The sequence below is a fragment of the Cherax quadricarinatus genome, chromosome 49 (assembly GCF_038502225.1).
Source record: "Cherax quadricarinatus isolate ZL_2023a chromosome 49, ASM3850222v1, whole genome shotgun sequence".
Lineage (NCBI taxonomy): Eukaryota > Metazoa > Arthropoda > Malacostraca > Decapoda > Parastacidae > Cherax > Cherax quadricarinatus.
In genome coordinates, this window is record NC_091340.1 from 14,709,940 (window position 1) to 14,782,028 (window position 72,089).

The 72,089-nt window shown below is 40.6% G+C and overlaps 1 protein-coding gene across 3 annotated transcripts; it reads left to right on the forward strand.

The window, feature by feature from the left end:
• The first annotated feature begins 10,038 nt into the window (after positions 1–10,038).
• LOC128696942 (thymidylate kinase) lies at positions 10,039–52,073 on the forward strand. Of its 3 annotated transcripts, none has more exons than XM_053788365.2 (6): positions 10,039–10,175; positions 11,688–11,878; positions 22,653–22,749; positions 26,277–26,379; positions 47,922–48,110; positions 50,171–52,071. In XM_053788365.2, exons 1-6 carry the CDS (start codon positions 10,135–10,137, stop codon positions 50,282–50,284), a joined length of 735 nt encoding a protein of 244 aa, XP_053644340.2. In that variant the 5' UTR covers positions 10,039–10,134; the 3' UTR covers positions 50,285–52,071. The 3 variants fall into 3 exon arrangements, with proteins under 3 accessions (XP_053644340.2, XP_053644341.2, XP_053644342.2); XM_053788366.2 differs by having other exon boundaries at positions 10,081–10,137; positions 50,171–52,073; XM_053788367.2 differs by lacking the exon at positions 10,039–10,175 and adding an exon at positions 10,314–10,332 and having other exon boundaries at positions 50,171–52,073.
• The last annotated feature ends 20,016 nt before the right edge of the window (positions 52,074–72,089 follow it).

Consider the following 72,089-nt stretch of genomic DNA (forward strand, 5'->3'; position numbering starts at 1 on the left):
ATCAATGATCTACTTAGTACACCTTGTGGGTGTATTAAGCTGCTCCGACCTCCATCAGACACTCACCACTTTAAAAAATGGGTCAGTATCATAATCTTTGGATTCCCTCTCTACATGGACCCATCCCATCTGACTCTCAGTGAGCATATCATCAAGCCTAAAAGACTTAAAGGAAAATCCCAAATTATTGCCAGTTGGGTGGGTCCTGTGCCCCTCCCCCGAAATATCTGGGTGCATGGTTTACGTTTCCTAAACATCGAAGTGTACCTACCCCCTAAACGTAGGTGTTACAAATGCCAGCACTATGGCCATGTTGTAGTAGACTGTGAAATACTACATTCTTGGTGTGGTAAGTGTGCTGGGAAACATTCCACTAGAGAATGCACAGTAGGCCTTGACAGCCAAAAAATTAAGTGTATTAACTGTAAATAAGTTGGGGTTACAGTTTCTCACAAGGACTGCAGTCAGAACCCAAACAACGTTCGATGTAAACCTGATAACAGTCCTTTAATGGTAATTGAGGATGAGGCCATCCAGTCTACCACAGCCAGATCTGAGACTGAACCTCTGCAAAGTGTGCAAGAACCCCACCTCGCTGCAAAGGATTCTGGTGATACCAGAATGCCATCACACACACCAGCTGTGGAGGAGCTAGCCATCCCTGCTAGCACATGGGGAACTACTGGTCTGCCACTACTGATACTTATGGCTACACCTGAATATGAGGATGAGTTTGTCATTTTTTCCAATACACACAACTACAATAGTCAGACGGACACCACACAGGTAACCCCCCTGGAAATTGGAGATGATTCAGATGCACAGGACCTACCTGCAATGAATGATGAAACAGACTTGCCACAGGCACCATCAGAGAACACTAATGTAACCATGGTACCCGTTAAGGTGATAGGTGTTAAAGAAAGCACTAACTCAGAAGTGCCATCCTCCGGAGAGGCATTGGATTCGCCTGACCTTGCTCACATTATAACAAATTTCCAGAAAAAAATTGAGCATCTTGAACAGATCCTGACAAGTTTAATAAATATATGTAATCAGGATGATGCTCTTGAGCATGGTGATGTCAAAAGTGCAGCAATCCCCGTTCAGTTTCCAGCAATTTGTAAGAAAGAAGCCCATGACTCTTGCCTTCAAAACTTGCCTTTTAACTGGCTGTCAAGATGCCGAAAAATGCTTAAAAATAAAGGTCCTGAAGATAAAGACGTACAAACTATGCTATTTGCTCTTAAATGCTTGCACACTGTAGTCAAAGCATAATAGTTTTACCATCTTATGAGCAAGAGATTGTAATAACTCACTACAATGGATACATTACAAATCTTTTCATGGAACATTGCTTCCATCAGGAAGCGGTTGCCTGACTTACATCATATTAGTGCAACCAAGAATATTGATGTCATCTGTTTGCAGGAATGTAGATTGAAAGATGGAGCACCTCCACCAAACTTGCCTGGATATGCAGCTTATAACCTAAGGTCAGCCAACTGTTGTGTGATGTATGTCAGAAAGAACTTGCCACATTCACTCCTTTCCTTGCAGAGTCGAGTTAACATGCAGTATCATGGTGTCAAAGTATATGCAGGCGATTTTTCCATAAACATTTTTAATCTCTATGCCCCAGCGAACCAGCTTCGACCTGATGCTTTACCAGATCGCATCAATAGTGAACCTACCATTATTCTTGGTGATTTTAATGCCAGACATAAGAATATTGGTGGGTCTATAACAAACACCAATGGAACTAAACTAGTGAAATTGCTAAATGAGCATGATAATGTTCGAATTGTGGGCACTACTGAGCCTACTCACATATATGGTGGCATACTAGATCTGTGCCTTGGATTTAATACATCATATACGATGCATGACTCTGTCATAGTTGATGATCTTCTATCTGATCACCTCCCAAGACTAACAACTGTCAATCTTGATCACATCTCCAGCAATCAAGGAGCTAAATACAGAAGGAGGAAACTTATTCTCAAACCAGAACACAGAGACAACTTTGTTAACCACTTGGATCAATGGTATAAGAGTTACGAGCCCATTGGCACACAAAAATTTAATGATGATTTAGTTACCACTATTGAGAGTGTTCTCACAGATCAAGTGGGCAGGAATAGGAAACAAAGACCCTCCACTATAAATAACAATAAAAACCAATGTAAATACTATAATGATCCAGAGCTACGCAATCTAACACATGCAGCTAGGAGGATTGGTAAAGCATACCGTGAATGTAGAACCCCAGACCTGCTCAGAACGTTCCAAGCTACACTAACAAATGCAAGGAATAGAAAGCAAGAACTTAGGCAACAGGAATGGGAATCGAAAGAAACCCAAAGTATTTCTTCTCCTATGCCAAATCAAAATCGAGAACAACGCCCAGTATTGGGCCCCTACTTAAACAAGATGGGTCCTACACAGATGACAGCAAGGAAATGAGTGAGCTACTCAAGTCCCAATATGACTCAGTTTTTAGCAAGCCGCTAACCAGACTGAGAGTCGAAGATCAAAATGAATTTTTTATGAGAGAGCCACAAAATTTGATTAACACAAGCCTATCCGATGTTATCCTGACGCCAAATGACTTCGAACAGGCGATAAATGACATGCCCATGCACTCTGCCCCAGGGCCAGACTCATGGAACTCTGTGTTCATCAAGAACTGCAAGAAGCCCCTATCACGAGCCTTTTCCATCCTATGGAGAGGGAGCATGGACACGGGGGTCGTCCCTCAGTTACTAAAAACAACAGACATAGCCCCACTCCACAAAGGGGGCAGTAAAGCAACAGCAAAGAACTACAGACCAATAGCACTAACATCCCATATCATAAAAATCTTTGAAAGGGTCCTAAGAAGCAAGATCACCACCCATCTAGAAACCCATCAGTTACACAACCCAGGGCAACATGGGTTTAGAACAGGTCGCTCCTGTCTGTCTCAGCTACTGGATCACTACGACAAGGTCCTAAATGCACTAGAAGACAAAAAGAATGCAGATGTAATATATACAGACTTTGCAAAAGCCTTCGACAAGTGTGACCATGGCGTAATAGCGCACAAAATGCGCGCTAAAGGAATAACAGGAAAAGTCGGTCGATGGATCTATAATTTCCTCACTAACAGAACACAGAGAGTAGTCGTCAACAGAGTAAAGTCCGAGGCAGCTACGGTGAAAAGCTCTGTTCCACAAGGCACAGTACTAGCTCCCATCTTGTTCCTCATCCTCATATCCGACATAGACAAGGATGTCAGCCACAGCACCGTGTCTTCCTTTGCAGATGACACCCGAATCTGCATGACAGTGTCTTCCATTGCAGACACTGCAAGGCTCCAGGCGGACATCAACCAAATCTTTCAGTGGGCTGCAGAAAATAATATGAAGTTCAACGATGAGAAATTTCAATTACTCAGATATGGTAAACATGAGGAAATTAAATCTTCATCAGAGTACAAAACAAATTCTGGCCACGAAATAGAGCGAAACACCAACGTCAAAGACCTGGGAGTGATTATGTCGGAGGATCTCACCTTCAAGGACCATAACATTGTATCAATCGCATCTGCTAGAAAAATGACAGGATGGATAATGAGAACCTTCAAAACTAGGGAGGCCAAGCCCATGATGACACTCTTCAGGTCACTTGTTCTATCTAGGCTGGAATATTGCTGCACTCTAACAGCACCTTTCAAGGCAGGTGAAATTGCCGACCTAGAAAATGTACAGAGAACTTTCACGGCGCGCATAACGGAGATAAAACACCTCAATTACTGGGAGCGCTTGAGGTTTCTAAACCTGTATTCCCTGGAACGCAGGAGGGAGAGATACATGATTATATACACCTGGAAAATCCTAGAGGGACTAGTACCGAACTTGCACACGAAAATCACTCACTACGAAAGCAAAAGACTTGGCAGACGATGCACCATCCCCCCAATGAAAAGCAGGGGTGTCACTAGCACGTTAAGAGACCATACAATAAGTGTCAGGGGCCCGAGACTGTTCAACTGCCTCCCAGCACACATAAGGGGGATTACCAACAGACCCCTGGCAGTCTTCAAGCTGGCACTGGACAAGCACCTAAAGTCAGTTCCTGATCAGCCGGGCTGTGGCTCGTACGTTGGTTTGCGTGCAGCCAGCAGCAACAGCCTGGTTGATCAGGCGCTGATCCACCAGGAGGCCTGGTCACAGACCGGGCCGCGGGGGCGTTGACCCCCGAAACTCTCTCCAGGTAAACTCCAGGTAAACAGTTTGTTAGTGGATTAAATAGGTCCACCCCTTTAAGTTTGGCTTGGAAAGGTATAAATAAAATAACCAGGAAAAAGACTGGCAATGTTGCTTATCCCTTTCCTCTTGAAAAAGCAAATGACCTCATAAATGACTGGTCCAAAACATCCAGGCATGAAAACCTTCCATCTCATATTAGAAAAAAATTAGAGAGTACTTTTGAAGAAATGTTGAAACTGATTAATTTTATGAGCCAAAATATTGATGAGAGTGATTGCCTCATTACCGAGTAGGAATTAGATAATGCATTAACTAAAGGTCGATCAACTTCTCCTGGAGAGGATGGTATAACCTATGATATTCTCAGAACTCTAAGGCACGTGCCTGATAACCCTTTGTTGGCACTGTATAATCTCAGTTACATTGAGGGCGTTCTTCCTACTTCCTGGACCAATAGTCTCATTGTGCCTATTCCTAAGCCCCAACAGCCTGATACATTTAGGCCGATCTCCTTAACTAGTTGTCTTTGTAAAACTTTTGAAAGAATGATACTTAACAGACTGTACTACAGAATCAGACACCAACTTTCCCCCTACCTCTATGGGTTCATGAAAAGTAAAAGTGTGCAGAACTGTATTTCCACCTTTCTCACTGCACACACCTCTACTAGTTTTACCACTTTTCTTGATCTAAAATCTGCATTTGATATTGCGAACAGAACCGTTATACTACATGAACTAGCCAAAATGAATATTGGTGGTAGCTTACTCTGCTGGATAATAGGATACCTGTTGAATAGAGTATCCTCTGTCCTTTATCAAGGCTACAGAAGTGATTCTAAAGAAATGTCTTTAGGTACACCGCAGGGAGGAGTTCTTAGTCCCATGCTACTTAATATTCTGATTAATGCTCTCCTAAATGCTCTACCTGCCTCACCTAAACATATAGCTATAAGCTATGCTGATGATATCATGATCCATACAACAGGGCATAAGAAGATGAATACCATTCTTAATGAAGTTCAAGCAGGGTGAAATCATTAGCTACGTTAAAACTTACAGATATCTTGGTGTAGATGTACCCTTTAACAAATCCACTATACCACAACTAAACAAGAAATGCAAAGCTAGGCTAAATGCTCTCAAAGCTGTTGCTGGCTACAACCCCAACTATGGTGCTAATGTGAGAATTGTGAGAATGATGTACATAGCCTATGTTAGGTCCTTAATTGATTATGCTGCTCCCATGTTGATATTAGCTAGAGAAAGTTCTCTACGACCCTTGGAGTTAATGCAAAATGAAGCTCTCAGGATTATTCTTGGCTGTCCAAGATCTACAAAAGTTCTTAACATGAGGAAGGAGCTTGGTATTTCTAGTATCAGTGATAGGATTATTGAGATTAACACTGTACTCGGTATTAGAATGTTGAGAAACGAGCCAGACACTGTCACAATGAATCTTACCAAGTGTCTAGAGGTAAATACACACAGATCTAAATGGATTGTGAAAACGTGCAATTACATTAAGTTTTATAACCTGCATGAACTGTATCACTGTAGGCAACAAGAGCATTTCACCCCTCCGTGGAAGATGTGTTCATTTAATATCACATACCTGCAAGTCCCTCCCAAGAAGCTCATTGCTAGTAATCCCTTCCTTAAATCTCTTGTTAGAGCAACTGCTCAAGAAGAAATTTCTCACCTAGCTGGTAGTAATAAGTTACCACAAGTTATATACACTGATGGATCTAAACAGGACTCTTCTGGCAGGGCTGCATCTGCTCTTGTTGCCACCTCCCTTGTTAAAAACGATAATAAATTTGTTGAGTTAGGCATAAGAATTAACAACTGGGCGTCTACACTGGAAACTGAATTGTTTGCAATCCTAATGGTGCTAAAGCTAACCTATGACACTGAACTTGACTCTATCATCATTACTGATTCTATGTCATCATTGAAGGCTCTTGACTAATATAATGACTCCAACAACATGCTCATTGGAGAAGCCAGGTACAGATATTCAAAAATCAGGGACAAAGGAATTAATGTACAATTGCTATGGATCCCATCACACATTGGATTACTCCTTCATGATAAAGTTGATATGTTAGCCAAAAGAGAGTACCCAGAAGGAGAATGTAGAATATAACTTTGGTATAACTGTGTCTAGCATTAGGAATAATATTAGGAGAGAAGTAAATAATGAAAATGATTGTTATAGGAATGCAGTTAGAAGCCTGAGTAGATCTATAACCCACTATGATAACATGAACGTAGATAAGTATGTTTATGGAGCAACTCGCAATGTGAATAGACTGACTGATGTTGTAGTGGCCAGGCTTAGGCTTGGTTACAAGTACTGACTGATGTTGTAGTGGCCAGGCTTAGGCTTGGTTACAAGTACTGACTGATGTTGTAGTGGTCAGGCTTAGGCTTGGTTACAAGTACTGACTGATGTTGTAGTGGCCAGGCTTAGGCTTGGTTGCAAGTACTGACTGATGTTGTAGTGGCCAGGCTTAGGCTTGGTTACAAGTACTTCTGGCAGTTTGGGAGACACATAGATGATGATCAAACTAAATGTAAATTATGTGATCATGCATATGGTCACTGTCTTGAACACTATGTGCTTAATTGTCCACTTATTGAGGAATACAGAGACAGACAGTATAATAACCTATGTGACATGTCAAGATATCTTATTAATGAAAATAAGATACCTGTGGAAAATTTTTGATTTTCCGAAGCTATAGCGCCTAATAGGTGTTTAATGTATCGATATGAGTCAAAAATGTATTTGACAATAGGGTAGAACCAAGAGTTCCCTTTGCGCATGCGCGGATGTGCGGGGGTTTAGGTGGACTCGGGCCATGGGGGTGGCGGGAGTGTTTTTGAATGTGGTGAGGAGGCTGGGAAAGCATGGAACCACGAAATTGGCATTCACGGCGGCCTAAGGATTAATATAGGCCTCATTTCATAATAGGAAGTGTAGTAACTGTTCCTGGTGGAGAGTGAGGGAACGTGATTTACGGGACCACGGTAATAGAGTGGTAAAATGAGTGAATAAGGGTAGGACCGATGGTGACTGGCGCGTCACCATGGACTGTGTCCCGGGGAAAATTACCCTTGGTTTAATCATCACTCATCGGTCTCAGATCTTAATGGAGTGATCTCTAATGTGTATAATAATTATGAGACATTAAATCGTCTTGTGAATTGTAATGTAATTAATGATAATAACGTTAAGTTAAGATAATGCGTGAAGTGAAATAAGTCGCCTTGCTCCGAGTGAACGTGTGACTCGTACCGGGGATAATGAAGATTTATGGAAGCACGACTTCTAAACCGGGACAAACCGACGGGTACCCCGTCCTGCTGGAATAAGAACCGTGTCGGTGTAGCAGGACTTCGAAATGAGATGGTGAATGGAGGAAATAAGGAGTATCAATCACCCACAGTTAAGTAACCCTTCTAGTTATAACAGACTGATGCTGGCCAGTTAGGTTATGTTGTAATTGGATAGGTTATGAGTGATCCAGCTACATCAAGTGATCACCAGAGAACATCTGGTAAGTTTACCTGGAGAGAGATTTACCTGGAGAGAGTTTCGGGGGTCAACGCCCCCGTGGCCCGGTCTGTGACCAGGCCTCCTGGTGGATCAGCGCCTGATCAACCAGGCTGTTGCTGCTGGCTGCACGCAAACCAACGTACGAGCCACAGCCCGGCTGATCAGTAACTGACTTTAGGTGCTTGTCCAGTGCCAGCTTGAAGACTGCCAGGGGTCTGTTGGTAATCCCCCTTATGTGTGCTGGGAGGCAGTTGAACAGTCTCGGGCCCCTGACACTTATTGTATGGTCTCTTAACGTGCTAGTGACACCCCTGCTTTTCATTGGGGGGATGGTGCATCGTCTGCCAAGTCTTTTGCTTTCGTAGTGAGTGATTTTCGTGTGCAAGTTCGGTACTAGTCCCTCTAGGATTTTCCAGGTGTATATAATCATGTATCTCTCCCTCCTGCGTTCCAGGGAATACAGGTTTAGAAACCTCAAGCGCTCCCAGTAATTGAGGTGTTTTATCTCCGTTATGCGCGCCGTGAAAGTTCTCTGTGGTGGGATTATGTACAAATGTTTTTCCTTGATGGATGTATCCAGGTGTATCCTACCCCCCCCCCTTCATTCAGCTAAACTAATATAATCTATACAGTCCACAATTAATTAGTAGCACCGTACTTGTGGGTGCTATCCAATCCATACTGGTCTCGGATAGATATGGATAAGATTGTGAGGTCGAAGGAACCACTTGCCGCGACCAGGGTTAGTTAGTTAGTTTAATATGTTTATTATGCACCCCATACCCATCCTGTGGGCGGTAGTCAAAAGATTACAGAGGTACATAATGGGTCCAGGGACTGGGCCTCAAAGTTTTGATAGCTGAGCAAGTTACAGAGGTAATGAATTCACAATTTACAAAGGTAATGGACTCCAGGTAGGTCTAGTCACAATCATGACAAGTTACAAAGGTATTTACAGATTACAGAGGTACACAACGGGTCCAGGGACCGGGCTCCAAAGTTTTGATGGCTGAACTAGGTACAAGGTAATGAACTCACAAGTTACAAAGGTAATGAACTCACAAGTTACAAAGGTAATGAATACTGTAAGAATGACCAGGGGTGGTTAAGTTTTCTCTCAAGTTTGCTCACAAGCAATGTCCAGAATATCTTGCTGTCAATTTTGTCAAGGCTGGGAACCAAAGCAATCATAGAACTAGGGGGAGAGAGCACAACTTTGTAGTACCCACAGTCAGTGGCCAGGCTTCAAACACCTTTTATTGTACAGCAATAAAGGAATGGAACAGACTACCCGCACATGTCAAAGCCAGTCATAGCGTGAACCAGTTCAAGAAGAGTGCCAAAAGGTGTCTGATGAATGTAGCTACAGAAAGGGAGGGGAATGATTTTCTATTTTTTAGCTAACATACGTGTAAATTTTACCTTATTCCTTGTAATGACCCTCGTATTGTAGATAGTCTTAATGACCCTCGTGTAGTAGATAGTCTTTTTGGTATGATAATAAGATGTTATCTTCATTGTAGAACAATAAGAAAATATTATAACCTTTATACTATAATAATAAGGCAAAAGGACCCCAATGGAAATAAGTCACTCTGTCTGACTTTTTTGGGTTATCCTAGGTTCTCTACACATATGCTGCTATATATGATAATTCTATGTAACTGTATTTGTGTATACCTGAATAAACTTACTTACTTACTTACTTACTTAGTCTACACGGGGTGACTACGGTAAACAATATGGTTGTCTCCCAATGAGATTACTGGTATGTATATAATGTTGAGGTACATACAGGTAAGCACCCTAGAAAAATTTTCCATAATACCAGATATATTAAGCAAATTTCCTTAATTTGCTTGTAACAGATAAGTGAACTATAGATATGTAGATATAAATCCATATGTATTCCTGTTAACCCTTTGGGGCCTAGTTCCTAGGCCTTTTGTGTATCCATATGCACTCGCGCTACCGTCCACAGGATGGATATGGGGTGCACAATAAACTAGCCACTTCGGTGGCAAAATCTAAAATCTAATCTTCTGTGTATTGGACTGATGAAGCCAATGTTTGGCGAAACGTTTTCACAATAAAGATACCCAAGTTTTACATGCATGTAGCTGATTTATTTACTTATATGTAATAGTATATATGTATATATTTTATAGGTAGCATACATGAAGAGAATTACTTTCAGGCTCGTTTCCCTCGACTTGAAAAATATTTTCAGGTTCGTTTCCCTAAACTTCAAAAAAGTAAACATACAACAGAGGAAGTGTTGCAAGGGTCGACGGAAATTTCCCGTTAACGGCCGTTTATGGCAAGACAGTTCCCTGTTAGGTCGTCAACAGTCGTTAAGTGAGCAATTAGTGGTAGTAGTAGGTCGTTTGAGGCTGATTTTGGGGTTAAATAGGCCGTGATACGACTAATTGGCGGGTCAGCTGACACCTTGAGTTGGCGGGAACCAGTTCGTTGTTAGTTGGAACTTCGTCATTTTCTAGCTTCGTTATTTATAGTAACGACTTTGTTATTAGCTTTAGTTTCACTATTTTGTTGCTTCGTTATTTAGATTAACGACTTTGTTATTAGCTTTAGTTTCGCTATTTTGTTGCTTCGTTATTTAGATTAACGACTTTGTTATTAGCTGTAGCTTCGTTATTAGCCTTAACTTCGTTATTTAAGTTACGAACATTATTTACATTAACTGTATTTATATTAACGACTTCAGTATTTACTTTAACAAATTTGTTATTTTACATTAACGATATTTTACATTAATAACTTCATTATTTACATTAATAACTTCATTATTTACATTAATAACTAAATTATTTACATTTACAGCCTCATTATTTTCAATAATGACTATTATTTACATTAACGACTATATAAACGACTTTTATTTACACTAACATTTTTATTTACAATAACAACTTTGTTATTTACATTAACAATTTTGTTATTAGCCTTAACCTTGTAATTTGTTAGCAACTTACTGACACTAATGACTTTGACTCGGATCATTATTGTGACACTTTTGTTATTGTGTCATGATTGATTTCCCCATTTCTCAGTTATATACATATACAGCTTCTCCTCACTTAGTGATGTACTTGTTTACCGACGTGGTCTTACGAACGGAACTCCGTCGTTAAGTGAGGAGAGGCTGTATAGATTGTGAAGGAGAGGTCCCAAGCTGACCCCTGTGGGACACCACTTGAAATGGTTCCCCCTTATGCTAATGTGCATGTATGCTAGTGGCCTTTTTTGTGCTTATCAATATTTTATTACATGTAAACTACATTTGTATACTACACAAAGAAACAATTTGTTTGCAATGATCAGTCACGCCTCGACAATTTCAAGTATGGAACTGTATTTACAGGCTTTACTGAAGTCCAGAAATAGGGCAGTTACTTGCTTTTGTATTTAGATCATTACAGCATTCTCCCTTAAAAAAATTATTAGTGAACCCTTAGCTCAATCACTAGAGCACACGGCTCGCACAGTTGAGGTCCAGGGTTTGATCCCCGGTGCAGGTGGAAAAATTAGGACATATTTCCATGAGACACCTGCTGTCCCTGTTCACTAGCAGTAAAATAGGTACCTGGGTGTTAGTGGACTGGTGTAGGTCGCATCCTGTGGACAATATTGGCCTAATTTCCAAGAAATGTTCTACATAACAAGGGACTTTCTATATAATAGTATGTCACTGATGTCAGCTGTGGTCTGTTTACTTTGTGCTTGTAGAACTATAGATATTATTATAATAATTATGATACTTTTCTTTTGTCTGTATTTTTCTTAATTCTTCATTGCATTTTTCTTTATATTTGACATTCGGGTTTGGGTTCCTATATTTTCTTCCAGAGTTATACTTCAGAGAACATTCAGAATGGGTTTTACACAAGAGCCTCAAAACGTTGTCACCAGCAAGGTTTGCCGCGGAGCGTTAATTGTGATGGAAGGTTGCGATCGCTCAGGCAAAACAACACAAGCTAAGTTGCTTAAGAAAACCTTGGACGATGCTGGCAAACCAACAGATTTTATGTGCTTTCCAGGTAAGAACTTTAGCAAAAGTCAAATAATAATCACTTAGGGCCAGTTAATGAACGAAAATAGTGGTGGAGAATAAAAATGAAAATAATAATAAAGAATAAAGATTTTATTTCTTTGCAAAGGTTACAATGTGTAATTACAATTTTGATTTGTTAAGTACAAAGAAAGCCACTATCATGGACTTTATTCTAGCTTTTAACTTTAGAGGGTTAACCCAAGGTAACCCAAGAAAACCACGATGTGTGGCTTATTTTCATTGAGTTGTCAAGTCCATTTACCAGGATGCCACCCACATCAATCGACTAATGATGTGGGTGGCATTAGATGATTTTGCAATGTGTATAGTAACAAGTTGCTTACAGTTTTAGAAAAACTTTGTATTACATATTCTAACAGAAGCCATTTATTGTGCAAAACATAAATGTACCATATGTATACAGTGGAACCTCTACTTATGAGTTTAATCCTTTCCATGACCTTGCTCGCATCTGGATTTGCTCGTTTGCAGAATCAGTTTTCCTCGTTTAAATTAATTGAAATGGAATGAATGCGTTCCAGTCGAATTCCAGGCACGACAAAATACTTCAATATTTCCCTAATATCAACTCTTCTGCTTACTTATCAATCACAATTCATATAATATGACATAATAAACAATATTAATAACATACAAACATGATATATACACTAGAATGAATAAAATACATGTCATTACATATGTGGCTAGTGGTGGTGACAGCAGCCATTGTTGTTGTTCGGGTTTATAGGGCCACCACAGCGGTGTAAAGAACCTAGGATAACCCAAAAAAGTCAGTGACTTATAATTGCTACACTCTTAATGCTACACTTTGTCACTGACTCCTCCTGCTTGAGTATTGTACATGTCGTAGAAGTGGTACGCTGGTATTGCCTGGCCAAGTCCTTAACCCTCCACCTAGTTTCTTTATCTACAATTTCCTGCTTTAATTCCCTGGAAATCATCTTTTTTTTCTTCTCGGCACTTTCCTTTGCACTTGCTTTCTTAGGACCAATGATTAGAAACAAAAAATAACTGCACGAAACGTAAGGAAAACACAAGAATTCTCTCCACCGCTAGTGGAGTGGACTGAGCGTTGTTTTGATACATACTGCTATCTTGTGATGGCGTTCGGAAACTCATGGTATAGGGTACAACAAGGTTGTTTTCAAGGTACAAAGTCTGCCACTGCTGCTTCATGTTGCCTGCCACTGCTACCTCATGTCTGCCACTGTTGCTTCATGTCTACCACTGCTGCTTCATGTTGTCTGCCACTGCTACCTCATGATGTCTGCTTCCACTTTTGCTAACATGTTGAAGAGCTTTCCAGTATGTGAAGGTTGAGGGGCAGTGCCAGTTGGACAGGTATTGGACAGTGACATCATTTGTTTACTCTTGAACATCGCCAAAGAATCGAACATTTCTGCTACTTTGAGTTCATTGTGAAACCAATCAAAATCATATCCATTTCTGTAGTCAATCCTCCATTCTATCAAATGAGACCCAAAAAACGAGAATACAACTAGAAAAACCACACGAAAAGTACCTCTAAAGGAGGCTAATGGCCGAGAAGTGAAACGCGTTATTTTTGGTCCAATTTCTTTCATTTTTGGTGTACATTAAAAAGCATCTTTCCATCATACATTGCCCAAGTTTCAATAAGATAGTCCAACAAACAACTGAGATCCAATTCCCTAGATCAAGTGCAAGAGCCCCTCACCAGCATCAAGGAACTTCCCTTGAGGCCTGCTTGCATCTGGAAATTTTGCTCGTGTCTGGAAGCAAAAAATCAACAGAGTGACTGCTCATACCTAGAAAAACTCGCACATGGATGCACTCGTAAGTAGAGGTTCCACTGTATATAAATTTACTGCTGTTAAAAGTATTTACTGTGTCATGCGGAAATAAAATGTTTACATTTATAGTATTGCTACATTATGTTAATTTATATATTATATACAATGGACCCTTGGTTATCGGCCATAATCTGTTCCAGAAGGTTGGCCTAAAACAAAATGGTCAAAAACTGAAATATTTCCCATAAGAATTAATGTAAAAACAATTAATCCATTCCAGACACCCATAAATATTAACAAAAAATAAAATTTTTGAAGATTAATTATAGTGTTACATACACAAAACAATGAGAACTACAGTGGACCCCCGCCTTACGTTATTAATCTGTTCCTGATAGCTCATCGTAAGCCGAAATTATAGTTAGCTGAATTAATTTTCCCCATAAGAAATAATGGAAATCAAATTAATCTGCTCCTGACACCCCAAATTATGAAAAAATTTTTTTTTACCACATAAAATATTAATTTTAATACACACAAACTGAAGAAGACATGCACAATTACTAATCTACTAAGAATAGAATACATGACACTTACCTTTATTGAAGATCTGGTGATGATTGATGGGATGGGAGGAGGGGAGAGTGTGGAAGTTACTGTTTAGAAGGGGAATCCCCTTCCATTAGGACTTGAGGTAGCAAGTCCTTTTCCGGGGTTACTTCCCTTCTTTTAATGCCACTAGGACCAGCTTGAGAGTCGCTGGACCTCTGTCGCACAACAAATCTGTCCATAGAGCTCTGTACCTCCTGTTCCTTTAAGACTTTCCTAAAATGGGCCATAACACTGTCATTGTACAGGTTGCCAACACGGCTTGCAGTAGCTGTGTCAGGGTGATTTTCATCTGTAAAGGTTTGCAGTTGAACCCACTTTGCACACATTTCCTTAATCTCTTTTTTTCGATTCCATACCTAATTCTCGCCCTTTTTACCACAGAGACAGTCACCATGGGGTCCATGGTGACTTATTTTGCAGTTACAAGCACTAAAAACATTGGGATAATGTGAAATGTACAGAATGTAAGCGTAGATGCGACTGCACTGGCTGGCTTATAAACACTGGCGCTGAGGCCACACGTGGGACGCATCCCGGACGAATCACGTAAGGCGAGTTTTTTATCGTGAGGCGAGGCAAAATTTTTGCGTTCAAATGCTTCGTATGGCGGATTTAATGTAACGCGATGCGTTCGTAAGGCGGGAGTCCACTGTACATGAACAATTAAATCACTATTACATACCTTTATTGAAGTCTCTTGTTTGCTTATGGAAGATAGGAAGGAGGGAGTTGGGGTTATTGTTTGGATGGGGAATCCCCCTCCATAAGGACTTCATATAACAAGTCCCTCTCTGGGGTTACTTCCCTTCTTTGTCTTTTAATGCCACTAGGACCAGCTTGAGAGTTACTGGACCCCTGTTGCACTAAATAACTGTCCAGAGTGCTCTGTTTCTGGTGTCTCTTTTAGATTTCCCTGAAGTTGGACAAGGTTTTGTCACTGAACATGTTGCAGATATGGCATGTTTCAGCTTGGTCAGGGTGATACTTTTCAACAAAACTTTGCAATTCATTCCACTTTGCAAACATGTCCTTAACCCTTAAACTGTCCAAACAGATCGACGTTCAAATCTGTAGTGCTCCAAAAGTAGATCTACATTTTTTTACATATTTTCAAATATAACAAAAAAAAAAAAATGTAGATAAAAGTTTTTTTACACATTTTCAAATGTAAAAAAAAAAAAGATCTACATTTTTTTACATAATTTCAAATGTTAAAAAAAACGTAGATCTACGTTTGGACAGTTTAAGGGTTAATCACTGAAGAAGGCACCTTCTTCCCTCTGAAGCAATTTCCTCAGCTGCAGTCTGTTGCTGTTCCAGTTGAAGGTCTTGCAGCTCTGGAGTGGTTAGCTCTTCCCTGTAGTCCTCCACCAATTCTTCCACATCCTTGCCACTCACATCCAACCCCATGGACTTCCCCAGTGTCACAGTAGATTGCACAACAGGCATAGGGTCCTCAGGGTCAGCCCCAAACCCTTCAAAATCCCCCTATTATTATTTTTTTTTATTATCACACTGGCCGATTCCCACCAAGGCAGGGTGGCCCAAAAAAGAAAAACTTTCACCATCATTCACTCCATCACTGTCTTGCCAGAAGGGTGCTTTACACTACAGTTTTTAAACTGCAACATTAACACCCCTCCTTCAGAGTGCATGCACTGTACTTCCCATCTCCAGGACTCAAGTCCGGCCTGCCGGTTTCCCTGAACCCCTTCATAAATGTTACTTTGCTCACACTCCAACAGCACGTCAAGTATTAAAAACCATTCGTCTCCATTCACTCCTATCAAACACGCTCACGCACGCCTGCTGGAAGTCCAAGCCCCTCGCACACAAAACCTCCTTTACCCCCTCCCTCCAACCTTTCCTAGGCCGACCCCTACCCCGCCTTCCTTCTACTACAGACTGATACACTCTTGAAGTCATTCTGTTTTGCTCCATTCTCTCTACATGTCCGAACCACCTCAGCAACCCTTCCTCAGCCCTCTGGACAACAGTTTTGGTAATCCCGCACCTCCTCCTAACTTCCAAACTACGAATTCTCTGCATTATATTCACACCACACATTGCCCTCAGACATGACATCTCCACTGCCTCCAGCCTTCTCCTTGCTGCAACATTCTTCACCCATGCTTCACACCCATATAAGAGTGTTGGTAAAACTATACTCTCATACATTCCCCTCTTTGCCTCCAAGGACAAAGTTCTTTGTCTCCACAGACTCCTAAGTGCACCACTCACCCTTTTCCCCTCATCAATTCTATGATTCACCTCATCCTTCATAGACCCATCCGCTGACACGTCCACTCCCAAATATCTGAATACATTCACCTCCTCCATACTCTCTCCCTCCAATCTGATATCCAATCTTTCATCACCTAATCTTTTTGTTATCCTCATAACCTTACTCTTTCCTGTATTCACTTTTAATTTTCTTCTTTTGCACACCCTACCAAATTCATCCACCAATCTCTGCAACTTCTTGTACACAATCTGGCCACAGTTTTCTCCAAGCAGTGTTCAAAGTCCTGGAAGTTACTTCCTGCCAAACCTTACCTATAAGGCTTATGCAATGGAGGATAGTGAAGTGATTCCTCCAGAGCTCTCTTATTGTCAAATGAGTGTCCGAGGGCACTTCAAAGCACCTTTGAAACACTGCTTTTGTGTAGAGTTTTTTGAAGTTAGAAATGACCTGCTGGTTTATGGGCTGGATGAGAGGAGTGGTATTAGGAGGCAAGAACTTCACTGTTATAAAATGGAAGTTCCTAAACAATTGGTCTTCCAAGTCTGGAGGATGAGCAGGAACATAGTCCATTACCAGGAGACACTTTAAGTGGCAATTTCTTTTCCAGGAGGTATTTTTTCATACTGGGGCCAAATACATCATTGACCCAGTCTTTGAAAATGTGCCTTGTGACCAATGCCTTATTATTAGCTTTCCACATCATACACAATCTATTCTTGATGACACTGTTTTTCTTGAAAACACTGGGATTTTCAGAGTGATACACCAGTAAAGGCTTCACTCTGAAATCCCCACTATTGTTAGCACAGAATAAAAGAGTAAGCCTGTATTTCATAGGCTTGTGTCCTGGTAGTGCTTTTTCCTCCTTCCAAAAGAGGCCTGTTTTCATCACAGCTGAACACTTGCTGAGGGAGGAATCCTTCAGCCTCTACATTCCCCTTGAATTCCTGCACAAATTTTTCAGCTGCACTGTTGCAGCCTCCTACCAAACTGGTGGTTAAGTAGTTAACCTGCCGGCCTGCAATACCACTGGGTACGTCATCAAACCCAGTGTAGGGACTGCTGAGCTGGCCTGATGGACAGTGTTCACCAGACTTACGGAATACACCTGCTGGTGACTGGCCTTTCAATGTTCACCAGACTCTCACAGAATACACCTGCTGGTGATTGGCCTTTGAGAGTGTTCACTAGACTGCCTCATGGAGTGGACACCTGCTGACTTAGGCTTCTGTAGCAGACCTCAGAGACCTGTGGGTCTCTGTGTCAGAGGATGGATACATGGGAAGCCAGGGTGTTGTAACCCGGTGAGCATTGTGTGTCAGGTGACATGGACAGAAGTATAGTGGAAAGCCAGGGTGTTGTAACCTGGTGAGCGTTGTGTCATGACATGGACATTGGAAGCCAGGCTGTGTGTAACCCGGTGAGCGTTGCTTGTCAGGTGACACGAACACGGAAAATCAGGGTTGGGTAACCCAGTGAGCATGCCAGGTGACACAAGTATTCTTAGAAAAAAAGTCGGTATTGTGACCCGGTGAGTTAGTGTCAAATGACGCAGTGAAAAGGACATAAAGAGACTGTTAAAACACAGGGACAAGGCAGTGTCCTGGGTGTACCACGTTGAAGGAGTGTTATAACATGAAGCAAAGGGTGTCATGTGACACACAAGAGAAGGGTGTTATAACGCGGAGACAAGGTGGTGTCATAGGACACGATGAAGGAATATCTTAACACTGGAATTGGTAATGTTGTAAGACACCTGAAGATGGCAGTGACATATGACACTGGGGCACTTAGGGTTATGATGATTTACTTTTACATTGATTGTTTATGTGACTTTGTATATTGTGTATGACTTCGTAAAGTACGTAGCTATACCGAAGATAAGAGTAGGAGTTAGACTCCTTGTTATATTCTTATGCAAATATTATAAGTAAATATTATAAATTTTAGTGTTTATTTTTGTAATGCTGAACTCTCCCATGTTACAGCACTAGTAACAAGCTAATGAAAAAATAACACACTACCTGTGTAGAGGTAATGGTGTTTTTATGTTAAACTAGTGTTTGTAATATGCACATTTGTCAGAACGTGCAGCCTCCTCATGCCTTACCACACTGCGTATGCCGTTATTATCACATATTATCACACTGGCCGATTCCCACCAAGGCAGGGTGGCCCGAAAAAGAAAAACTTTCACCATCATTCACTCCATCACTGTCTTGCCAGAAGGGTGCTTTACACTACAGTTTTTAAACTGCAACATTAACGCCCCTCCTTCAGAGTGCAGGCACTGTACTTCCCATCTCCAGGACTCAAGTCCGGCCTGCCGGTTTCCCTGAACCCCTTCATAAATGTCACTTTGCTCACACTCCAACAGCACGTCAAGTATTAAAAACCATTTGTCTCCATTCACTCCTATCAAACACGCTCATGCATGCCTGCTGGAAGTCCAAGCCCCTCGCACACAAAACCTCCTTTACCCCCTCCCTCCAACCTTTCCTAGGCCGACCCCTACCCCGCCTTCCTTCCACTACAGACTGATACACTCTTGAAGTTATTCTGTTTCGCTCCATTCTCTCCACATGTCCGAACCACCTCAACAACCCTTACTCAGCCCTCTGGACAACAGTTTTGGTAATCCCGCACCTCCTCCTAACTTCCAAACTGGGAATTCTCTGCATTATATTCACACCACACATTGCCCTCAGACATGACATCTCCACTGCCTCCAGCCTTCTCCTCGCTGCAACATTCATCACCCATGCTTCACACCCATATAAGAGCGTTGGTAAAACTATACTCTCATACATTCCCCTCTTTGCCTCCAAGGACAAAGTTCTTTGTCTCCACAGACTCCTAAGTGCACCACTCACCCTTTTCCCCTCATCAATTCTATGATTCACCTCATCTTTCATAGACCCATCCGCTGACACGTCCACTCCCAAATATCTGAATACATTCACCTCCTCCATACTCTCTCCCTCCAATCTGATATCCAGTCTTTCATCACCTAATCTTTTTGTTATCCTCATAACCTTACTCTTTCCTGTATTCACTTTCAATTTTCTTCTTTTGCACACCCTACCAAATTCATCCACCAATCTCTGCAACTTCTCTTCAGAATCTCCCAAGAGCACAGTGTCATCAGCAAAGAGCAACTGTGATAACTCCCACTTTATGTGTGATTCTTTATCTTTTAACTCCATGCCTCTTGCCAAGACCCTTGCATTTACTTCTCTTACAACCCCATCTATAAATATATTAAACAACCACGGTGACATCACACATCCTTGTCTAAGGCCTACTTTTACTGGGAAATAATTTCCCTCTTTCCTACATACTCTAACTTGAGCCTCACTATCCTCGTAAAAACTCTTCACTGCTTTCAGTAACCTACCTCCTACACCATACACCTGCAACATCTGCCACATTGCCCCCCTATCCACCCTGTTTGCCGTTATGCTTCTTAAATTCCTCAAACCAGCAAATCATCGACTCCTCACTATCTCCCGCTAATTGTTTTTTGGTGATCCACAAAACCAACAACTTCTCCATATCTTCCATTATCGGTGACCTTCGGTTAGCACATTTACTCCTTTCGCCACATCAGCTTCCTTGATTTGTTCTTTCTTTGGCAGGATAGAAGTGATTGTTGATTTGTTTTTCCCATACATTCTAGCAAGTTCTAGCACTCGAACACCACTCTCATACTTTTCAACAACTTCTTTCTTTACCAAAGGAACTTTACTAGAAACTTTCTTTTGGGCAGTGGTTACTTATTTCCCAGTTGTGCTTAATCGATAACCACAAAAATCAAAGAATTGTTGCGAAATGTTTGGATGAATGAGCAGAAGCTTCCTCACTCGCCCAAAGACAAAGCCAGACTTACGTGCTCGTGGCTGGCGGCAGCGGGTTGACGTGTACCATATGGCCGATAAGCAAAATAACAGCTGATAACCTGGAGCCAAAAAACCGGCCGATAACCGATTTGGCCGATAAGCGGAATGGTTGATAACTGAGGGTCCACTGTATTTATAATATTCTTTTTTTCTTTTTAGTAAGCTATATAGGAAAAGGGGTTATTAGCCCATTGTTCCTGGCACTTTAGTTGACTTTTACAACACACATGACTTACGAAGGATTTTTATTCCACTTCCCCATGGATGTGAAAGGAAAAGCAATAAGAACAAGAACTATTAAGATAAAATCAAAGAAAACTCATATGAGTTTACATGGAGAGGGTTCCGGGGGTCAACGCCCCCACGGCCCGGTCTATAACATGGCCTCATGGTGGATCAGGGCTTGATCAGCCAGGCTGTTACTGTTGGCCACATGCAAACCGACGTATGAACCGCAGCCCGGCTGGTCAGGTACTGACTTTAGGTGCCTGTCCAGAGTATGCTTGAAGACAGCCAGGGGACTACTAGTAATCCCCCCCTTATGTATGCTGGGAGGCAGTTGAATAGTCTAGGGCCCCTGACACTTACTGTGGTCTCTTTTCATGCTAGTGGCACCCCTGCTTTTCATTGGGGGGATGTTGTATTGTCTGCCAAGTCTTTTGCTTTCGTAGGAAGTGATTTTCGTGTGCAAGTTTGGTACTAATCCCTCTAGGATTTCCCAAGTGTATATGATCATGTATCTCTCCCGCCTGCATTCTAGGGAGAACAGGTTGAGGAACTTGAAGCATTCCCAGTAATTTAGGTGTTTTATCGCAGTTATATGTGCCGTGAAGGTTCTCTGTACATTTTCTAGGTCAGCAGTTTTGCCTGCCTTGAAAGGTGCTGTTAGTGCAGAGCAGTATTTCAGCCTAGATAGAACAAGCAACCTGAAGAGTATCATGGGCTTGGCATCCCTAGTTTTGAAGGTTCTCATTATCCATCCTATCATTTTTCTTGCAGATGCAATTGATACAATGTAATGGTCTTTAAAGGTGAGATCTTCTGACATGATCACTCCCAGGTCTTTACATTACTTTTTCACTCCATTATGTGGTTAGAATTTGTTTTATACTCTGATGTAGTTTTGATTTCCTCACATTTTCCGTATTGGAGTAATTGAAATTTCTCATCATTGAGCTTCATATTGTTTTCTGCAGCCCATTTAAAGATTTGGTTGATTTCCGCCTGAAGTATTGTGGTGTCTTCTATGGAGGACACTGTCATGCAGATTCGGGTGTCATCTGCAAAGGAAGACATGGAGCTGTGGCTCCATGTCTGTGTCAGATTTGAGGATGAGGAACAAGATGGGAGCGAGTACTGTGCCTTGTTGAACAGAGCTTTTCACCGTAGTCACCTCAGACTTTACTCTGTTAATTACTACTCTTTGTGTTCTATTTGTTAGGAAATTACGTATAGATCATCTACCAACTTTTCCTGTTATTCCTTTATCACTCATTTTGTGCACTATTACACCATGATCACACTTGTCAAAGGTTTTTGCAAAGTCTGTGTATATTACATCTGCATTTTGTTTATCTTTTAGAGCATCCAGGACCTTGTCATAGTGGTCCAATAGCTGGGACAGACAGGAGTGACCTGCTCTAAACCCATGCTGCCCTTGGTTGTGTAACTGATGGGTATCTAGATGGGTGGCAGTCTTGCTTCTTAGACTCTTTCAAAGATTTTTATGATATGGGATGTTAGCGCTATTGGTCTGTAGTTCTTTGCTATTGCTTTACTGCCCCCTTTGTGAGTGTGTATACATAAATGTGTACATGTAAGTGTAGTGTGACCTAAGTGTAAGTAAAAGCAGCAAGATGTACCTGAAATCTTGCATGTTTATGAGACAGAAAAAAGACCAGCAATCCTACCATCATGTAAAACAAATACAAGCTTCTTTTTTACACTCACTTGGTAGGAAAGGGGAAGTACAATGCCTGCACTTTAAAGGAGGGGTTTGGGATATTGGCAGTTTGGAAGGACCTAAACTGTCATATCTGAGTGCTTCTGCAAAGATAGTGATTATGTATGAGTGAGGTGAAAGTGTTGAATGATGATGAAAGCATTTTTCTTTTTTGGGGATTTTCTTTCTTTTTGGATCACCTGCCTTGGTGGGAGACGACTGACGTGTTGAAAAAAAAAAAAATTATAATATTGGTATATTCTCAGACAGGAGCACCCAGATCGGTGGCATCATTAATAATTACCTCAAGTGTGGCACTGAATTGGAGGACCACGCCATTCACCTGCTTTTCTCCGCCAACAGGTGAATCCTCGACTGTTAACAGTAAAGAACAAAGAGGCACAATACCATGACTGGAACAATACACTGCTCAATACCTGCTCATGAATGAAAGAAATTTATGGCCACTTTATGGTTGCACTTGGAACATTAACTAGACACACACTGGTTAGTTAATGGTACAAGTTTGACCAAAACATTATCATAAGTTTCTTTCCCCTATACCTAGAGGGTTTTCCATGGAGGGGGTTTCGGGGATCAACGACCTGGAGGCCTGGCCATGGACCAGGCTGTTACTGTTGGTCACACGCAAATCAATATAGGATACGCAGCCTTGCTGGTCAGGTACTGTATGCCTGTCCAGCTCCCTCTTGAAGACAGCAAGGGGGTTTGAAAACAGCCAGGGGTCTGTTGGTAACCCCCCCTTCCATATGTGCAGGTTATTTGTGTACTGTTACCAGTATGTGTTGTTAGACTCTTACTCCTCATAAGGGAGATTCCTTGATGTTAATGAAGGGCTCTTGATCTAAGAAATTGCACCTAAACTCCCCTTCCTTGAATCAAACTTAATTGCCTCCCATTCTCCATGCACTATAATTCCTACATGTTTAGTGCTTTCTCTACCTCCACCATGACTGTAATTAATAGTTTCTTACTGTGCTAAGTATGTCACATAGATCTGTGTAAAGTTAGTTTGAAGAGGTAAAAAGTTTTATAGTTTATAGCTAAAATAAAATTGTATTAACAATAGGCAAAACTATGAGGTTAATTACAGATTAGATTTTACAGTTAGAAACTATATTTGGTAGATCAGGTGAAAATTTTTTCATTTATTTGCTGGATTTCATAAGACGTAAAACTTTGAGATCATGTACTTTAGGCTGTCATTTTTAACCCTTTGAGGGTCGACAGGCCCTCTCCGAAACTCGTTCTCAGGGTCGGCCAAATTTAAAAAAAAAAAAAAATTATTTTCTCTTATGAAAAGATAGAGAATCTTTTTCCGATCATAACGACACCAAAAGTTTGAAATTTGATAGAAAACTTACGGAATTATGCTCTCGCAAAGTTAGCGGTCTCAGCGATGTTTACGGATCGGCGATTTTGCCCACTTTGAGCCCCATTTTCGGCCAATTTCACTGTACTAGTCGACAAAAAACATGAATATTTCGCTAGAACTCCATTTTTTCTATCGAATGGGTGCAAGAAACCACCCATTTATAAATTCAACTATCCAGTACAGTGGTCAGAATTTAGCAATTTTGCCAATTTCACACAAATTTGAAAAGATGCCAATTTCGGAATAGGGTCCAGAATAAACAAGAAAGACATTCCTGGCACTAAAATGACATTTCCTCTAGTCATTAGTCACGTCTCAAGGCCCCTCTTATATTCTTTTGCTTTCCACTTTGAATTTTTATTCTCACAAAAAATATAAGATTTACTGTTATGCAGACTACTGCATTAGTGTAAAAAATGGTATAAATATTATTGGTGCACTTGTGAAAGAATATTAGACTCACCAGTTGACGTGTATTGCACGCTTGGCACGATTTGTTTACTTTTGAAGTTTGGTAAAAATCGAACATTTCTGCTACTTTGAGCTCAATTTCAAGGCACCTTTCATTGTAAAACCAGTAAAAATCATCTCAATTTCAGTAATATGTCTTCCATTCTATAAAATGAGACCAAGAAAACTAGAATGCAACAATAAATACCATACGAAAATACACTGCAAAGTCGCTGATTTATTAAAAAAAAATGGAAAAAGTTATTTTTTTCTCATTATGCACTGTGTGCTGCAGGATTTTTTTTAGACTGTGCACACTGACCACATAGACCCATTCTTTCATATGAAGGCCTACCAGCTTTCTCCCACTAGATTTGAGGTCGCTAGAATTTATGAGTACTAGTACGTCAAAAACCCCTACGCGTAAGACGTACTAGTACGACGAAAACCCTCAAAGGGTTAAGGTCAGGGGAAAGGCTTAAGTCGATCAGTAATAATGGTAGAATTACCAAGAAAATGTTATGTAAATGGACACAGGTGCAGGTAATGTGACATTTTATTGTTGCAACATTTTGCTCTCCAGGAACTTTATTGAGCTGTACACCTACCATCCCACTTACAACCTGCTCGACATATGACCATTCGACTTACGACCGTGTTTTGTATGCAAAATTTCTGGGAAATAAACAGCTGTTTGTGTTGTACACGGTGTTTATCCAAAACCTTACAGTATAAAATACAGTGCTAACAGCATAAAAAGTAAAGCAAAAAATGAAATACCAAAATAAAACAATAAAATAAAGTCATTACAAAAATGTGATGTTGATATTCAGTAGTAAGGTTTGACTTAGGTCCATTTCGACTTATGACTGGTTGGTCGGAACCGAACTTGGTCGTAAGTCGGATGGTACCTGTATAGATATTTGTTTTTCATTGACCGACAACCTCCCCATGTGATGATTATCAAGCTGGTCACAAGTAAATAACAACGCTGTAAATTGGATCGTCTGTGTGGATGCTGTATGGAGTGTCTTGTGCAATATTTGGGAATCTCTATTGGTGTTGCTTCTACCTTCATGGTAGCTCCTAGGTCATTAATACCTCATTTTTTAGCTAACATCATAAATTGTCACAGTGGATACCGCTCTGAGAGCAGTGGATACTATACACATGTTGCAGAAGAATCATCTCTTTCTCTCTCTAATAACTCAGGCCATTACAGCTTCACAGAGTTCTATGAGAACAAAATGTTGCCACAATAAAATGTCACATTAGTTGTATCTGTGCCCATTTACCTAACATTAAGACAAGTATCTGCAAATAGATAATTAATGTTCTTTACTGTAAGACACTCTTTAGTCCTCAACTTTTTCCCTTTGACAATTTTTAGAAGAGCAAAGAAATCATGGATAAATAAGTTTTCAGAAAAGAGTATGTTAGTATTGTACTGGGTGCTGCATAAGCAGGGGCACCATGAGTATGCTAAGAGACAATATGAGGGTCAGGGGCCCAAGACTGTTCAGCTGCTTCCCAGCATACATAGATACCTGGGTGTCTTCAAGACCTCTGGTTGTTTTCAAGAGGGAGCTGAACAGACACAAAGTCAGTGCCTGACCAATCAGGCTGTGGATCGTACATTGGTTTACGTGTTGCCAGCACTAATAGCCTGGTTGATCAGTCCCTGATCTGCCATTGAGGCCTGGTCATGGACCAGGCGGCGGGGGCGTTGACCCTTGGAACACACTCCAGGTATACTCTTAGAGTAGAATTTCTGCTAGATATCAAGCTAGTCAACTCACTACTGCACGTAGAATGTAAAAATAATTTTTGCTAGCTCACTGCAACCGAATGTATTATTCTAAGTATGGCAACTTATTCTGCACTGTTTAAAATAGGCTTAAAATATATTACCAGGTGACATTCAGTTTTTCATAGATCTTTTCGCTTTGTAGCATCACAAGAATTTACCAACTTTCTAGACTAGGTATTAAGCCTTACACTAGAAATGTCACGGACTAGAGTCACATACTTCATTTTGTTTCAGATGGGAGTTGTTACCCAAAATAAAGATGACTTTAGCAAAGGGAACCAACATTGTCATTGATCGCTACGCCTTTTCAGGCGTTGTTTTTTCCGCTGCGAAGGAGGTGAGCAATCTCAACTTATCTCGCTTACTAATTTTTACTTGTAATCCATACTTTTTACCCCTATTCTGTATTTTTGACTTGCTATCTTTTTTTTTTTTTTTTTAGCATCAACCATTTCCCACCAAGGCAGGGTGACCACAAAAAGAAGAAACACTTTCATCACCACTCGCTCCATCACTGTCTTGCCAGTGATGGAGCGAGTTCAGTTCAGTAACTGCAACTATTCTTATCTTTATCCTTATCTTGTTGTATCTGACCACCTCTACAAAGACAGTGATTATGTGTGAATGATGGTGAAAGTATTTCTTTCTTTTTGGGTCACTCTGCCTCGGTGGGAAACAGTCAACGTGTTGAAAAAAATGATTACAATCAAAACTAGGCGCTAAACCCACAAGGCTCATACAGCTTACTATCTTTAAAGTACTGAATTTAGGCCTAATCACAGACCGGGCCACAAGGGCATTGACCCCCAAAACCCCCTCCAGGTATTATTCTATGGTTCACTTTGTCATTAAGAGATTCATCTGCCAATGCTTCCACTCCCAAACAATACACTTACTTGCAGTTTTTGAACTTATTGTTGGCACACCTCTGGCAAGACAGTGATGGAGTGAATGATGAAGAAAGTGTTTCTTCTTTTTTTGGGTCACCCTGCCTCAGTGGGAAACAGCTGATGTGTTAATAAAAAAATTAAGACTCCCTCTATTTAGTCTGACAGTGAAGCTTTCCTTGTCTACACTTCTTACTCTCATCACCATATACAGTGGAACCTCTACTTACGAGTTTAATCCGTTCCATGGAATTAATCCGTTCCAGTGGAATTCCAGGCATGACAAAATACTTCAGTATTTCTCTAATATCAACTCTGCAACTTATTTTTCTATCACAATTCATCTTATATGACATAATGAACAATATGAATAACATAGAAACATGATATATACAGTGGACCCTTGACCAATTAATCCGTTCCAGAGAGTTTGTGCTTAGCCGAATTAATTTTCCCATAAGAAATAATGGAAATCCAATTAATCCGTTCCAGACACCCAAAAGTATGAATTTTTTTTTTCACATGAAATACAGTGGACCCCTGACATTCGATGGCATCGACATTCGATAAATCCGACATTCGATGCATTTTAATGCAAAAAATTTTGCCTCGACATTCGATGGAAAACCTGGCATTCGATACAATTCGTACGAGACGTGTCCACGTGTGGCCTGAACTGCCCTGTGTGTGTGCCAGTGTGCGTGCATCTAAGGATACATTCGGTACATTCCATATTATCACTGCTTTTGGTGCTTGTTTCTGCAAAATAAGTACCCATGGGCCCCAAGAAAGCTTCTAGTGCCAACCCTTCGAGAAAAAAGGTGCTAATGACTATTGAAATGAAGAAAGAGATAATTGCAAAGTACGAAAGTGGAGTGCATGATGATTTGGTAAAGAAATTGACTGCAACTAGTGGTGATGTGAGTGAATTTAACCCTTTCAGGGTCCGTCCCGTAGATCTACGGCTTTACGTTCAGGGTCCAAACCGTAGATCTACGTCATGAGCTCAGCTCACTCTGATAAACTGAGTGGTACATTTGGGCCTAGATATGAGAGAATACATCTATGTGGTATGTATGCACCACATAAAACAGATCCTGCAGCACACTGTGTATAATGAGAGAAAAAAAACTGAAATCATGATTTTTCGATTAAAACAGCGACTTTGCAGTGTTTTTTCGTATGTTTTTTATAGTTATATTTGCGATTTCTTGGTCTCATTTGATAGAATGGAAGACATATTACAGAAATAGAGATGATTTTGATTTGTTTTAGTACTGGAAATGGCTTGAGACTGAGCTCAAAGTAGCAGAAATGTTAAATTTTTGCCGATATTCAAGAGTAAACAAACGACCTCGCATGTCTAATACACGCCAGCTGGTGGGTCTAATATGCATTTACAAATATGGTGATGATATTTATACAATTATTACAGTATTGCATAACGCTAAATCTTCTATTTTTTGGTGTGAATAAAAATTCATTATGTGAATAAAAAATCAAAATGGAATTTATTTGTAAAGCCTCAAAACGTAACTAATGAACAGAGAAAATGTTAGTTTAGTTCCAGGAATACCTACATTGTTTATTCTGGGCCCTATTTTGAAACTGGAATATTTTGAACTTTGTGTTAAATTGGCCAAATTAACAATTTCCGATCACTTTAATTTGTAGTTAAAACAGTTGACTTGGCGATTTCTTTTGCTCAATCGATAGAATAGAAGTAATACTAGTGAAATAGCTAAGAATTTGGTTGACTGGAATAATGTAATTGGCTTAAAATGGGAGTCAAAGTCGGCAAAATCGCCGATTCGTAAATATCGCTGACACATCAAAATTCTCGAGAGCATAATTTCGTCAATTTTCCATCAAATTTCGTACTTTTTGTTTTATTACCTTCACAAAAAGATTCTCTACCATTTCATAAGAAAAAATAACAAATTTTTTTTTTGAAAATTCTTGGACACTGGGGCACCACTTCAGATTTGGGCCTTGGACCCTGAAGGGGTTAAGGCCAGCAAAGGTTGGTTTGAAAGATTTAAGAATCGTAGTGGCATACACAGTGCGGTAAGGCATGGTGAGGCTGCCAGTTCAAGTCCTAATGGAAGGGGATTCCCCTTCTAAACACTAACACCATCCACACTCTCCCCTCCTCCCATCCCATCAATCATCACCAGATCTTCATTAAAGGTAAGTGTCAATTATTCTATTGTTATTGTAATTATTCTATTGCATTAAACTTAATATTTCATGTGGTAAAATTTTTTTTTTCATACTTTTGGGTGTCTTGCATGGATTAATTTGATTTCCATTATTTCTTATGGGGGAAAATTAATTCGACTTTCGATTTTTTCGACATTCGATGGCTCTCGGGAATGGATTAATATCGAATGTTGGGGGTCCACTGTATACATTTTCCTACACAGAAAAACAAGGATACATGCACAATAAATACTAAATGAAGAATAAATGACACTTACCTTTATTGAAGATGTAGTGATGAGTGATGAGATGAGGGGAGATGGAGGTGTATTATTATTTGGAAGGGGATTCCCCTTCCATAAGGACTTTAGGTACAAAGCCTTTTTCCGGGGTTATTTCCCTTCTTTTTTTAATGCCACTGGGAACAACTTGACAGTCACTGGACCTCTGTCGCTCGAAAAATCTATCCATAGAGCTCTGTACCTCGCGTTCCTCTTAAGATTTTCCTAAAATGGGCCACAATATTGTCACTGTAAAAGTCACCAGCACGGCTTGCATTACCTGTGTCAAGAGTGATTTTCATCCATAAAGGTTTGCACCTTTGTCCACATTGTACAAATTTCCTTAATCGTTGAAGACGGCAACTTCATCTCTCTCTCTCCTCTCCTCTGATGCAATTTCCTCAGTTGTGGTCTCTTGCTGTTGCAGATGCTCGTGCAGTTTATCAGTGGTTAGTTCTTCATCGTCATCTTCCACCAACTTTTCCACATCCTCCCCACTAACCTCCAACCCCATGGAATTCCCCAATGCCACAATAGATTCCACAACTGGCATAGGCTCCTCAGGGTTAGCCCCAAACCCTTCAAAATCCCTCTCTTGTACACATTGTGGCCACAATTTCTCCAAGCAGAGTTCAAGGTCCTGTTAGTCACTCCCTCCCAAGCCTTACCTATAAGGTTTATGCAATTGAGGATACTAAAGTGATCTTTCCAAAAGTCCCTTAGGGTCAGTTGAGTGTCTGAAGTCACTTCAAAGCACTTTTGAAACACTGCTTTGGTGTACAGTTTTTTGAAATTTGAAATGACCTGCTGGTCCATGGGCTGCAGGAGAGGAGTGTTATTAGGAGGCAAGAACTGGACTGATAAAACTCAAGTCCCCCACAATTTGCTCTGGCAAGTCTGAAGGATGAGCAGGAGCATTGTCTAAAACCAGGAGGCACTTGAGGTCCAATTTATTTTCCAGGAGGTAATTTTTCACAGTGGGGCCAAACACATGATAAAACCAATCATAGAAAATGTCCCTAGTGACCCATACTTTACTGTTTGCCCTCCACATCACACACAAGTTAGCCTTGACGGCATTGTTTTTCTTGAGCACTCTGGGAGTTTCCGAGTGATACACGAGTAGAGGCTTCACTTTGCAATCCTCACTAGCATTACTACAAAACAGAGTTACCCTGTCTTTCATAGGCTTGTGTCCTGACAGTGCTTTTTCCTTCTGTGTAATGTAGGTCCTGTTTGGCATTTTCTTCCAAAAGAGGCCTGTTTCGTCACAATTAAACACTTGTTGGGGTTCACAAGTGCAACTAATGTGACATATTTTATTGTGGCAACGTTTCGCTCTCCAGGAGCTTTATCATGGCTTGATAAAGCTCCTGGAGAGCGAAACATTGCCACAATAAAATGTCACATTAGTTGCACTTGTGTCCTTTTACTTTACATCTTGTCGGTAATTCTACCAACTTTATTACACTTGTTGGGGTTTTAATTTTTCAGTGTCTGTGTACTCCTTGAATTCCTGCACAGATTTTTCAGCTGCGTTTTTGTCTGAACTGGCAGCCTCTCCATGCCTTACCATGCTGTGTATGCCACTATGATTCTTAAATCTCTCAAACCAACCTTTGCAGGCCTTAAATTCAATAACATCACCACTAGTTGCAGGCATTTTTTTAATTAAATCGTCATGTAACTGCCTTACCTTTTCACATATTATTGATTGAGAAATACTATCTCCTAATATTAGTTTTTCATTTATCCACAACAACAACAGTCTCTCAACATCTTCGAGTATTTGCGATCTCTGTTTCGAAAACATACTTGCACCTTTCGCAACAACGGCTTACTTGATTGCCTTTCTGTTGGCCAAGATAGTAGCGATGGTTGATTGGGGTTTGTTATACAACCTGGCCAGCTTGGAAGCACACACTCCACTTTCATACTTTGTAATTATCTCCTCCTTTAATTCGATTGTAATTCTCACCCTTTTTACCACAAGGTTGGCACTAGAAGCTTTCTTTAGGCCCATGGTGGCTTATTTAGCAGTTACAAGCATTAAAAACACTGGGATAATTCAAAATGTATTGAATGTATGCGTGGAATCAACCGCACTGGCTTGTAAACAATGGCACACTAACTGAAGGCAGGGCAGCTGAGGCACACTCAGGCCAGACGGACGTGTTCAGGAAGAATGTTGTTAGTCGAGCTTTTCTTCGTTGGTTGGGCCAAAATTTTTATGCTCAAATGCATCGTTAGGTGATTTTATCATTAGACAATGCCATCGTTGGTCGAGGGTCCACTGTACACTAGAGTGAATGAAATATTACGTATGTGAGTAGTGGTAGTGGAGGCGGCGGCACAGCAGCCATTGTTGTTGGGGTGTATAGGGCCACCAGAGTGGCCATTCCTGCTCCTGACTACAAACCTTCCCATGCTTTTATTATAATAGAAAATGGAGTGTTTGTAAGGCAAACTCCATTAGATCACTACTTACATAGTTTCATAAAGAAAACAATAATAATAATAATAATAATATTAATTAGTACATACGTATTCTTATAATAATACTCTTGCTTACCATTTGAAATTTTTATTCACACAAAAAATAGAAGATTTACTGTTATGCAGACTACTGCATTATTGTAATAATTGTATAAATAATGTCAGCCCATTCGTGACTGTATATGAGACTGGCCAAGTGGACACATATCGGATGTCTTGAGCATTTTCAAAGAATCGAACATTTCCATTACTTTGAGCTCAATTTCAAAATACTTTTCGTTGTGAAAGCAATCAAAATCATATCTATTTCTGTAATATATCTTCCATTTTGTCAAATGAAACCAAACAAATGAGAATACAACCATAAAAACCATACAAAAATATACTGCTAAGGGGCAGCTAATGGCTGAGAAGTGAACTTTGTTATTTTTGGTCCGATTTCTATTAATTTTGGTGTATGTTAAAAAGCATCTTTCCATCATACATTGCCCAAGTTTCAGTAAGATAGTCCAACAAACAACTGAGATCCAGTTCCCTAGATCAAGAGCAAGAGCACCTTACCAGCGTCAAGGAACCTCCATTGAGGCCTGCTCGCATCTTGAAATTTCACTCGTATCTGGAAGCAGAAAATCGACAGAGGAACTGCTCGTATGTTGGGGCACTTGTAATTAGAGGTTCCACTGTATTGTAGTTGTTCACTGTCAGCTAACATTTTTACCATATATTGTAGTTGTTCACTGCCAACTAACATCTTTTACCATATATTGTAGTTGTTCACTGTCAACTAACATCTTTTACCATATATTGTAGTTGTTCACTGTCAACTATCATCCTTTACCGTATACATATTGTACTTGTTCACTGTCAACTAACATCTTTTACCATATCTTATCTCCCTGATACACCCCTTCAACTAATTACATGAATACCACCTGGTGGTTCACACTTACCCTCACTCACCCATTTGACCATAAACAGAAATATTTTAATCTCAATCTCAATCTTAAAATAATGCATCCTAACTAGTCATAAGTTGGCCTGTGATACTCCAATACCGAAACTATGTATTGTGCCAAAACAAAAGCATTCACATTACTAAACTCACAAACTAGTATTTAGTCACTTAGCCATAATACCAACTTACCTCATAATTTGTAATATTTTAAATTTAAGAATTAATCTAAGTCTGCCCGAAATGCCTAGCCATGCTAGGTGTTCTAGTGGCACCCTCTGTAATTAGTACTTTACTACAAGTAAACCACACAATAACCAAATTCTGTAAACTCAGCATTGTAATCCTTATAGAGAATAAACTTTGAATTTGAATTTGAATTATATTGTAGTTGTTCACTGTCAACTATCATCTTTTACCATATATTGTAGTTGTTCACTGCCAACTAACATCTTTTACCATATACAGTGGTCCCTCGATAATAGTCCGGCTCGATAGTCGTCCTTTTCGGAAATCGTTGCGTTATTTCGTCCAAACATTGGCTCGCAAATGGTCTGTTGACTCGCTAATCGTCGTTCGTCTGGGATGTGTGTACACAGCCCCAAGCTGCCTTACACTCAATTCCCAGCCAGTGTGCCAGTGAGTGAGAATGATCCCACGAGTTCATACGGTACATTTCATAATACGTATTCCATTCGTTTTAGTGCTTATAACTGCTAAATAAATCACCATGGCTCCAAAGAAACCTTCTAGTGCCAGCCCTTTGGTAAAGAATGTGAGAAACCTATAATTTAAGAAAAAGTTTGTAGAAAAATATGAAGGTGGTGGTGGTAGAGTGGAAGCAGTTGTGGTAGTGATGGTGGTAGAAGGTGGTACTGATGGTGGTAGCAGTTGTAATAGTGGTAGAAGGTGGTAGCGATGGTGGTAGCAGTTGTGATAGTGGTAGAAGGTGGTAGACAGTAGTAGTGGTTGTGATGGTGGTAGAGGGTGCCTTCTTCAGTGATTCAGCAATTCTACTAACTCCTCCAATGTTGTTGCAGTTATATAGGGCTACAGAAAACACCACCGCCTCAGCTGCTGCTTCACCACCATTATGGACGGCTTACCCTCAGTGGCCTTTATACACCCAACAACAACACATCTCAACACCTCGTGACATACATAATGACTTATTTTATTCATTCTAGAGTATATTCCATGTTTCTATGTTATTAGTATGTGACCTCAGACACTTACTTGATCCTAAGAGATTTTTGGAAAGAACACTTCAGTATCCTCCATTGCATAAGCCTTATAGGTAAGGCTTGGGAGGGAGTGACTACCAGGACTTTGAACTCTACTTGGAGAAAATTGTGGCCAGATTGTGTCCACAAGAGGGATTTTGAAGGGTTTGTGGCTACCCTGATGAGCCTATGTCAGTTGTGAACTCTATTGTGGCATTGGGGAGTTCCATGGGGTTGATTGTGAGTTTGGAGGATGTGGAAGAGTTGGTGGAGGACCACAGGGAAGAGCTAACCACTGAAGAGCTGCAAGAGCTTCAGCAGGAACAGCAACAGATCGCAGCTCAGAATCTTGCTGCAGAGGAGGAGGAAGAGAGATGGAAGAAGGTGCCTTCTTCAGAAATTAAGGAGATTTTTGAAATGTGGGGTAGGATGGAAAGATTTATGGAGAAACATCACCCTGAGAAGGATGTTGCAAGCCATATCGGCAACTTGTACAGTGACAGAGTCTTGGCCCATTTTAGGGAAGCTTTAAAGCGACGCCAGAAACAGAGCTCTCTGGACAGTTTTTTTGCGAGACAGGACTCAGTGACTCTCAAGCTGGTCCTAGTGGCATTAAGAAACAGAGAAGAGAAGTAACCCCAAAAAAGGACTTGGTAGTACCTTCCATCAAGGAAGGGGATTCCCCTTCCAAACAGTAACTAATCCAATCTCTCTCCTCCTCCAGTCTTCCATACACTAAGAAGAATCACCAATAAAGGTAAGTGTTATACTGTTAATGTTTCATTCATCATGTCCCATTCTATTGTTTATGTACTACATCTATATTTCATGTAAAAAAATTTTTTGTTTTAATACTTCTGGGTGTCAGGAACGGATTAATTTACATTATTTCTTATGGGGGAAATTGATTCGAAAATTGTCTATTTCGATAATAGTCCCACTTCCAGGAACGGATTAAGGACGATAAACGAGGGACCACTGTATTGTAGTTGTTCACTGTCAACTAACTTATACACATTGTCTTAAATGCCTCCACCAACCCATGCAACTGTTTTTACAACTCTCCCAAAAGCACCTTGTTATAAACAGCAGCTGTTGAAGAATGAGTCATTTGTGTAACATTTGGGAATGTTTATTGAGGAAATGTTTCACCAGTCAGTGACTTCATCAGACCAATACAAAGAAGAATGATGGAAAAAAGAGGAGGAATTTGAGGTATTACCTCAAACTCTTACTACTATTCTTTGTATTGGATGGATGAAGCCACTGTGGCAAAATCTTTCTGCCACTGTGACCACAAATGCACATTTATCCAGATGAATCTCCCACCAGTGTGGCCGTGGTGAACTCTAGCTTAAGTCCCTTCAGAGCCGCCATCATGACTCACAAAATCATAATACAGGAGCTCCTCGCTGTACAGCGATTCATTTTACAGCATTTCACAAATACAGCGGACCCACGGCCAACGATATTAATCCGTTCCTGAGAGCTCATCGTTAGTCGAAATTATCGTTAGTCAAGTTAATTTTCCCCATAAGAAATAATGGAAATCAAATTATGTAATCTATTCCTGACACCCCAAAGTATTGAAAAAAAAAATTTTGCCACATGAAATATTAATTTTAATACACACAAACTGAAGAAGACATGTACAATTATATGACACTTAGCTTTATTGAAGATCTGGTGATGATTGATGGGATGGGGGGAGGGGAGTGTGTGGATGGCGTTAGTGTTTAGAAGGGGAATCCCCTTCCATTAGGACTTGAGGTGTCAAGTTCTTTTCTGGGGTTACTTCCCTTCTTCTTTTAATGCCACTAAGACCAGCTTGAGAGTCACTGGACCTCTGTCGCACAACATATCTGTTCATAGAGCTCTGTACCTCCTGTTCCTTTACGATTTGTCTAAAATGGGCCACAACATTGTCATTGTAATAGTCACCAGCACGGCTTGCAATAGCTGTGTTAGGGTGATTTTCATCCATAAAGGTTTGCAATTCAACCCACTTTGCACACATTTCCTTAATCTTTGAAGTAGGCACAATGGATTCCACAACTGGCATAGGCATCTCAGGGCTAGCCCCAAACCCTTCAAAATCTTTCTTAATTTCCATACTAATTCTCACCCTTATATCACAGGGTTGGCACTAGAAGCTTTCTTGGGGCCCATGGTGACTTATTTTGCAGGTGCAACACTAAAAACGCTGTGATAATATGAAATGTTCCGATTGTATGTTTGGATGCGATCGCGGTGGCTGGCTTGTAAACACTGTGCAGGCCACACGTGGACGCGTCTTGAACGGAACAAATCGCGTTGGTCGAGTTTTTAGCGCTAGTCGAGGCAAAATTTTTGCGTTAAAATGTATCGCTAGTCGGATTTAACGTTATACGATGCCATCGTTGGTCGAGGGTCCACTGTACAGTGGTTTTCAAATATACCCATTCTTCATTTATTCAAACTTCCTACAATAAATATATTTACCACTCACTATAAGCTAAGAACAAAAATATTTAAAGGTAAGTAATGTATATACAGTGGACCCCTGGTTCGCGAAGTCATCGGTAACCGATAAATCCGGTATCCGAAGCATTATATCACAAAAAATTTGCCTCGGTTCCCGTTACAAAACCCGGTACGCGATACGATTCGTACGAGACGTGTCCACCTGTGGCCTGAACTGCCCTGTGTGTGCCAGTGCTTACAAGCCAGCCAGTGTGCGCGCACCTAAGGATACATTCGGTACATTCCATATTATCCATATTATCACTGTTTTTGGTGCTTGTTTCTGCAAAATAAGTCACCATGGGCCCCAAGAAAGCTTCTAGTGCCAACCCATCGAGACCAAGGGTGCTAAAGACTATTGAAATGAAGAAAGAGATAATTGCAAAGTATGAAAGTGGAGTGCGTGTGTCGGAGCTGGCCAAGTTGTATAGTAAATCCCAATCAACCATCTCTACTATAGTGAGCAGGAAAATAGCAATCAAGGAAGCTGTTCTTGCAAAAGGTGCAACTGTGATTACAAAACAGCAATCGCAAGTGTTAGAAAATGTTGAGAGACTGTTATTGGTGTGGATAAATGAAAAACAGATAGCAGGAGATAGCATATCTCAAGCGATCATTTGTGAAGAGGCTAGGCAGTTGCATGAGGATTTAATTAGAAAAATGCCTGCAACTAGTGGTGATGTGAGTGAATTTAAGGCCAGCAAAGGTTGGTTTGAAAGATTTAAGAATCGTAGTGGCATACATAGTGTGATTAGGCATGGTGAGGCTGCCAGTTCAGACCAAAAAGCAGCTGAAAAATATGTGCATGAATTCAAGGGGTACATAGAGGCTGAAGGATTGAAACCTGAACAAGTGTTTAATTGTGACGAAACAGGCCTGTTTTGGAAGAAATTGCTAAACAGGGTTTGAGGCTAACTCTGGGAATCCTATGCCAGTTGAGGAATCCATTGTGGCATTGGGAAAGTCCTTGGGGTTGGAGGTTAGTGGGGAGGATGTGGAAGAGTTGGTGGAGAAGGACAATGACGAACTAACCACTGATGAGCTGCTAGATCATCTTCAACAGCAAGAGGCCAGACCTGAGGAAACTGCTTCGGAGGAGGAGATAGAGAAATTGACGAAGTTGCCTACTTCAAAGATTAAGGAAACGTGTGCAAAGTGGCTTGAAGTGCAAACCTTTTTTGATGAAAATCACCCTGACACAGCTACTGCAAGCCGTGTTGGCAACCTGTACACTGACAATGTTGTGAACCACTTTAAGAAAGTCATAAAGGAACGAGAGGTACAGGTCTCTATGGACAGATATGTTGTGCGACAGAAGTCCAGTGACTCTCAAGCTGGTCCTAGTGGCATTAAAAGAAGAAAGGAAGTAACCCCGGAAAAGGACTTGCTACCTCAAGTCCTAATGGAGGGGGATTTCCCTTCTAAACATTAAAAACTTCGACACTCTCCCCTCCTCCCATCCCATCAATCATCACCAGATCTTCATTAAAGGTAAGTGTCAATTATTCTATTGTGATTATTCTATTGTTATTATTGTTATTGTAATTATTCTGTTGCATTAAACTTAATATTTCATGTGGTAAAAGTTTTTTTTTTTCTTACTTTTGGGTGTCTTGCACGGATTAATTTGATTTCCATTATTTCTTATGGGGAAAATTGATTCGCTTTCCAATAATTTTGCTTTACGATGAGCTCTCAGGAACGGATTAATAACGTGAACCGGGGGTCCACTGTTCTGTATATGCATTTTTTATGCCTAGCTCTGTTGCTTATTTAACCCTTTAAGGGTCGGCAGGCCCTCTCCTGAAAATGTTCTCAGGGTCGAAAAATTTTCAGAAAAAAAAAAAAAAAGATTATTATTTCTTATGAAATGATAGAGAATCTTTTCCCGATCATAATGACACTAAAAGTATGAAATTTGATGGAAAACTTACGGAATTATGCTCTAGCGAAGTTAGCGGTCTCGACGATGTTTACTCATTGATAATTTCGCCAACTTTGAGCCCTGTTTCCGGCCAATTCCAATGTACCAGTTGACAAAAATCATAACTACAGTGGACCCCCGACTAACGATATCATTTCAATCCAGAAGTCTGTTCGAGTGCCGTTATAGACCGAATTTGTTCCCATAAGGAATATTGTGAATTAGATTAGTCCATTTCAGACCCCCAAAAATACACGTACAAAAGCACTTACAAAAATACACTTACATAATTGGTCGAGTTTGGAGCTCATCGTTAGTCAGGGGTCCACTGTATTTCGCTAGAACTCCATTTTTTCTTTCAAATGAGTACAAGAAACCACCCATTTACCGATCTCGACTATTCAATGAAGTGGTCAGAAATTGGCAATTTTGCCAATTTCACACAAATTTCAAAAGATGCCAATTTCCAAATAGGGTCCAGAATAAACAAGACAGACATTCCTGGCACTAAAATAAATTTTTTTCTGTTCATTAGTCACGTCCCCAGGCCTCTCTTACATTACTTTTACTTTCCACATTGAATTTTTATTTTCACAAAAAAATAGAAAATTTACTGTTATGCAGACTACTGCATTAGTGTAGAAACGGTATAAATAATATCAGCGCACTTGTGAAAGAATATTAGCTTCACCAGTTGATGTATATCGGACACATGGCATGTTTTGTTTACTTTTGAACTTTAGCAAAAATCGAACATTTCTGTTACTGTGAGCTCAATTTCAAGGTACTTTTCATTGTGAAACCAATCAAAATCATCTCAGTTTCTGTAATATGTCTTCCATTCTATAAAATGAGACCAGGAAAACTAGAATACAACCATAAATAGCATACGAAAATACAGTGGAACCTTGACTTACGAGTGTCCCAACTTACGAGTTTTTTAAGATACGAGCCGTCCCTGGGTCGATTTTTTGCTCTGAGTTACAAGCCAACATTTGAGTTGCTAGCCAGCTTCTCCCTCCCTCTTCCCCATCAACCAAAAACCTGGACACCTCGCTTGTTTATCTATGATTGCATGCTTTAATTCCATGGCAATCATTCTCTTTTTCTTCTCAGCAATAATATTATGTATAAGAATAATAATAATATAATATTATTGAGTACGCTGAGGTCAGTGGTCACGTGTGGTCATACCTGCCTAAGCTCTTGGGAGTTAGCGTGGGCTGTTACCAAGCACCATGGCTTGTTGTAGTGTTTTAGCATCTCAGGTTCAAGTGTTGAAGAAGGAGATTCTACTTCTTAATAGGAGGCTGAAGCTTCACATAGATGAGTTTGGGAGTGAGTGTGAGAAGGATTTAGCTGGTAAGGGGGAAATGGTCACCAGCAGTGATAGTGGCAGCCGCTTTAAGTGGCAAGTGGTTCACAGTTCAGGAAGAAGGAAGATGAGGAGAGCTAATAGAGAAGATGTGAAGGTAGGAAATCGATTCTCTCTTCTCCAAGACGAGTGTACTTCAGTGGTTAGTGAGGTTGAAGGTACCACTGATTCCCCTGCTAATCAAGGTAAGAATATTTTAATAGTAGGCGATTCTCAGGTAAGATATATGGACCGTGCATTTTGTAACAGAGACAGAAAGGTCAGACACAGAGTGTGCCTTCCTGGAGCTGGTGTTGGTGGCATAGTCATCAGGTTAGATAATATTATGGCAGGTAATGGGAACAAGCCCATTATCCGTCTTTGTGCTGGGGATAATGACATTGGGAAGGGCAGGAGAGAGGAGCTGCTGGATAAGTACAGGTCAGCCATAGAAGTAGTTAGGTCTAAGGGAGGGATCCCAGTCATATGTAGCATCTTGCCTAGAAAGGGAGTGGGCAATTAATGGATGTCAAAGGCAATTGGTATAAATTGCTGGCTAGACAGGTACTGCAAGGAACTTGCAATCCCATTCATTGATAACTGGGACCATGCTGTCCTTTTTCTATCGATTAATCACTTAACTTACTTGCTACACTGTTAATGCTACACTTTATCACTGGCAGGCACTATAGCCTTTATCGAATCATGCTGCTTTAGTATCCTATATGTACATGTATATAGTAGAAACACTGAAGAAGGCACATTCTCCTCTCTCTTTTCCTCTTCCACTCTAGTACACTGCTACGAGTTCTTGAATTCTATTGTCTTTCTCACCTTCTTTACCAAAGAGCTGACACAAGTACAGTGGTCCCTCAATAATCTTCCGGCTTGATAATTGTCCTTTTCGGAAATTTGGCAAAAGTGATATGTATGCAAGGGATGGGGTTCGTCTCTCTGGGGATGGAGTGGTTGCATTAGCCAATTCGATTGAAAGGGTAATTGATGACTCGTCTAGGAATTTAAACTAATAGATTATAGAGGTATGGGTGTTTGTGGGAAACAATCAAGCTGCAGCAATAGAGTTAAAAACAGTAGTTATTACTGGGATACCTCAGAGATATGTTGAAAAAAACAAAATTCAAAACAAAGTTGCTAGTAATGGCAAATCAATTGATCAACAAACAAAAAGAGATAGTAGAGGGCAACGAGTGATTAGCTCCCTTAAGGTTTACTATACAAATAGTAGGAGTCTAAGAAATAAGATAGATGAGCTAAGATTACTTGCAGGTGTAGGTAATATAGATATTATTGGTATAACAGAGACCTGGTTCAACCTGAAAGATAGTGAAATGCCTTCTGAATGCAGCATACAGGGTTATAAACTATTCCACACTGATAGGGTCAACAGGAAGGGTGGTGGAGTGGCGATGTGTCAGAGAAAATTTAAATTGTCTTAGACATGATATTAATTTAGAAACATCGAACACAGAATCTGTTTGGCTACAGTTTCTCGAGGAACGTGAGAAATTAATTTTGGGTGTGATTTATAGGCCCCCAAACCTTGATAGGGAGTGCAGTAAGCCGTTATGGGACGAAATTCATAAGGTATCTAGATATGAAAATGTGATAATGGGAGATTTTAACTTTAGACAAATTGATTGGAATAATATGACAGGAAATCTTGAGTCTAGTGACTTTCTTGATACGGTTCAGGATTGCTTTTTAGAACAGGTTGTGACAGAACCAACTAGAGGAAACAGTCTGCTTGACTTGGTTCTTGCCAACAAAGATTCACTAATTAATAATCTTGAGGTTAATGATAAGCTTGGGGAAAGTGATCATAAATCACTTAGTTTCAATATATCATGGAATTACCCAGATAACTGCAATCAAATCTCTGTCCCAGATTTTTGCTTGGCCGGCTTCATGGGACTGAAAAATTACCTGGGTGGGCTAAATTGTGATGTCATGACTATGGGTCAGGTAGGTGATCTTGGTTGCCAATATGACGTTTTTCAGAGCATAGTTCTAGCTGCCCAGACAACTTTTGTTCTGAGTAGGGAAATTAGATCTAACAAAAATGATTCCAAATGGATGAACAATAGATTAAAACATCTCATTAGTGAAAAGAGAGGCACATATAGGCGTATCAAAAGAGGGGATGGGCAGTTAAGAAATCAATATATTCAATTAAAGAGAGAAATAAAGAAAGGAATAAGAAAAGCAATAAAGGATTATGAGGCTAAGGTCGCAAGGGATTCAAAGACTAACCCAAAAGGGTTCTTTCAGGTATATAGAAGTAAGATTAGGGACAAGATTGGCCCACTTATGAGTAACTCTGGTCAGATCACTGACAGTGATAAGGATGTGTGTGAAATTCTCAATACCTACTTCCTCTCAGTTTTCACCCAGGAAAATACTAGCGATATTCCTGAAATAATAGATTATGTAGAACAGGGTGATAAACTACTCATGATTGCAGTAACTAGTGACATGGTTCCTCGGACAAATAGAGACACTAAAACCTAACAGATCCCCTGGTCCTGATGAACTGTTTGCAAGTGTTAAAGGAATGTAAAGAGGAACCTAGCATACCTTTGGCTAATCTTTTTAACATATCACTACAAACTGGCATAGTGCCTGATAAGTGGAAAATGGCAAATGTAATACCTATTTACGAGGCACGTGACAGGTCCTTGGCTTCAAACTATAGACCAATAAGCCTTACCTCCATAGTGGGAAAATTTATGGAATCAATTGCCGAAGCAATTCGTAGCCATCTTGATAGGCACAGATTGATTAATGAATCTCAACACGGTTTTACAAAGGGGCGTTCCTGTCTTACGAATTTACTAACTTTTTTCACTAAGGTGTTTGAGGAGGTAGATCATGGTAATGAATATGATATTGTGTATATGGACTTCAGTAACACTTTTGATTGAGTTCCACATCAGAGGCTATTGAGGAAACTTAAGGCACATGGAATAGGAGAAATTTTTTCCTGGGCAGAGGCATGGCTGACAAATAGGCAGCAGAGAGTTTGCATAAATCGGGAGAAATCAGAATCGGTGTTCTTCAGGGGTCAGTGTTGGGCCCATTGTTGTTCACAATTTACATAAATGACTTAGGTGAGGGAATAAATAGCGACATAAGCAAATTTGCTGATGACACCAAAATAGGCCATCCTATTCATTCTAATGAGGACACTAGAGCACTCCAGGATGATTTGAATAGACTGATGCATTGGCAGAGAAGTAGCAGATGCAGTTTAATATTGACAAATGCAAAGTTCTAAATGTTGGACAGGTAAATAACCATGCCACATATAAACTAAATAATGTAGATCTTAATACTACTGATTGCGAAAAGGATTTAGGAGTTCTGGTTAGCAGTAATCTTAAACCAAGACAATAGTGCATTAGTGTTCGCAGTAAAGCTAACAGAATTCTTGGCTTCATATCTAGAAGTATAAATAACAGAAGTCCTCAGGTTGTTCTTCAACTCTGTATATCCTTGGTTAGGCCTCATTTAGACTATGCTGCTCAGTTCTGGTCACCGTATTACAGAATGGATATAAATGCTCTGGAAAATGTACAGAGGAAGATGACAAAGATGATCCCATGTATCAGAAATCTTCCCTATGAGGATAGATTGAGGGCCCTGAATCTGCACTCTCTCGAAAGGCGTAGAATTAGGGGGGATATGATCAAGGTGTATAAATGGAAAACAGGAATAAATAAAGGGGATGTAAATAGCGTGGTGAATACTTCAAGCCAAGACAGGACTCGCAGCAATGATTTCAAGTTGGAAAAATTCAGATTCAGGAAGGATATAGGAAAGCACTGGTTTGGTAATAGAGTTGTGGATGAGTGGAACAAACTCCCGAGTACTGTTATTCAGGCTAAAATGTTGTGTAGTTTTAAAAATAGGTTAGATAAATACATGGGTGGGTGTGAGTTGGACCTGACTAGCTTGTGCTGCTGGGTCTGGTGCCATGCTCCCTCCTTGAGTGGGTGACCAGACTGGGTGGGTCATTGGGCTAATCCAGGGGGGGGGGCATGGACCTGCTCTGCATGGGCCAGTTGCAATGTTCTTTCTTATGTTCTTAAGTCATTCAGTAAGTCAGTCAAGTCATTTAGTAAGTTTACCTGGAGAGAGTTCCTGGGGTCAACGCCCCCATGGCCCGGTCTGTGACCAGGCCTCCTGGTGGATCAGTGCCTGATCAATAAGTCAGTCAGGTCATTCAATAAGTCAGTCAAGTCAATTAGTAAGTCAGTCAAGTCACTCAGTAAGTCATTCACTCATATTAGATGAATTGTGATACATAAATAAGCCGTACAGTTGCTAATAGCATCATATTCAAGTATTTTTTCTCGTCTCTCCAGAGTGCAGGAACGAATTAATGAATTTTCAATTAATTTAAACGAGGAAAATTAATTTGATATATGAGTAAATCGAGTTAGGAGCTAGCTCCTGGAACGGTTTAAACTCGTAAGTCAAGGTTCCACTGTACACTGCAAAGTCGCTGTTTTAAACCAAAAACACGGTCGAAGTTTATTTTTCTCATTATGCACTGTATGTTGCAGGATTTTTTTATACTGTGCACACTGACCACATAGACTCATTCTTTCATATGTAGGCCTAACAGCTTTATCTTGCTAGATTTGAAGGCGCTAGAATTTATGCGTACTAGTACGGCACCAACCCTGGCGTGCAAGCTGTACTAGTATGGCACCAACCCTGAAAGGGTTAACCCTTTGACTGTTTCCGACGTATAAATACGTCTTACGAGCCAATGTTTCTGACGTATTTATACGCACAAATTCTAGCGGCTTCAAATCGAGCACCAAAGGCCTGATAGGCCTACACGGGAGAGAATGGGTCTCAGTGGTCGGTGTGCACCCTGTGAAAAAAATCTGGGACCTAGCGGTGCATTGTGGGAACGCCATGTTGTCAGTCCATTTTCACCATGCCTCTCGGTAAGAAGTTCCTCACTCCTCGGCGGATTGGAGGTCTTTTGTTCCCAAGTGATAGCTCTAACAGCGATGAAAATGTCAGTGACAGTGAATTCAAGGGTTTTCAAGTGAGTGTTACCGAAAAAAGTGCCCAGGATAACGTAAATAGTGACGAAAACCCAGATGACCCACAACCTTCGACCTCTGGTGCTGTGCCGGCTTGTTCACGTTCACGTTCGCCTGTACCAGGACGAAAGAGGAAACTATTTGGTCGTGTACAACACCCTGATGATAGCAGTGATAGTGATAGTGATAGTGATTTCAAAGTCATTGAAAGCAGTTCTAGTGACAGTGAGAGTGAATATTCCCCAGTGAAGCGCCAGTATGTACGACGTAGCATGCGGTCTGGTAGTGTTTCATATGTTGTTCCAAGGGGAAGGAGAAACTCTGGGAGCACATCCCGTGGCCCAACACCACGACCTGATAGTGAAGATGACGATATTGTAACGATGGGTATGAATGGTGACAGTGAGGGAGGAGGCAGTGGTGGTGATAGTGAGGGTGGCACGGCCCATGTGGCACCATCACCGGGCCACGCTACTAGCCACGCGGCTGACTCAGCAGAACAACCAGCCTCACCCTACCCCACACTGCCACAACCTGCACCACCACAACCTGCACAGCCACAACCACAGCCACAACCACGGTACAATATCCAGACCCCACCAGCAGACCGCATCTGGGATTGGCAGGACGGTGACGAGTTTGTTCCCAGTCCCCATGACTTTGATGAAACACAAAGTGGAATAAAGCCATCTTGTCCACTTGGGAACAATGCCAGTGAACTGGACTGCTTTGAGTTATTCTTCGATGAACCCCTGATGGACATCATTGTCAGGGAAACCAACACATACTGTGAATACACCATGGCAAATACAATTCTCTCGCCAAAATCACGGCTACACAAGTGGAAGGAGACAACTGTGGCAGAGATGTACCTGTTTTTTGCCACAATAATGCTTATGCCACATGTGTATAAGCACACTGTCACCACATACTGGACAACAGATCGCCTGATTTCAACTCCAGGTTTTAGTGACATTATAGGTGTCAATCGTTTCCTGATACTGTTGCGTATGTTACACTTTTCAGACAAAACCAGGCCTGACAGAAGCGACAGGTTATATAAGATAAGAAATGTGTTTATGTACCTGAAACAAAAGTGCTGCATGTATTTTTATCCCTTCAGGAAGCTTGTTATTGATGAGTCCTTGATTTTATTCAAAGGAAGACTCTCATTCAAGCAATATATACCAAGCAAGAGGAAACGCTTTGGTATAAAGCTATTTGTACTGTGTGATTGCAGAAGTGGTCTTGTTTTAGATATTATTGTGCACACTGGCAGTAATACTTTGAGAGATACCATGAAGTTATTGGGTATCTCTGGTGATGTGGTTCGAACAATGATGGAACCATATCTTGGTAAGGGGCATATGTTATTTACTGATAACTGGTACACAAGCCCCTTACTCAGTGATTTCTTGCGAGTGAACTTGACAGACGTGTGTGGCACAGTGCGTGGTAATCGCAAACATATGCCAAGGTTCGACGCTGGCACTCGCAGAGGTGAGGTGCAAGCCTTTGCTGCCAATGACATCATGGCATTTCGGTGGCATGACAAACGTGATGTCACATTGTTGACATCAGTTCACACAAACGAAATGGTACCCAGTGGCAGGGACAACAGAGAGACCAATGAACCCATTCTAAAGCCTGCAGCTGTCATGGACTACAACCTCAATATGCGCTTAGTGGACAAATGTGACATGCAGATTGGGTTTGCAGACTGTGTACGCAAGAGTTATAAGTGGTATATCAAACTTTTTTTCCATCTTGTTGATATCTCTATGCTAAATGCTTATAACATATACAAGTTGAAGACCAACAAAACACCAAAATATGGTGAATTTTGCCTGTCAGTAATCAGACAAATAATTGCAAAGTACAAAGGAGCAACTCCTGCAATAGACCAGCGCCCACAGACGTCATCTCGTTTGAGGCCTGGTGATCACTACCCCATACAACTGCCTCCTACTACTGCCAAGAAAAATGCTCAGAAGAGGTGTTATGTATGTATGCATACCACAAAACGCCCACAAACACGCAGAGACACTCGTTTTATGTGTGAGGAGTGTGAAGTGCCCCTCTGCATATACCCATGTTTCAAAGAGTTCCACAAGCTGCAGCAGTTCTAGGAACGTGGTTAGTGACTGTACATATGTATATATATTATGGAACAATAGTAATAAACATTGTTTTGTATTGTTTGTTTGTGTAAACAAAGTGTATACACAAACTAATAGTGATAAAGTTTGTTCTGTTATTGTGTTGTAAATAATGAGTGTATATTTGAACAATGCACCTTACATTGGTCTCACAGGCCACATAAGTTACCTGGAAAAGAAAAATATTGAAAAATGCAAGAAACCTTTGAATTAGAGTAAATAAAAGAATACCGGGTGGGCGGCAGTTGCCGCTGTTGCCGTACGCACGTCAATTTCTGCAAACTTTGCGGCTCTATATCTCGGTAAGTACTGATGGCAAAAAATTTTTTTTAGGCTTAAAACACTAGTAAAAATATTCCTAACATTTTCATAAGAAAAAATAATTTTTTTTTTTCGAATATTTGGCGACATAGAATGACAGTTTCAGAGAGGGCCCTGAAACAGTCAAAGGGTTAATATATGATAGTGTAAGCATGTTACCAGGCTTTCATATGCATTTGAAAGTGAAAAAAGGCTGCGATTCATTTTACAGCAGTAACCCAGAACCTAACCTGCTGTATAAGCAGGGCCTTCCTGTATAGCAATAGTCTGGAACCTAACTTGCTGTATAAGTGGGGCCCTCCTGTAACACGATTGCAAACAAGCTACAGAACAGGCGGGGATTGAACTCGTTTGCCATGGGTTCAGTCTCTGTTGGTTTTGTGGTTGTTTGCAGCTATTTTACTATGATTTCACGAGTTCTAGGTCTGTAGATTGGAAGCCAGAGGTGCTAGCAATATCACCGAGGTATGAGTCTTGACTCTTTCTTTTTGTCTTAGGGCATGTCTTTGGAATGGTGCAAGAAGAGCGACACTGGGCTCCCTAAGCCAGACTTGGTGCTGTACCTTGATGTAAGCGAGAAGGACGTGCAGAAACGAGGGCAGTTTGGTGCAGAGCGCTACGAGAAGGAGGAGTTCCAGAAACGTGTGCGGGCGAACTACGAGCTACTCAAGGATGACACTTGGAGGGTAATTACAGTGTTATCATCCCTCTACCTCATCACTTAACCCTTTCAGGGTCGACAAGCCCTCTCAGAGACTTGTTCTCAGGGTTGGCCAAATTTTAAAAAAAAAAAAAAAAATTCTTATGAAAAGATAATCTTTTCCCGATCATAATGACACCAAAAGTACACAATTTGATGGAAAACTTACGGAATAATGCTCTCACGAAGTTAGCGGTCTCGACGATGTTTACGCATCGGCGATTTCGCCCACTTTGAGCCCTATTTCGGCCAATTCCAATGTACTAGTCGACAAAAATCATAACTATTTCGTTAGAACTCCATTTTTTCTCTCGAATGAGTACAAGAAACCACCCATTTACCGATTTCAACTATCCAATACAGTGGTCAGAATTTACCTATTTTGCCAATTTGACACAAATTTCAAAAGATGCCAATTTCCGAATAGGGTCCAGAATAAACAAGAAAGACATTCCTGGCACTAAAATAACATTTCTTCTGTTCATTAGTCACGTCCCCATGCCCCTCTTACATTCTTTTGCTTTCCACTTTGAATTTTTATTCTCACAAAAAATAGAAGATTTACTGTTATGCAGACTACTGCATTAGTGTAGAAATAGTATAAATAATATCAGTGCACTTGTGAAAGAATATTAGACTCACCAGTTGACGTGTATTGGATGCTTAGCATGATTTGTTTACTTTTGAACTTGGGTAAAAATCAAACATTTCTGCTACTTTGAGCTCAATTTCAAGGTACTTTTTATTGTAAAACCAGTCAAAATCATCTCAATTTTGGTAATATGTCTTCCATTCTATAAAATGAGACCAGGAAAACTAGAATACAACAATAAATACCATACGAAAATACAGTGCAAATTCTCTGTTTTAATCCAAAAACACGGTCAAAGTTTTTTTTTTTCTCATTATGCACTGTGCTTCAGGATTTTTTTTATACTGCGCACACTGACCACAGACCCATTCTGTCATGTGTAGGCCTACCAGCTTTCTCTCATTAGATTTGATTAGGCGTACTAGTACGCCAAAAACCCTGGTGCGTAAGCCGTACTAGTACGGCCGAGACCCTGAAAGGGTTAAGAGGCACACGAGTTTACCTGTCTCCTAAATATCATGTTTATTTTTACCCTATAATCTACCTTGTCCATAACTACTATTGCATATGCTTTGCTTTCATAAGGTGAAGTCTAGGGTCTTTCCTTAATTCATGGTATAACTTAACAAATCTTTGAGGACAGATGTGTTGTAGAGGTCTGAGCTTTACTCAGACCTCTACAAATGCTTTTTATGACTTGACATGCCTTTAGAGTGTGAGCAAAGTAACACTTTGAAGGATGAGTGGAGATATATTGCAGTTTTTGAACTAGTACTGGCATGCCTCTGGCAAGAGGCATGCCAGTACTAGGAGTGAGTGATGAAAGTGTTTCTTCTTTTTCGGGTCACCCTGCCTCGGTGGGAAACGGCTGATGTATTAATAAAAAATATTATTATTATTCTGAGTCTCTTGTATATTTGTAAGTTTATTCTAGACAGGTCAGCCATCACTAATCCAGCATCATTGGGACCTGTAGTGTGCTGGCTTCTAGAGTTTGCCAGATTACAGAGTGGTTAGGTTAGAATACACTTAATTAACCTATCAATGGAGACTATTTCTGCTACATCTTTCTCATTTTCATCACTGCTTTCTCCTCCACTTGCTTGATGCTGTGGATTTACAGCCATCTGCACAATTTCTGAGTCAGTATAATGATGAAATTTGAAATTATGCTAGTCGAAATTAGTGCCGGATTACTGATGGCCGACCTGTATTACTTTATTGTAACTTTTATTCCCCCCTGGCGAGGGGCTCTCGATCTAGGGAATTGGATCTGTGCTCCAGTTCCCTGAATTGAGCCTAAATACCTTCCATCCCCTCACCCCCCCCCATAGGCACTGTATAATCCTATGGGTTTAGCGCTCCCCTATGATTATAATATTAATATAACCTTTATTCTTCAAGTTCTGGTCTGTCACTCAACAGCTCACTGATAGATACTTTAATATTTTCAGATAATTGATGCAAGTTTGAGCATTGACAAGCTTCAAGAAGTAATTAAAGAAGAGGCTCTCAAAGTTATAAACAAAACAAAAGATGAAAAAATACCAGAGCTTTGGGTTGAATGATCGTGCATCAGTGGATATTTTATAGAATTTCTAATAGAGGTAATTCACAAGAAAGATGGTTAAAATTAACTTGCACTTTGAGGAGGATACACGGATAACCCGCAAATGGGAGAGAGAAGCTTATGACATTATTGCTACTTGTAAATTGTTCAAGTGGGACCGAAATGTTTTCGTAGGTTATTTGTGTATTGTTCCAGCCACAGTATTGTGACTTTTTCTTCACTTTGGGGAGGAAACTGATGTTTCAGTTTCTCCAGGACCATTATCAAATCACAACTGAGAAACTGTGAAGACAGGTCAGGTGAAGAGGTAGGAATAAATAATTTTTAATTGGGTAGTGGGTGTGTGGCTGAGTTGACACATGATGGAAAAAGACAACTCTAGCTAGAGACCTTTTGTTGTTACACCTTCAATTTAACAGACATTGGAAAAATGTAGCTAATCCGCTGGGTCGGTTGGTTTGCAAAGTGAATAAAAATGGCTGGTTACAATTGGAACTAAGCACTAAACCCACAAGGGTCATACAGCTCTGCTGGTTTATATATTGGTAAGTGTTATGATCATTGCAAAACAACTGATCTTTGTCCACCATTTTCAATTCTCATCTTAGATGATTAAATTGAGGCTTTTTTTTTTTATAACATTTTACCAATGAGACACTGGTTTTATCAGTACAGTGCTTGATAAAACCAGAAAGTGGTTTTATTAAGTACAGTACTTTATACAATCACTTGCTTGTTTAATCAAGTACAATGCTTGCTGGTTATATCAAGTACAGTGCTTGCTAAAACCACTTGCTGGTTTATCAAATACACTGTATTTTATAACGTTACTGCAAGTGTCTTCAGTTTTTTATATTGTCAAGTCACAGGACTAATTTTGTCAAATTCACTAAGGGACCAAGGATTACAAGTTGATCATCCTTACAAGCAGTGGCTGCTCGTCCATAGGAGCTGCAGAGCTGCAGTCCCCCCCAAATGCTCACTGCCAGACGTATGACGATTTCAACCTTATGCTAAAATAATTTCAACTGATGAATGTATTACTGGAAAAATCTGTTGTATGTTGTTTTAAATGTATTTATAAGCGATTTTTTTTTTGTTCAAATGAGATAAAAAAATGATTAAAAATATAAGTTGGTGCAGTACAATAGTATGGGTATTACAGTGGACCCCCGGTTAACGATTTTAATCCGTGCAAGAGGGCTCATCGTTATGCGAAATAATCGTTATGCGAATGAATTTTCCCCATAAGAAATAATGGAAATAAAATTAATCCGTGCAAGACGCCCAAAAGTATGAAAAAAATTTTTTTTTACCACATGAAATGTTAATTTTAATACACACAAACTGAAAAAGGCATGCACAATTAAATGACACTTACTTTTATTGAAGATCTGGTGATGATTGATGGGATGGGAGGAGGGGAGAGCATTATCTTCTTACTGTTTAGAAGGGGAATCCCCTTCCATTAGGACTTGAGGTAGCAAGTCCTTTTCTGGGGTTACTTCCCTTCTTCTTTTAATGCCACTAGGACCAGCTTGAGAGTCACTGGACCTCTGTCGCACAACAAATCTGTCCATAGAGCTCTGTACCTCCCGTTCCTTCAAGACTTTCCTAAAATGGGCCATAACATTGTCATTGAAATAGTCACCAGCACGGCTTGCAACAGCTGTGTCAGGGTGATTTTCATCTATAAAGGTTTGCAGTTCAACCCACTGTGCACACATTTCCTTAATCTTTGAAGTAGGCACAATGGATTCCACAACTGGCATAGGCTTCTCAGGGTTAGCCCCAAACCCTTCAAAATCTTTCTTAATTTCCATACTAATTCTCACCCTTTTTACCACAGGGTTGGCACTAGAAGCTTTCTTGGGGCCCATGGTCACTTATTTTCCAGAAACAGCACCGAAAACACTGTAATAATACGAAATATTCCGAGTGTATGCTTGGATGTTACCGCGGAGGCTGGCTGGTAAACAATGGGACGGCCGGCACATGTGAGGGCACATTGGACGCGTCTCGGACGAAAATCGGTAAGCGGGTTTTTAATCGGTATGCGCGGCAAAAATTTTGCGATAAAAGTAATCGGTATGCGGAAAAATCGCTATGTGATGCCATCGTTATGCGGGGGTCCACTGTACTGGCGCTCCATCAGGCAGCGAGGAGCTGCAGGATTGTAAGGATTGCAATTTGATCATCCTTACAGGGAAGCAACTGTTGCTAATATTCATAAGGAGCACTAAACCCATAAGAGTCATTCAGTACTATATGAGGTTCCATCAATCCAATTTTCCATTTGCAGTTTATTTTTTGACCTCCCTAAAATATGCTGGACTGTAGCCTTAGTATTTTAGCCATTTTTGGATAGTTTATATATTACTTAGAATCACTTCGTGGGTACTATTTTATACTGATTTAAATATGTACTGACAGGGGTACAAAGGGACTTTTTTATGCCTATGAAAATTATTTTTAGCCTTCATTGAAAGATACATATACAAGACTTCCATGTTTTTAGGATTAACTGATCTAATAGTTCTTCCCATGGGACCATGTATGGAAAATTAAAGAAAATCAAGAATGATTCAAGAAAGAGGGCATTCTAATTCCTCAAGTGTCACCAGCATCAAGGTATATACCCAGAAAGGAAGGAGAGTTGTGTTATTCAGGAAAGGCTTGGAAATCACCACTGTAAAAAATTGGCCCCTCAAGGAAGGTTCCTTGATGCTGGTGAGGGGCTCTTGATCTAGGGAACTGGATCTGTGCTCCAGTTCCCTGAGTTAAACCTGAATACCTTCCATCCCTCCCCCAAGCACTGTATAATCCTATGGGTTTAGTGCTCCCCCCTTGATTATAATAATAATAATGTAGAAAATTGGTGTCAACTAAGAGATTATGAACTGTGGTAAAGGTACAGCCATCAGAGAAAACTGTTGACAAGTATGCCATTTTGTTGAAAAAGGGATCTAAAATGAAGTTCTTGTGTCATTTGGTGACTGCCACAAATTAACTATCAAGATTACGTGACAGTCCATGCAAAACAGAGCAAAGTGCCACATGTAAGAGGAGTTACTTTTGGGACTCGCTGTGTTCTCAGCCGGATGCAAACGCTCACTCCTTCCATTTTTCTAAATCTGTTAAAATAATGCAGTAAATTTTGTTAGCAAAACAACTTTTGTGAGGCTATTTTTATTTATGAACTTGTATAAAATATCCTACTGAATTGTACATAATTTGGATAATTTAATAAAAGCATAAATTCTAATACTGTATTTTCCTATCCTGCAGTCTACCGTACAAAGTCGAGTACAGTACTGTATTTCAGAAAGAAAAAGGTGAACATCAGGTACAAGATACACTGTTTAACCAAGTACAGTATATAGGTAGTTTTTCCCTCAGCAATCACTCTCACAAATTCCTAATTACTCCTTCCTGTGATTAGAGAAGCATGGAGCTTTACCTGAATGCCCCTTATTTTATTCAAACCTGATTATCTCCCATTCCTCCATCATTATCATGGGGAGGAGGATGCTAAACCCATATGGATTATACAGCATCCATTCCTCCAGGTGTCTAATGATCCTAATAGGTTTAGGCTCCCCTCCATGACTATAACAACACATTTCAATATCTGAAAATAACCTGTGAATCAATTTGATTAAGGAATCAGCCTTCTCCAGAAATAAATACAGTGGACCCCCGCTTAACGATCACCTCCAAATGCGACCAATTATGTAAGTGTATTTATGTAAGCGTGTTTGTACGTGTATGTTTGGGGTGTCTGAAATGGACTAATCTACTTCACAATATTCCTTATGGGAAAAAATTCGGTCAGTACTGGCACCTGAACATACTACTGGAATGAAAAAAGTTCGTTAACCGGGGGTCCACTGTATATACCGAGAGTACAGCAGTTGTACAACTCCCATACCTTATGATAATTCATGCAATTTTAAACTGGGCATTCAAGAAGACCAGGCCCTGGGGGCATTGACCCCTGGAACACCCTCCAGGTATACACTGATCACCTACTGACACACACACACACACTTGCTAGTTCAGTATTTCAACATACATCTAAAGAATTCCCTTCAATCCCACAGCCCTTAGATTAAAAGGTTCAAGTGTTTGTACCCCTCAAGGAAGGGTCCTTGATGTTGGTGAGGGGCTCTTGATCTAGGGAATTGGATCTGTGCTCCAGTTCCCTGAATTAAGCCTGAATACCTTCCATATTTCTCCTCAGGTGCTGCATAATCCTATGGATTTAGTGCTCCCCCTTGAGTATTATAATAATAATCAAGTGTTTGTAAGCTGCAGCAGTGACTGTACATTCTTTCTACATTTGCTTTCTCATTAGGAGCTTCAGCACCCCATGGAGAATAAAAATATTTAAGCACTTCCTTGATAGTTATAACAGAACCCATAGACATAATACTAGACACAAAAATCTCTATGACCTACCCCACGTCCGGCTTAATCTTCGTAAAACCTCAGTGTGCATAAAAGGACCCAGAGATCTAGAACTTTAAATCTTTCATTTTGTGTGGGCCATTCAATGCAAGGATTAGTGGAGTGATTCTTCATCTACAATCTTCTTGTAATAAAGTTGGTAGAACTACTGACAATATGTAAAGTAAAAGGACACAAGTGCAACTAATGTGACATTTTATTGTGGCAACGTTTCGCTCTCCAGGAGCTTTATCAAGCCATTACAAACAATACATGGACACAGAGGGTATATAAAGGCTCAGAGTGAGGTGCAATACTAGTGAGGTACCATTTCGATGTTCACTAGTGGTAGTAGTAGTAGTGACAAAAGTAATACAATATGGTAGAGCAATTAATTTGTACCTTTTACTCATACGAATTAATTGCTCTACCATATTGTATTACTTTTGTCACTACTACTACTACTACCACTAGTGAACATCAAAATGGTACCTCACTAGTATTGCACCTCACTCTGAGCCTTTATATACCCTCTGTGTCCATGTATTGTTTGTAATGGCTTGATAAAGCTCCTGGAGAGCGAAATGTTGCCACAATAAAATGTCACATTAGTTGCACTTGTGTCCTTTTACTTTACAATCTTCTTGTTTCGGTCAATGACCAGTCAAGCTATCATCACTCACATCTATTTGCATTACATTGTGTATATTGTGGAATTTTACTTAAAATGTAAAATACCGCTGCAAGTTTTGTCATGGGTGCACCTGACCTGTGATTGGTCTCAGAGGGCTGTACCCTTGTAGCCTGTGGCCAGGCTTCCCTGTTGACGGCTTGGTCAACCATGTTGTTGGGGCATCCTTGGGTACAGCAGTGCTAAACTGACTTTTGGAAACTGGCGTTAAACAATACTTGCCACCCCAATACATGCTAAGTTAATGACTAAATAACTTTGTGAAATTGAACAAGGATCTTGTAAATAACAAAAAGGCACAATACCGTGACTGGAACAATACACAAATAACCCGCACATAAAAGAGAGAAGCTTACGACGACGTTTCGGTCCGACTTGGACCATTGACAAAGTCACACTAACAGAGGGGGAGCAGGACGGCTATATATAGGCAGGAAGAGGTGGAGGTAGTAGTAGTAGTAGTAGTAGTAGTAGTAGTAGTAGTAGTAGTAGTAGTAGTAGTAGTAGTAGTAGTACAAGAATTGTATATAATACCGACAGGATGAAATGACACATGCACAACACCCGGGCATCCCCACCGTAGACGTTTCGCCATCCAGCCAGCCACTGGATGGCGAAACGTCCACACCAAAGACAACCAGACGCTGCACATGTGTCTTAATTTCATCAGAAGTTGTAGTAGAAGAAGAAGAGGTAGTAGTAGTGGTAGAAGTGGGAAATAAGGAAGACGAGCCTCATTTCTTCTTCTTCTTCTTCTTCTTCTTCTTCTTCTTCTTCTTCTTCCTCCTCCTCTTCCCCTTTCCTCTCTCCTTTTCTCCTCTGGGTGGTCTTTCTCTCTCTTGTCTCGTGTTTCTGTTCCTTCTTCATTTATTTTATTTTCACCACTTCCCCTTTCACGCACCTCGGTGCGCTTGCTCTCCCTCTTTGGGTTTCTAGCTCTCTTGCAGTGCTCCCTTTCCTTTGTATTTGACTGGCTCGTCTTCCTTATTTCCCACTTCTACCACTACCACTACTACTACCTCTTCTTCTTCTACTACAACTTCTGATGAAATTAAGACACATGTGCAGCGTCTGGTTGTCTTTGGTGTGGACGTTTTGCCATCCAGTGGCTGGCTGGATGGCGAAACGTCTATGGTGGGGATGCCCGGGTGTTGTGCATGTGTCATTTCATCCTGTCGGTATTATATACAATTCTTGTACTACTACTACTACTACTACCTCCACCTCTTCCTGCCTATATATAGCCGTCCTGCTCCCCCTCTGTTAGTGTGACTTTGTCAATGGTCCAAGTCGGACCGAAACGTCGTCGTAAGCTTCTCTCTTTTATGTGCGGGTTATTTGTGTAAGGATCTTGTAAACCTTTCTCCCGCATAAATTACTAAATGTAAAAAGAAAAAACTCATTTCTTTTTTTGGGTCACCCTGCTTCAGTGGGAAATAGCTGGTGTATTAGAAAAAATAATGAAAATAAAAATGACTTCATCGAAGGCGATACAAGTTATTTCTGTCACTTACATGGTAATTGAATGTAAAATTGTGTAGGTGGAGATGTACTGAAAATAAAAAGAATGTGGAGTCTAGGTCCTAATAGCTATTAAAAAATGTCAATTCACAATTCTTCTCACAACACACTGTACAGTGCATTAAACAAGGATATTTAGAAGGCATAATGGGTTCTGATGTCTTCCAATCTCTTGGACAACTTGTCTGGTGTCTTGTCTAGGTCCTTGGAGATACAATGGAACCTCAGCTTACAAACGCCCCACCATGCGAATTTTTCAGGATACGAACCGTCATTCGGTCGATTTTTTGCTTCTGGATATGAACGAAATTTCAGGATGCGAACTTCCTCATCAAGGGAAGTTCCTTAAATAAATAAATAAAATATTTATTTCTTTGCAAAGGTTACAGTGTGTGTTTACATATACAGTGGACCTTCAGGTAACGGTTGCATTGGCTAATGCCAAATCGGACTGCGTCCCTTTTTTGTGGCAAAATATTGGCTCGTCTAACGCCCAAATACTCGGTTAAGGGCATTCATCTCGAACATGTCCGCGCGGCCTTTCCAGTACAGCTAGTATGCCATTGTTTATAAGCCAGGGAGGATGATTCCATGCATGCATGTGATACATTTTGTATTATTCCATTGTTTTTAGTGCTTGTAACTGCTAAATAAGCCACCATTGACCCAAAGAAACTTTCTAGTGCCAGCCCTTTGGTAAAAAGGGCGAGAAATACTATCAAATTGAAGAAAGAGATCACCGCAAAATATGAAAGTGTAGTACGTGTCTCCAAGTTGGCCAGGTTATATAACAAACCCCATTCAACCATCATACTATCTTGGCCAACAAAAATGCAATCAAGGAAGCTGTTGCAAAAGGTGCAAGTATGCTTACAAAACAAAGATCACAAATACTCAAAGATGTGGAGAGACTTTTGTTGGCGTGGATCAACGAGAAACAATTATCAGGAGATAGTGGACATTTGTACAATGTGGACAAAGTTGCAAGCGTTTATGGATGACCATCACCCTGACACAGCTGTTGCAAGCCGTGCTGGTGACTTTTATAATAACAATGTTGTGTCCCATTTTAGGGAAATCTTAAAGACACGCCAGAAAGAGAGTTCTCTGGACAGATTTTTGGTGCGACATGGGTCCAGTGACTCTCAAGCTGGTCCTAGTGGCATTAAAAAAACAGAAGGGAGGTAACCCCGGAAAAGGACTTGCTTCCTAAAGTCCTTATGGAAGGGGATTCCCCTTCCAAACAATAATGCACCTCCAGCCTCTCCCTCTCCTCCCGTATCATCACTCATTATTAAGTCCTCAATAAAGGTAAGTGTCATTTCAGTATTGTTTATTGTGCATGTCTCATTGTTTTCTGTGTAGGGAAATTTATATTTCATGTAAAAAAAATTATTTTGTTTAATACTTTTGGGTATCTGGAAAGGATTAATTGGATTTCCGTTATTTCTTATGGGGAAAATTAATTCAGATAACGGCAAAATCGGTTAAAGGCAAGCTCTCTGGAATGGATTAATGCTGTTACCCGAGGGTCCACTGTAATATGATTGGAGCAAAGAAAGCCTCTATCATGCTGAAGCATTTCGGGCAGACTAAACCTAATACTAACAGACTACTTAAGTCTAGACAGGTGAAAAGTGTACTAGTAGTAGTTACTAATGTTTTGCTGATGGTGGTGCCATCTACTGGCAGCCTTTTGAGGTTTCTCCTTACTGTTATTATTACTATTGTATTATTATTATTATTGTTATTATTATAATAATAATGATTATTATTACATTGGAACCTCAAATTTCGAACTTAATCCATTCCAGGAGCCAGTTCTAAATTCGAAAAGTTTGTGTAATCCACAAATATGATCAGCTGGTTCTTGTGTCGTTTGTACCGAAGAACAAACAAGCTGTTCTGTACGTCACTGATGAAGACATGCTGGCTTCTAGCTTTGATGTCCATGATAAGATTTGGAATGTGTTATAGCAGAGAAATGTAAGATGTCATTTTAATTTCAATTGGCCTGAAGAATATTTTTTTTATGTTAAAGAATATATATCTACCTGGAGGTTATTCCGGGGATCAACGCCCCCATGGCCTGGTCCACGACCAGGCCTCCCGGTAAATCAGGGCCAGATCAACCAAACTGTTACTGCTGGCTGCATGCAGTCCAACGTATGAACCCCAGCCCGGCTGATCCGGCACTGACTGTGGACCCTCAGTTAACGATATGAATCCATTCCAGAGAGCTTGTCCTTAACCAATTTTATCATTATCAAAATTAATTTTCCCCATAAGAAATAATGGAAACCCAATTAATCCATTCCACACACCCAAAAGTATTAAAAAAAATTATTTTTCACATGAAATATACATTTTCCTACCTGGAGTTTACCTGGAAAGAGTTCCGGAGGTCAACGCCCCTGCGGCCCGGTCTGTGACCAGGCCTCATGGTGGATCAGAGCCTGATCAACCAGGCTGTTACTGCTGGCTGCACGCAATCCAACGTACTAGCCACAGTCCAGCTGGTCAGATACCAACTTTAGGTGCTTGTCCAGTGCCTGCTTGAAGACAGCCAAGGGTCTATTGGTAATCCCCCTTATGTATGCTGGGAGGCAGTTGAACAGTCTTGGACCCCTGACACTTATTGTGTTGTTGCTTAACGTGCTAGTGACATCCCTGTTTTCATTGGGGGGATGTTGCATCGTCTGCCGAGTCTTTTGCTTTCGTAGAGTGATTTTCGTGTGCAAGTTCAGTACTAGTCCCTCTAGGATTTTCCAGGTGTATATAATCATGTATCTCTCCCGCCCACATTCCAGGGAGTACAGGTTCAGGAACCCAAGCGCTCCCAATAATTGAGGTGTTTTATCTCTGTTATGGTTGCCATGAAGGTTCTCTGTACATTTTCTAGGTCGGCAATTTCACCTGCCTTGAAAGGTGCTGTTAGTGTGCCGCAGTATTCCTAGATAGAACAAGCGACCTGAAGAGTGTCATCATGGGCTTGGCATCCCTAGTTTTGAAGGTTCTCATTATCCATCCTGTCATTTTTTCTACAATGTTATGGTTCTTGAAGGTGAGATCCCCCGACATGATCACTCCCAGGTCTTTGACGTTAGTTTTTCACTCTGTTTTGTGGCTGGAATTTGTTTTATACTCTGATGAAGTTTTAATTTCCTCATGTTCACCATATCGGGGTAATTGAAATTTCTCATCTTTGAACTTCATATTGTTTTCTGCAGCCCATTGAAAGATTTGGTTGATGTCCGCCTGGAGCCTTGCAGTGTCTGCAATGGAAGACACTGTCATGCAGATTCGGGTGTCTTCTGCAAAGGAAGACACGGTGCTGTGGCTGACATCCTTGTCTATGTCAGATATGAGGATGAGAAACAAGATGGGAGTGAGTACTGTGCCTTGTGGAACAGAGCTTTTCACCGTAGCCACCTCAGACTTTACTCTGTTGACTACTACTTTTTGTGTTCTGTTTGTGAGGAAATTATGTATCCATCTACCAATGAACTTACGCTTAACACTGACAAAACCTACTATATTATGTTTGGTAGCAGAGCAGGAGATGCACAAATTAACATTATGATCGACAACACTAATTACCAGACATGATGAGGGCAAATTCCTAGGCCTATACCTTGACAACAACCTGAATTTCAGCACCCATATCCTACACATAACAAAAAAAGTATCCTCTCCAAGATACGATACTACGTGCCGCAAAATGCCCTTCTCACACTATACCACTCACTTATTTATCCATACCTCACCTATGCTATTTGTGCTTGGGGATCAACTGCAGCAACACACCTAAAGCCAATAATAACCCAACAAAAAGCTGCAGTAAGAATAATCACTAAATCCCATCCCTGGCAACACCCCCCCCCCCACTCTTCATAGATCTAAACTTACTCCCTGTTCAGAACATCCACACTTACTACTGTGCAATCTACACCCCTCAAGGAAGGCTCCTTGACGCTGGTGAGGGGCTCTTGATCTAGGGAATTGGATCTGTGCTCCAGTTCCCTGAATTAAGCCTGAATGCCTTCCACATCCCCCCCCCCAGGCGCTGTATAATCCTCCGGGTTTAGCGCTTCCCCCTTGATTATAATAATAATAATGTGCAATCTACATCTACAGGATCTTAAACTCCAATATCAGCCTTGACCTAAAATGCTTTCTTGATAGTTGTGACAGAACCCACAGGCATAACACCAGACATAAACATCTCTACGACATTCCCGTGTCCGACTAAACCTTTACAAAAATTCAATGTATGTCAAAGGCCCTAAAATCTGGAACACCCTACCTGAGAACTCTAGAACTGCAGACACATTCATCATTTTCAAAACTACCATTAGAAAACATCTTATCTCCCTGATACACCCCGTCAACTAACTACACGAATACCACCTGGTGGTTCACACTTACACTCACCCATTTGACCATAAACAGAAATATTAATCTCAATCTTAAAATAATGAATCCTGTGATACTCCAATACTGAAACTATGTACTGTGACAAAACAAAAGCATTCACATTGGTAAACTCACAAACTAGTATTTAGTCACTTAGCCATAATACCAACTTACCTCATAATCTGTAATATTTTAAAATTAAGAATTAAACTAAACCATACCCCCGGCCGGGATTGAACCCGCGGTCATAGAGTCTCAAAACTCCAGCCCGTCGCATTAGCCACTAGACCAGCTAGCCACAATAAGATTCATCCAACTAGGTATATTTCTACACCATAGGAAAGTTAGCACAGGCACCTCTGTGACCACAAATGCAAGTTTTTACAGACGAATCTCCAGCTAGCGTGGCCGTGACGAACTCTAGCTCAAGTCCCTTCACTGCCGTCAACATGACTTAAGAAATCGTAATGACACGATTGCAAATAAACCATACCCCCGGCCGGGATTGAACCCGCGGTCATAGAGTCTCAAAACTCCAGCGTAGAAATATACCTAGTTGGATGAATCTTATTGTGGCTAGCTGGTCTAGTGGCTAACGCGACGGGCTGGAGTTTTGAGACTATGACCGCGGGTTCAATCCCGGCCGGGGGTATGGTTTATTTGCAATCGTGTCATTACGATTTCTTAAGTCAAGAATTAAACTAAGTCTGCCCGAAATGCCTAGTCATGCTAGGTGTTCTAGTGGTACACTCTGTAATCATTATTTTACTACATGTAAACCACACAATAACCAAAATCTGTAAACTCAGCATTGTAATCCTTATAGAGAATAAACTTTGAATTTGAATTTGTTATTCCTTTAGCACGCATTTTGTGCGCTATTACGCCATGGTCACAGTTATTGAAGGCTTTTGCAAAGTCTGTATATTACTTCTGCATTCTTTTTGTCTTCTAGTGCACCTAGGACCTTGTCGTAGTGATCCAGTAGTTGGGACAGACAGGAGCAACCTGCTCTAAATGCATGTTGTCCTGGGTTGTGTAATTCATGGGTATCTGGATGGGTGGCGATCTTGCTTCGTAGGAGCCTTTCAAAGATTTTTATGGTATGGGATGGTAGGTCTGTAGTTCTTTGCTATTGCTATACTGCCCCCTTTGTGGAATGGGGCTATGTCTGTTGTTTTTAGTAATTGTGGGAAGACCCCAGTGTCCTTGCTCCCTCTCCATAGGATGTTAAAAGCACGTGATAGGGGCTTCTTGCAGTTCTTGATGAACATTTATCGCCTGTTCGAAGTCATTTGGCATCAGGATAACATCAGATAGGTTTGTGTTTACCAAATTCTGCGGTTCTCTCATAAAAAAATAATTTAGATCTTCGACTCTCAGTCTGGTTAGTGGCTTGCTAAAAACTGAGTCATCTGTGTAGGACCCATCTTGTTTAAGTAATGGCCCAATACTGGATGTTGTTCTCGACTTTGATTTGGCATAAGAAAAGAAATACTTTGGGTTTCTTTCGATTTCATTTATGGCTTTTAGTTCTTCCCGCGATTCCTGACTCCTATAAGATTCCTGTGGAAAATTACATTTATCTGAATGTAACTCATTATGTACATAACAGTAAATGATAACCAAGATAATTATTATTTATCAGTTACATAGACAAGTAGGAATTTGGGACACTTAGGTCGCAAAAAATGTCCCCCTTCGATACCTACCACTGTCATATCCACAAGTTACTCTAGACCAATTAATTACAAATGAAAGATGCATCAACAAGAATTCTGGTAAATATATAAGTTTTGTGGACTGTATATTAAAATTAATAAAGGATTATATATATACACATTTACATAACAGAAGGAGAATATCTTAAAATCACTCACCAATTTGACTGGAGATTAAGTTGTATCATATGAATAACTAAAAAATGGTCTGAGCTTGCTTCCATCTGCAGCTCATAAGACTGCCATCCCCACGAGCCCCTTTGAGGCGGGGTAGATGGCAGACCAGAGGCCTAGCTTCTCCTTACGAGCCCCGTGAGGGCGGGGAATGTGGCTAGGCCTGGGGACACTTTGTCCCAAAGATGAGGAGGTACTTGTACCTCCTCCCATGGGAGACTTAAGTCTCGAGACACTCCCCAGATAGGGAGCCAAGGCCGGGTCACCACTACTTGGAAAAGACCCGGACCGGGAGAATACCGGTGAATAAAAAAAAAAAAAAAAAAAAAAAAAATATGAATAACTGAACCTTATAAATTGTATATCTTAAATGTTTCTCATAATTATATCACATAAATGTTAAACCTAAAACCCAATCTAACTTTATTATTTTTTAAATACACTACCTAACAGGTGGACAATTCAGCGTGTTGTGTGTCAGCGTGCCTCGTTGTGCTCCCGGTTTTTCTGGTGTTTTCACGGTCGCTCTTACGTGCTAGAACTTTAATTTGTGTCATCAATCCTATACGATACATCCCTCTAGCGCCTGGAACCAATCTTGGGCGGAAAACATTATATACTGAGTAAAAAAAGGAGAATTAGTGTGCACTTCCTAGCAGAGTTTACTGCCAGAGGGGAATCATAGGCCTGTCCCGTGTGGAAAAATAATAATATTGAACTTTGTGTCAGAGGAAAGAAAGTCTCCCTGAAAGCATTGAGTATACATAGTGTATAGTGTATACTACAGTGGCTCCCTAGTATATTGATGATAAAGGCTAAAGTGTCATTTGAAAACAGGTGAATTTGTAAATGAAGTGATAAGCCTATAGAGGCAGGTGCCAGAAGTCGCCAGAAACTTACCACAGGTCAGCTGTTTTAATAATCTTCCTGGCCTGCTAGTGTACTCGCATATAATCTAGTGATACCAGTGAATAGCAGAATACAGTGTTGTAGTAGCAACTAACCAGTATTATAATGGTACTTAGTGGAGTGGAGTGACTTTCATTAGTTTCTTTTTCTTGAAATACGAGACGTTACTGTGAATTTCATATAACCTGTAGTTACCAGCGGTCGCAATATACACAACGAGAAGCAATTATTATTACAGAAAAAGCGCCCTTCCTCCAAAATTTGCACCAGTCAACTATAGTGATAATATAGCATTTATTGTGGTGGAGACGGAAAAAAAAATAGAGAAGCTAGATACAGCGATTGATAAACAAAGGTGGTGGCTCGACCGTTCGTCATTGTAGGAGCTGCCAGCAGTCACCGGCTCTTCATCACGCAAGTTATACTTTTGTATCAATCAAATCACATATTACTCGGGTAGATAATTTCCAGTAGATCCTTCATGTGTTAGCTCAAATCACCGACCAGTATGGTTTAAATAAGTGACCCACTGATCAGATCAGATAGACTGGTCCGAACCCTTGACTGGTCCGAACCCTTGAATGGTCCGAACCCTTGACTGGTCCGAACCCTGGACTGGTTTCAAACGGTTTCGTTGTGCACCTAGCAGGTTATTAATAGAATATTCAAGAGGTTGCTAGTAGAATTGCAGTAAATCAACCATTCAAATCATTATGAAGCTGTGTGTAGTCTGTGGTCAGTCAAACAAACGGGCTTCCACATGCATAAATTGTCATTTCTGTGGAAATTGGTGTCACGCCCCTTGTGCAGATATCCAAGAACTAGCTACAAGCAGTATTAAAACAGGGAAGTGTTTTTGGGTATGCCCAAATGAGATAAATCTGTGGACTAAAATCACAAGGGTATTAAAAGAGGTCAACATCAAAGCTGCTTTCATAGAAAACCTGGAAGCTTTCTACAACAGATGGGAACATAAAAAGTCCGGGCTGAATGGTACTGCCCTTGATACTGGCCATGTAGTCAGAAACTGTAAGGCTGGAGATGATGTCCTAGTAGTCAGTAAATGGGGGGCTGATAGTGCTGTCCTGGGAGACAGTAATGGTGAAGCTGGAGGTGCTGTCCTGGGAGACAGTAATGGTGAAGCTGGAGGTGCTGTCCTGGGAGACAGTAATGGTGAAGCTGGAGATGCTGTCCTGGGAGACAGTAATGGGGAAGCTGGAGATGCTGTCCTGGGAGACAGTAATGGTGAAGCTGGAGATTTTGTCCAGGTAGTCGGGAATTATACGCAGGAAGGAATACATATGAATGACCTCATAGGGGACAGGAGCCATAGTAGGGAAACAAGTGTAGTCAAAGATAAGATAAAACCAATATTGCAAACTAGAAATACCGCAGGAAATAGCAAACAAGAGGACTCCACTAGCAATAGTGAGGATATATTACCAAAAACAAATGGTGGGAGCTCCATTGTTGGTGCTAGGGAGGATAGAAGTAAGACAGGGAAACATGCACCAACAGGGAATACAGTCACAGAAACCCAAGGCAAACGGAAACCAAGCCTGTGCACATACTATGCACTCGGTATCTGCTGGCATGGGAAATCTGGAAAAACAGATGGGACGTGCAACTATGACCACCCTAGGAAATGCCATGCCCATATGACAACAGGAAAATGCAAACTCCCTTCCTGTAAGCTTTTTCACCCTGAACTGTGTACCTCTTCAGTACAGGAAAGACTGTGCTATAACTTAAATTGCCAGGCATACCATCTAAAGGGGACAAAAAGATACAAAACATCCAGGCCATGGGAAAACCTGGGTAGCCACAGCCACTCAAGAGGGAGAGGTTTTTTAGTGCCAGGAAGGAAAAAAAACTGGCAGGAAATGGCAGAAATCGTACACCAAATCCAGTCATTCCTGGAGTGGAACCACAGTCGATGGCCTCCACTCCAAACCAACAGATACAGATACTAATGCCGGAAAAAAAATCCCCCCCCAGTACCAACAATACCACCAGTCCGATAACATTCTTCTTTGCAAATATACAGGGTCTAAAGCCAGCAACAAACAACAAAATACCTTTCATCCGTGGACTGCTTGCAGAGGCAAAGGCAATGTTCGCGGCTTTCACTGAGACCCACATAAAGGATCACTTGGACAACGAAATATGGATCCCAGGTTACAACCTATACAGATGTGACAGAGTGAACAGGCAAAAGGGGGGGGTTGGCCTGTACATTGCAGAGTCACTTGTTTGCACAGAACTGCTAAATGCCTCAAATGATGTAGTGGAAGTTTTAGCAGTAAAGGTCGAGAACCAAAACCTAGTCATTGTGATAGTCTACAAGCCTCCGGATGCAACATCCCAGCAATTCCAGGAACAGCTGTTAAAAATTGACCACTGTCTGGAAAATCTCCCAGCTCCTGCACCCAATATCTTGCTCCTGGGGGATTTCAACTTAAGGCACCTAAAATGGAGGAATATAGCAAATAATATTGTTGCAGTAATAACACCAGGAGGCAGCTCTGATGAAAACTCACACTCACGCGAGCTTTTAAATCTCTGCACAAAATTCAATTTAAACCAGCAAATAATAGAGCCTACTAGACTGGAGAATACACTAGACCTCATCTTCACTAACAATGATGATCTGATAAGAAATATCACCATATCAAAAACAATATACTCAGATCACAACATAATTGAGGTTCAGTCATGTATGCGCGGAGCCCCAGACCGACATAAGGAGATTAGTCACGAGGGAGCATTCACCAAATTCAACTTCAATAACAAAAACATAAAGTGGGACCAAGTAAACCAAGTCCTAACCGATATAAGCTGGGAAGATATACTAAGCAACACAGACCCCAACTTATGCCTAGAACAGATTAACTCGGTAGCACTCGATGTATGCACAAGGCTTATTCCTCTAAGAAAAAGGAGGAGTAGATGTAAAACAGAAAGAGACAGGCGCTCCCTTTACAGGCGACGGAAAAGAATAACAGAGCGGCTAAAAGAGGTCAATATATCTGAAATGCGTAGGGAGACACTGGTCAGAGAAATAGCAAGCATCGAACTTAAGCTAAAAGAATCCTTTAGGAGTCAGGAATCGCGGGAAGAACTAAAAGCCATAAATGAAATCGAAAGAAACCCAAAGTATTTCTTCTCCTATGCCAAATCAAAATCGAGAACAACGTCCAGTATTGGGCCCCTACTTAAACAAGATGGGTCCTACACAGATGACAACAAGGAAATGAGTGAGCTACTCAAGTCCCAATATGACTCAGTTTTTAGCAAGCCGCTAACCAGACTGAGAGTCGAAGATCAAAATGAATTTTTTATGAGAGAGCCACAAAATTTGATTAACACAAGCCTATCCGATGTTATCCTGACGCCAAATGACTTCGAACAGGCGATAAATGACATGCCCATGCACTCTGCCCCAGGGCCAGACTCATGGAACTCTGTGTTCATCAAGAACTGCAAGAAGCCCCTATCACGAGCCTTTTCCATCCTATGGAGAGGGAGCATGGACACGGGGGTCGTCCCACAGTTACTAAAAACAACAGACATAGCCCCACTCCACAAAGGGGGCAGTAAAGCAACAGCAAAGAACTACAGACCAATAGCACTAACATCCCATATCATAAAAATCTTTGAAAGGGTCCTAAGAAGCAAGATCACCACGCATCTAGAAACCCATCAGTTACACAACCCAGGGCAACATGGGTTTAGAACAGGTCGCTCCTGTCTGTCTCAACTATTGGACCACTACGACAAGGTCCTAAATGCACTAGAAGACAAAAAGAATGCAGATGTAATATATACAGACTTTGCAAAAGCCTTCGACAAGTGTGACCATGGCGTAATAGCGCACAAAATGCGTGCTAAAGGAATAACAGGAAAAGTCGGTCGATGGATCTATAATTTCCTCACTAACAGAACACAGAGAGTAGTCGTCAACAGAGTAAAGTCCGAGGCAGCTACGGTGAAAAGCTCTGTTCCACAAGGCACAGTACTCGCTCCCATCTTGTTCCTCATCCTTATATCCGACATAGACAAGGATGTCAGCCACAGCACCGTGTCTTCCTTTGCAGATGACACCCGAATCTGCATGACAGTGTCTTCCATTGCAGACACTGCAAAGCTCCAGGCAGACATCAACCAAATCTTTCAGTGGGCTGCAGAAAACAATATGAAGTTCAACGATGAGAAATTTCAATTACTCAGATATGGTAAACATGAGGAAATTAAATCTTCATCAGAGTACAAAACAAATTCTGGCCACAAAATAGAGCGAAACACCAACGTCAAAGACCTGGGAGTGATCATGTCGGAGGATCTCACCTTCAAGGACCATAACATTGTATCAATCGCATCTGCTAGAAAAATGACAGGATGGATAATGAGAACCTTCAAAACTAGGGAGGCCAAGCCCATGATGACACTCTTCAGGTCACTTGTTCTATCTAGGCTGGAATATTGCTGCACACTAACAGCACCTTTCAAGGCAGGTGAAATTGCCGACCTAGAAAATGTACAGAGAACTTTCACGGCGCGGATAACGGAGATAAAACACCTCAATTATTGGGAGCGCTTGAGGTTCCTAAACCTGTATTCCCTGGAACGCAGGAGGGAGAGATACATGATTATATACACCTGGAAAATCCTAGAGGGACTAGTACCGAACTTGCACACGAAAATCACCCACTACGAAAGCAAAAGACTTGGCAGACGATGCACCATCCCCCCAATGAAAAGCAGGGGTGTCACTAGCACGTTAAGAGACCATACAATAAGTGTCAGGGGCCCGAGACTGTTCAACTGCCTCCCAGCACACATAAGGGGGATTACCAACAGACCCCTGGCAGTCTTCAAGCTGGCACTGGACAAGCACCTAAAGTCAGTTCCGGATCAGCCGGGCTGTGGCTCGTATGTTGGTTTGCGTGCAGCCAGCAGCAACAGCCTGGTTGATCAGGCTCTGATCCACCAGGAGGCCTGGTCTCAGACCGGGCCGCGGGGGCGTTGACCCCCGGAACTCTCTCCAGGTAAACTCCAGGTAAATACTCCATTCTACTGAATTTACAACAATGCATTCAACCATATGACCTGTCTTTGTAATACTCACTTGTGCTTTATAGTAATCTGTTTACATTAATGTTTTTCACTGATTTCATCATTGCTTAGTTAATCTTAAGTTAATTTTAAGCCAGCCCGTAATGCTATGCATAGTATAAGTGGCTTTGGCATGCTGCTCTTATCTGTATTTTTTTGTACCTCTGTATGTGTGCTCAAATTATAAATAAATAAATAAATAAATAAATAAATATCTAACTCCTGTCTAAAATTTATGAAGAAACTGGCCAGAATCTAACATGAAATAAGACACTTAGCTGGAGTAATATCTGGTTTCCGTCTAATTAGTCTCTTGTCCTTTTGCCTGATATCTCAAATTATGCAGGAATGCACATCCAACAATTTTGCCTCCTATTTGAGAGGTGTCAACCCAATTTTACCTCTAGAGCACGAAAAATTCTTCCCATTATTCACTAACGTTTGTGTCTAATTCAAACAACAATGGCGAGACTCCTCTCTGCGCAGGCTTCCCATTTTTTATGACATAAATTTTTATTAAATACAGTATGTTACACTAATTTACATAAATACACTATTTTTTTCTGGAAAATACATTATTTTCCACACTGCGGCCGGCCGGAGTTCGTTGCTAAATGACTCAAATTACTCATCCTTTTAGGAGACGATTCCAGCCGGTTCTGGCTTGAGTGGCTGTTCTCCTAGTAGGTCTTACTACGATTTCATCTTCCGGCATCACTTGGTCAGCGTTATCTTCCATATCACTCATGTCACTTTCCCTCAGATTTTCATTTACGTTTGATTGAACACCATTTAATTCCAAGGGAATCAATTTATTAATTGTGCGTAAACTTTCCTAGCCATGACACAACACTGACATTCCTGACAACACCTTGTACATCTGGGTACAATGTCAATACTTTGCCCAGAGGCCACAATGTTCGATGTTGTTCAGTATCAATCAACACAATGTCACCTGGTTGTATGTTCTGTCGATTTACTGTCTCTATCGCACCATAAAAGTGTTCACGTAGTGTAAGAAGATATTCCTTACGCCACACATTAGACCAATGATCAATTACTTTATTTAACATTTTAAATTTATCACACAACACTGCCGCATCATTGTAATCTTCATCACTTTCTTCCAGATTATCTCTATAGACAGGGGCAGCTTCCAATTTCCTTCCACATATTAGGTGAGAAGGTGTTAATACATCTGCATCAGGTGTATCACTCAAGTACGAGAGAGGCCTATTATTTATCCGATTTTCCGCCTCTACTAACACTGCATGGAATTCTTCCAAATTAATTTTCTTCCGGTGTAGTACTTTATGGAGACATCTCTTCACTGTGCCTATCAGTCTTTCGTACAGCCCCCCCTGCCAAGGGGCTCTAGGAGTAACAAATTTCCAGGTACACCCTCGCTGGGTTAACAGAGATTGAACATCGTTACAATTGTTTAACTTTATCAAATGTTGAGCACCTGCAACAGAATTTGTGGCATCTGAAATCATCAACCTCGGACAGGATCTCCTAGCTGCAAATTTTCGATACAGCTTTATAAACTGTTCTGCAGACAAGTCCTGTGCCACTTCTAAATGAACTGCCCTAGTAGCAGTATAGGTGAACAAACAAACATACACTTTCAGTGGAACACCATCTGAAGTACCTGTTAAAATTACTGGACCACTATAGTCTACACCTGTTACATCAAATGGTTTCACTGATTGTACACGCTCCTTTGGCAATGGTGGAGGACCTGGGTACATATAGGATCTGGCATCCACACGGCGACATATTACAGAAGATTTAATCACCCTTTTTACACTTTGCCGTCCTTGTGGAATCCAGAAAGTTTCCCTAATACAATTTAAGGTATCTTGTACCCCACCATGCATTACATTTTTATGGGCATTTAGAACAATTAAATTTGTTAGATGATTAGTTTTGGGCAGTAAGATAGGGTGTTTAGCATAATCACCCAATTCAGCATTTTGTAACCTACCTCTGCACCTAATTACATTGTTCTCTAAATACAGCCCCAATTTCTCTATCATGGAACCTTTCAAAATTTTTCTTTCCATCATCAATTTAATCTCATTTCCATAGATTTCTTCTTGTACCCTCTTTATCCAATATTCAAGAGGATGTGAAAACTTATATGAGATATTCATCTTGTTTAGAAATTTAAACACCAACTTAGTTACATTGATTAGTTTGGGTAAAGAGGAATACCTATTTATATCAATGGCTAATGAAGGACAAACTATTGGAGAGGTGGTCACAGTAATTTCAACAGGAGCAATATACACCTTTTGTACAGGCCAATTAGCTTTATTTACCAACCAGCTCGGACCTTCGAACCATGATACAGCATTTACAAATTTAGCATAAGGTAAACCTCGAGACAAGAAATCAGCTGGATTCTCCTCACCAGGTATATGATTAAATGTTAACATATGCTGACCCAAACTATTATACTTCTCTTGCATCTGATTAATTTCAGCGACTCTGTTTTGTACGTACACAATTTTACTGTTTCCATTACAAATCCATTGTAAGGATACCTCATTATCAGACCAAATTACAGTGTCGCTAATATTTATCTCCTGCAACTTATTTCTTATATAATTAGCTAATTTGACACCTACATAAATGGCTGTTAATTCCAACTGAGGAAAGGTACGTGATTTAATTGGAGACACTTTAGCCTTAGACATAAGAAGAGAAATAACACTATTATATTGAAGGTAAGCAACTGCTCCATACGCCAATTTTGAAGCATCACAAAAAATGTGGAGTACATTTTTCCTATTTGGATTGTC

What these genes read in the sequence shown, in the direction of transcription:
- LOC128696942 (XM_053788365.2), top strand. Translation starts at nt 10,135, where the DNA reads ATGGCAAGACAGTTCCCTGTTAGGTCGTCAACAGTCGTTAA. An exon ending in AGGTCGTCAACAGTCGTTAA is followed by an intron (nt 10,176 to 11,687) that starts GTGAGCAATTAG and finishes ATTTTCTTCCAG; the next exon opens with AGTTATACTTCAGAGAACAT. An exon ending in TTTTTTCCGCTGCGAAGGAG is followed by an intron (nt 26,380 to 47,921) that starts GTGAGCAATCTC and finishes TTTTTGTCTTAG; the next exon opens with GGCATGTCTTTGGAATGGTG.